Raw genomic sequence first — 72089 nt, 5'->3', positions numbered from 1 at the left:
GATGGTGTTACTAAGCTAAAAGCAAACCATGATGAAATCACCAAAGGCAGGCTCTAAATTCCAGCTTTCGGTTTCTCTCCAGAAACCCTGAGCAGAAGGTTCTGGCTTCTCCACCTTAGTGATGTCCATTGCCTCAGATTTCCATCACTCCTTCCTTCTCGGCCATGTAAAGCATGTCACATAAAGAGAGTGGGCTGTGAAGTCAGGCAGACCTGGGGTTGGATCTGGCCCTGCAGCTCACATACTGGGCAGATTAGATCACTTTCAAAGTGGGGGTTGGTAAGACTCAGTAGTGGCTGGTGAGTGTCCTCATTGACATTGGGGATAATATCAACAGTGCCTGAAGCATGAAATCATTACAAAGATTCAATGAAGTAATGACTAGGCAGTCCTTAGCCCTGGACTCCGTGAACATTCAGATTTTTATTGTAATTTTTATTATATTCTGCAGACCTCTAACAAGGCATTTCCAAATTCATATGGCAGGTAGTGTTGAAAACCTTCCTAGATGGTGATAAGTTGCTGAGTCGAATTGAAGGAGTAGGAGAAGACAAAGAACCTTCAAGAGGTGAAAAGCAGGAACTCACATTTGCAGTATAAATTGAGAACGTGGATTTGAATGGAGACTCTGGTGCCTTTCACACTAGTTCATAAACAATTCAGAGAGAAAAGGGGCTTCTTGTATATTCTACTAGAACATGTAACACAAAGTTTAAAAAACAGCCCTAATCTACCAGTCTTCCTCATTAACAGGAAAAAGTACATACAGAATTCCAGGATGAATATGGGAAGAAAACACAGAAAGGAATCAAAGAAAGTTTCTGAAAAGGCACTCACACTTCCTCAGCGGGGACACGCGTCCTCTGATTTCCTTAGGTCTTCTCTCCACTTGTTCACAATCTCACTCCCTCTGCTTCTTGTCCTGCCAATCTCCTTGGCCTTCTGGCTTCTGGTTCTAAAAGTTCAAAGTGCCTCAGAGTCATCTGGAGGTGATTAAAACACAGATTGGTGAGCCCCACCTACTGAGTTTCTGATTCAGGGGAGCAGGAGATAGAGCCTGAGAACTGACATTTTTCATAAATTTCCAGAGATGCTGCTGCTGCGTAGTTGGCCCAGGATCTCATTTTAAATAGCACAGGCCTAACTCTTTGATGAGTTACTTAGCTACTTTGTGCCTCATCTATAAAGTGGGGATAAGAACACCTATCTCTTAGGGTTCTTGTGAGGATTAAATGAGCTAATCCTCATAAAACACTTAGACTAGTCTTTGGCATTTATTAAGCACTCAATAAATGTGGGCTGTAGACTCCCTAATCCCAGAAAGGGGGGCTGAACTTTGCTGTAAGATTCTTCATGTTTGCTTTATAGAGTTCATATGATCCCTCAAAACGGGTCCCTTTTCTCCTCTTTGAGTTAATCATCACATCTTTCCAAGCTGCTTTAAAAATAATGACTAGAATTTTTTGAGAACCTCCTATGTGCTAGGAATACTAAACAATTTACATGCATTCTTTCTGTCATCCTCACAACAATCCTGTGAGATGAGACTATCGTCCCACTTTTGCAGATGAGAAGAATGAGGCTGCAAGAGTACCTAAATATCTTAAGTATCTTGCTCTATGTTGCCCAACTTGTAAGTAGAAAAACTGGGGTTTGAACCTCCTAAGTCATTTCACTTCAAAGCCCATGCTCTTCACCACCCCAGACATAGCAAACAGATTTCATTTTCCAATCATCCCATCCGGTTATGGCTGCCTGGTGCACAGGATTCTGAGATATAAATATCCTGTCTCAAGGGGAAGGACTGTTGAAATTGATTAGAAATGTCTAGCTGCCATTCAAGCTAGTGGGGAGTCTCAAAACGTAGGACATGTTTTCTGCCCCTGCACTTTGCTATAGCAACACAGAAGGCTATAAAGGTTTCTTAATTTTATTGAAGATTGTATTTAAATTCACACAGATCAGGTGAATGCTCCCAGAACTTGCTAATGATTTCAGATCTGTAGTTCAGCTTCCCCGCCCACTGTAATTTAATTTTAATGTGCATGGCATTTCTGTGCACACAGGTGAAGGCAAATAGTTATGTTACTAAGCCACCATATCTGTAGATGATCCAAAACCATTTCTCTTTGGTTTTAGAGTTTCAGAAGAACTATAGTGCTTTTCTTTTTTTTTTTTTTTTTTTTTGGTGGGGGGGCAGGTATAGAGGATCTGAACCCTTGACCTTAGTACTACAAGGCTGTGCTCTAACCAACTGAGCTAACCAGCCAGCCCGTACAGTGCTTTTAAATTGTCACTAGATTCACTGGCATGATTGGTAGATATTCCAGCAAGTTTCTGAACAGTGTGCATGGATTTAAAAATGAAAGAGATATTCCATCTTCAAGTAAATCTTCTGGAGCTGATTCCTGGTTGTGTGAAGGTATTTTCCAATTGCCTTAAGCCAAATTTTCTCAAACTTCAATGCACAGGAAAATTGACATTAGGAAAATTGCTTTAAAAGCAGATTCCTAGGTCTCTGCTTAAGAGATTCTAATTTAGAGAGTCAGGGATAGAGCTGAGAAATCTGCATTTTAAAAAGGAACCACAAGACCTTATGATAATTCCTGGGAAGCCCTGCCTTAAGCCATGCTATAGAACAGCAGGTCCCCCTGCTCTTCAATATGGGAAAATGTTTTCCACTCAAAAAATTTCTCACCCATCACTTAATAGTGGTTGGGAAACACAGGATGGCAAAAAACTATAATTTTGTAATGATTATAAAAAATTGCGTATTTTATTTACCATACATATATAGGCATGTGAGAAAGAGTAGGAACTCTGTGTAAGAGATGGTGTTTAATACACCTAAATATAATGTTCGGGGCACAGATAAATTCAAAATCTTTTGCAGATAATCCTGCAAACTTTTTCTCCACACCAAAATTCACCTGAGAGGGAGAGGAGAAGGAAAGTGACATCCACCAAGCACTTACTATGTGACAGGAATGGACCCATATTTACTGCTTTACCTACATATTTTCAGTTAAAAGCAGGAGTCCAATTCTTCCAGCATCTGTACCAACAGAGTAGAAACTCAAATTTGATTAATAATTCTCATTTTACTGTAAAATGTCTTATATCTCCATTCCTATTTTTATGGTTTTTGTGCCTAAAATGCAAATTTTAAATAATATTGAGTCAAAAAGGTGTTGAGCATCTACTGTGAGCAAAGAATTATGCTAAATATCATGAAGACCTCATTGAAATTAGCTTGGGTTGATACAGAGGATTCCCATCATTAAAGAGGTATTCACTGGGACACTTTGGGTTGGTGCCTATTCTATTTTCTAAATTCAAAACTTCTCAGTGTTAGAAACTGAGAAACAGAAAGGCAAGATTGTCTAATAAAGTTACTGGATTCTAACAGATGTGTCTTAAATAATATTATGACTCCGATTGCTTTTTGCTTAAACTAACATTCAAATTTGCTTGGGTTCCCTGAGATATATCCCTGAGTAGATGGTGAGAGATTCTAGTCTAGAATTCAAAATTCACATGGAAAATCTACACAATACATGTGGACAGTAAAAAAAGAATGTGTGTAAAAGACAAAGGCAAAGACACCACATGAAAAGTGTTTGCCCAGCATCTCAGCCCTGCCTGACACTGAAGGACTGGCTTGACATTAGCACAGGCTTGCTTGATATTTTCATAAACAGTAACAATTAGGACTTGAACTGTGGTAAAAGCCCAAATTTACTAATACAAGGACAAAAGCCCTCAGAAAACTGGCTTAATTGACTCAGTTCTAATCATTTCCAGCTAGGCTACACATGGCTTTAAAACCATCAGGCTCATAGATGATGGAGTTATAGTTCATTAAGAAATGTTTGGAGGGGAATGAGAAAGGAGAGAATGAAAGCTGCTTCATCGGGAAAATTTTTTTTAATGCTATTTGTCTTCATGACACCAAGGAGAAGCACAAGGAGATTCAGCAGCTGCATTTAGTTTGTGATGACCTTTCACCTCTGTTGATCTCTGACCTGGCTGTTTCAATCACACAGACAAGGGAGCTCAGAGCTCAACAAAGAGATGTCTTAGGATGTGGTTTTTCTTTGTAGTGCAGTGGGAGGAAAAGAGGTTGAAATAAAATCTCTCCAGCAGGACAAAGTGCTCCTGTGCTTTAGCTTACAAAGGGTTAACAGAACTTCAGGCCCAGTTTCCTCCTCAGCTGTTTAATTGCTGCAGGCCAGGGAAATATTTGAGAAGGAGAGGGCTCTTATCAAAATCTCATTTTTCAAAGACCTGTCTGAAAGCTAGTCCTCGGAAGGGGTCTATAATGAAACCAAGAACTGGGTCTGGTTCCCAGATTCGAAAGACCTGGACCCTATTGACTTGTCCTTCAGCAGGAATTCTCTAGTAACTGGCTGCCACAGTCCTCTCATCTGTTAATAGATTGTTTCCCAAAATAAGTAGACCATGTACAAGGAGAGAGAGAGGGAGAGAGGGGGAGAGAGGGAGAGAGGGGGGGAGAGAGGGGGAGAGAGGGGGAGGGGGGGGAGAGAGGGGGAGAGAGGGGGAGAGAGGGGGAGAGAGGGGGAGAGGGGGGAGAGAGGGGGAGGGGGAGAGGGGGAGAGGGGGGAGAGAGGGGGAGGGGGAGAGGGGGAGAGGGGGAGAGGGAGAGGGGGAGAGGGGGAGAGGGAGGGGGAGAGGGAGAGGGAGAGGGAGAGGGAGGGAGAGGGGGGAGAGAGAGAGAGAGAGAGAGAGAGAGATTGAGATTTTAAAGCAGGGGTTCCCAAACTTGAGTATGCATCAGAATCACCTGGAGGGCTTGTTCAACCACACATGGCTGCCTCCCAGTTTCCAATTTAGCAGGTCTGGTGTGAAGCCCAAGAATTTATATTTCTAACAATTTTTCAAGTCATGCTAAGGTGCAGCCCAGGGACCACATTGATTCAACAGACATTTCTTAAGTAACTACTATCTGTGAAACATCTTTTTAACTCTCAGGATAAAGCAGTAACCCAACTAGACCAAATGTCTGCCCTCACAGAACTCACTATAGGGGCAATAGACCAAAAATCATAAATATATAATGTAACAAGGGATCCAAAGAAAGGCAAAAAGAATGAAAGTAGTCAGATGGTGGTATGCTATTTTAGATACTAGCAGTATCTTTACTTCTCTGAAGAGATAATAGCCATCAGAGAAGTGACCTAAATAAGTTAATGGAGCAAGCCACTGTGGATATCTGGATGAAGAGAGTCACAAAGAGGAATCAGCAAGTGCAAAGGCCCTGAAGAAGAAAAGTGCTCATTGCATTCAGGGGAAAGCAAGGAGACTGGTGGCAGAGAGAAGTAGAGTGTGCAAGAGGCTGAGCGCTAGAAGATGAGACTCAGACTTGAGTAATTTGCATTTTTAGAAAGCTCCCAGGAGATTCCAACACACATTCAGTTTTGGAAATGACTTCCCAGATGCACTTATTTTATTTTTTATTTTTTTTATTTTTAAATTTATCAATATACAACGTAGTTGATTTTCCTGTCCCTTTGCCAATACCACCCTGAATGCGCCTGATCTCATCTGGTCTCAGAAGATGCACTAATTATTAAGCTCATCTAACTTTTCTCAGTTCTTATAAACACTATTTGAGTGTGTGATCTGAAAGTGGACACATTCCTGGAGCATGCAGAAAAGAATGGATTCTCATAGGGCAAGGTTTATTGGGCATGCCCAGGGACTGGGTTTTGTATGGTTTTTATTCAAAGAAATTGTCTCCCTCTTAAACAAGAGCCTGAGCCAAGCTTATATATTAAGTGTGGAACTGGGTGACAAGAGCTGAATCCAAAGAGGAAGGGGAAGCTCTTGGTGACAGACAGACAAGATATGGAGGTCAAAGGAAGGAAAGAATGGATATGTATGCCATAAATGGGGACTTAGAGAAGGAATGGAACCTACAGGGGACAACAGTGAGTTCGGTTTTATACATAAATCCATGGGAATCAAATGGAAGTGTATGCATGTGTGTGTGTGTTTGGGTAGTGGGAAAGATGGAAAGACTTGGAAAAAAGGGTCATGGCTGGAGGCAAACAGGTGACAAATGAAGCCCCCAAATTAAATAAGCTCCCTGAAAAAGTAAGTGTGCAAGGTAGAGAATGGAAAACCAGGACCAAGCCCTGGCAGGGAGAGATGATGGAGGGCAAAAAAAGAAATACAAAATCTACATAATCATATAAAATGATATAAAAAGTACCAGAAAGTACAACATCCTACCAGCCTATCACCCCAACTTACTGTTTCTGACAGAGCTGCAGCAAACACAAAATGGACAAACATCCTTCAAACATATGGGTATGTAAAGAGCTGGCTTTACAAACAGGATCTCCCATAATAGAGAACAACTTATCCCATAAATAAGTCAGACTCAATTATTTTATATCAAAACAATATCTTGGCTTTTAACAAACCCAGCTGCCAATACCCAGAGTCACACATTATGAATCGCTATTTGCTCCTTCCTACACTTTCTAATTTCCTGCTAAGGAGACAGGGCTGAATGTGGTCATTAATCTGAATTAGAAATACTGTGACCCGATCTGCACTTTACTTGCCAACACTGTGTGGCAGAGCTGGATCTGTGGAGGTTTGCTTTCTATACTGTTCTTAGGAAGAGGTGGAGTGGGGGAGATGCCAAGCTAATTTTAATTTTTAAGGCCTTTTTAATTCCAGATGCAATTTTGGCATCTCACATTGGGCTTTGCAATCATGGCCATCATGTCAACACTATCACTGGAGCTGTTGTCACATGATGAGCTGTGTTCAGCTTCTGTCTGGAACTCTAGAAGTCTCACCTAAGAAGCCTAAAATAATGTGCCCTCCTTACCAGAAAAGGAAACATGTATTTTTTTGGCCAAGTTGACATAACACAGCGGATGTTTTACTGGTGGTGCCATGGAAGGAAGAATTTGAATGAAACAGAACCATCTGCAAAGCAGTTATTTCAATAAGCTTCTCTTTTACCATTGTGTGCTTACTTCAGAGGAAATGCAATGAATGGCCCTTGGAAAGACATAACTGCAAAGCCATCACTTTATAGCTTTCAGACATTTATTTCATGTACATTAACTACTTACTATATGGGCTAGGAAAATACATAGAGAGAAACCTCAAGTTTATTGATTTACCTCCTTGCTTAGGACTGTAGTAAAAATTTTTATGCAATTACTGGGGCAAATGGGAATTGGGGATTATCTTCAGAGGTACACCAGCCTTGCTCTTCCTGTTCCCTTGAAACAGAGTCACAGATTATAGCAGACACATAGTGCAAGACTCTAACTGGTACACAGCTCTACCTTTGGTCAAAAGAGGCCTCTCTTTACCTGCCCTACCGCACTCTGACCCCAATTGATCACTGCCCTTACTGCTAAGAATGCTACTAATAAAAACAGACTAGAAATAGGAGTGGGTCCCAAAAGGGTTGGATAAATTCACAGCAGGCAGGTCTGTTAGGATCTGCCTGCAGGTGCAGCCCGAGCATCAAGGAGAACAGCTGCATTTCTTTAAGTCAATTCTAGATGTCCCTCCCAGACTTGGAATGCTGCAGAGCTGTAGGCACTGTGGGTCTGAGCTGAGTGAGTGTCATTCATTTGTCTGTCCTACCTGCTGGACTCTACCACATCATTCTGGAGCCCTCAGAAGCTGGGAGGATGAGACCCTCCAGTCTTCTTTATGGCTGTGCCTGAGCATTTTTCTCTTTCTGACTGAATTCCTGCTTCCACCCTGGCTTCCATGATCCTGGGTGGTGTGGTCCCTGAAACAGCTCCACCTGCAGCTTGGCCCAGAGCCTTGTGAGCTAACCAGCATCCTGCTCCTCCTGAGTGACCCACAAGTGACTGTAACCAACTTGCTTTGGAGCCTTGGGCTTTAGAGGTTTTGTTGCTACTCTAGTGCTGGAAAACACTAGTAATTTTCTGCAGTCACCAAGTCTCAGGGTCCCCAGTCAGTGTAATTATAAGTCAATCACTTCCTTCTGACTCTGGTTCCCCTTCCCTTTGGGCAGGTAAAATCATTACCATGGCTTCTTTTTCTCCTCAGTAGGACATTTGTACAGGCCATTTACCTCATTTCTCATGAATCTTCTCAACTGAATATTATTTGGGGGGGATTTTACTTATTTATTTAACTAAGAACTACAGAGGCTATCCATCATTGATTTTCCTGCCTTCCACAGCCTCGGGCCACCTTCTGTTTTTCTAAGAGTGAGTGCAGGGGGGCATGATCCCAGGGAGAAAACTTACTGAGGTACAGCCCTGCAGGGTACCCCAACATGCAGCTGTCAGCCTGCCAGGAGCCTGGCTTGGAGACCAACAAGGCCAGAGGAAGCAGCACACTCTCTTCAAGGGAGGCAGGACCAGGAGAGAGGGGGCTTCATGTGTATGGGGAAATGTGAAGAGCGCCTTCCCAACAGGCCCGAACCTTCCTCAGTACACTAACTAGAAAAAAGGGAAAATGAAAATACTTTCTTGAGTCGGGTAAAGCAGTTCCAAATATAGGATGATTATTTATGATAGTAAGTTTTGGTTTTTTTTAATCTGTCCATTTTAATTTTTTTTATTACGAATATTCATGAGATACAAAGCTGATTGTCCCCCCTCCTGCCCATGATGTGGGGGCCAGATTCACACTGGGGGCATATACATTATCAGAAATTGCTTTTGTACCCTTTGTCCCCTCCCATTTATCCCCTAACTTCCCTCCCCTTCCCCCTCTCTCCTCAACTCCAACTTGTAGCCCTAGGAATGTTCCCTCCCTCCATGGGATCATGGCACTACTGTGGTCTTTCTTTCCTGCCTTCATGATAATAAGTTTTGTTGAGGCAGAATTGAGAAGGCTACTAAGTTCTTCCCAGAACACCCCATAATTTTCCTTCCTCTCCCCATTTCATCAACGACCTCACCACGCCACCCAGCAGAAAGTTTTTACATTAAAGCTTTTCGTGAAGCAGAAGGGGTTCCTGCCTCGGCTTAGTTCCAAGCCACAGAGATCAAGAGGGTGGAAGCTCTATCCCTGGAATGCCCCTCCATCTCTGAGGCTTTAAAACTCCCTGAGTGACATGCATTTCCAAGGTTCCAGGACTGCAGGTTTTTCTTATCTGAGGGCACTGATTTTGCAGTCTAACTTGGAGCCAGATTCACTGTCCATTCCTACCCTATAGCACATACTTCAGAAGCCTTCTGCATTTTTAATTATGTAATTTAGCTGCTGTCAGCATTTCTACAACCATTTCTCATGCTCCTTCCTTCAGCATTTTACAACATAGCAGCAATTCCCTACAGAGGATGTCAATATAGGTGCATAATGTTGTGGGAGAGTGTGGTCACAGAGTCAGTGGGGCCTGGATTTCAAATCCCAAGTCAGCAACTTACTAGTTGCCTGTCCTTGGGCAAGTTATTCACCCTCCCTAAATCCTAGTGTCTCCATGAATAAAATGGGGATGATAATAGTACCTATCTCATGTGATAGTTGTGAGAATTAAATAAGATAATGAACAGAAGTACTTATCCTGGATCTAGAGCAGCACTGTCCAGTAGATATATAATGGGAACCACACGTGTGATTTCAAATTTTCTAGTTGCTATAATTAATTTTTTTAATTAATTAAGTTAGTTTAATTGATGCACTGTAACTGTACATACTTATGGGGTATAATCTGACATTTTGATATACATATATGTTGTTTAATGATTGGGTCAGTGTAGTTATTATATCCATCATCTCATGCATTTATCATTTCTTTGTGGTGAAAACATTCAAAAAGCCTCTCCTCTAGTTATTTTGTAATATATAAAACTTAACTGTTGACCATAGTCACCCTACTGTACAATAGAACACCAGAACTTATTCCTCCTACCTAACTGTAATTTTGTACTCATTGGCACATCTAGTGGCCACATTTTCTTAAAAAGAAAAAAAAAAAACCAGATGAAATTAATTTTACTTGTATATTTTATGTAACCCAATATATCAAAGTATTATCATTTCAACACATCAATATAAAAAATATGAATGAGATATTTTACGTTCTTTTAGTCATACTAACCTTTTGACATCTTATGTATTTTATATTTATAGCACATCTAAATGCAGAGTAGGCACATGCCTAGTGAAACTCTGAACTTGCCTTTAGCCCCAGTGCTGGAAGGCTGTTTTTGAGAGTTTCTATGATGATCTCCTTCTGCAGGAAAACAGCCAGTGATTTAGTGCCCAGCCACCTGTGCACAGGTAGAGAGTTCTGAGGATTCTGTACACTGCTATTCTGCCGTTAGCCAAAAAAGGCAGATGCTGCTACCAACATGATTTCTTGGAACCCTATACCTCAGAGTTGCATGGGCCCTCAGTGATCTCGCCTAATCTCTCACCAGGTGCATTAGCCCCTGTACACACCCATGCTAATCCTTCAGCCTCTTCTTGAATGTCCGTAGGGATGGGCAGCTCACCATGCTCCTGGGAATGTCTGTTCCACTTTCAAATGGCTTTGGTCATAAGAAAACTCCTCCTTTAGATATGATTCATCTTCTTCTCTCCACCTTTTACTCATTGGTTCTAATACCAACCTCTGGTCAGACACAGAACAAGTCAAAGCCACCTTCTATGTGAAATCCTGCTGGTATTTGAAGTTGACTCTCAAGCACCCTCTAAATTTCTTTGTGTCTAGGGGAGATAGCCCCTGTTATTTCCATGACAGTGTAAAGCCCCATCTCCACACTGGTCATTGAGTAGTTACTATATGTGGTTTGCAAAGTGCAGCCCCCAGAACTAAATATGGGGTGTGCAGCATGGGCCTTGAAGACAAACATTCCTGGCTACAGGCAACCCCGCCACCACTGCCACCTTCACAACAGCACACCACACCCTCAGCACTCAGTGACAGGCAGCTTTCAGCTGAGATGAGGCCCCACAGGCAGCAGCCCATCTCTGCTCACAAGGCCACTCCATGATCCTGCTTTGTGCAGGACACCAGGCCTCCTCTACCTACTGGTTGTGGCCGTCACTCTGATGCCTGTTCCTCTCCTTTTCAGTAGGCAAGGAGGGCCTCCAGTGCCAGTGCCAGCTCTCCTCCCACATGCCAGGGTCTGTGAGCCCCTGACAGCTTCTTCATGGCTTTCTCCACAGAGGAAGGGAGTCCAGAGCTGTCTTGGCCTGTTCTTTCTCTGGAGGAATAAGGTCCCTCTCCTGGCGTCATTCTGGCAGCCGGAAAGCCCTTGGCCAGCTTTTGCCTCACATGATATGGAAATTCCTGTCTTGCTAGGAGCCCACCCACGGGGCTGCAGATTTGGCCCTTTCTCTTTAGGGCCTCATTAGGGTCTCTAGCTGTTTCTCTGCCACTGGTAAACTTCACATCAAGCTCCCTTTAAAGCCTGGTTCAAAGGAGTGAGATGGGCAACGCCAGAGGATGTTGGGCTGGCAAAGCACGCTTCTCCAGAGATGTGCAAAGAAAGGAGCAGCTGCAGGAAGATGAAGCTCAGCTTTGCTCTCATAGATCAATAAATCAGTCAATCTTTATTGAGCTCCTTTGCCCACACATGCTCATTAGTCAGCATGGACCCAGGAGGAACAGCCTGGGATCTGAAGGGGAGGGGAAGGCCTCTGGCCAAAATATTTCAGCTTACAAAGGTCAGTGTTTTCCCTGTAGGGTCATTAGCTAATTCAAGCTAAGGTGTTAATGACTTATCAGCTTTAATTTTTCTAAAGGAACTCTAGCCAGTGGGGAGCTCTGAGAACTGATTAGGGAGCCTTGGAAGGGATCACCTAACAGGGTAAAGGATGGAGAGGTAGATGCTAAAAGCAATTTTCTCTATCTTGTCATTTTCCCTAGGGCTTGGGATGCTGAATATGAATTAGTATCAGGACAGAAGGTAGGAGCAGGGGCTCTGGCGACAGCAATGCTTTCATTCTGCAGCTCTTCCTCTTACCAAATGTGACCTACAGCTGGTCACCTAGCCTCTTGAGACCCACCTCTCTCACCAGTAAAATGGGAGTGTCCATCAGATAAAGTTGGGGGAATAAAGCAATTAGTATAGCTCTCAGTTCAAAAACAAAAAAGAAAAAATGGGTGGTTGCTTTTGTTCATATTGAACTAAAACCAGGGACTGATAAGAGCTATGGTCCTTGAAAAACAGAATGGCCTTCACATATAAAAATTTCTGTATTCCAGACTATTTGGTGGCCTTTTATGACACAAGCATTTGTAAAATTGTTCAAACCCTTTTGATATTCATTCAAGTTTATTTATATATTCTCCATATATTTATATATTTTGTCTCTCTATATATATTTATCTATATATTCACTCTAGATTACTTCTTAACTAACAAGTCTCACAAGTTTATCGTTCTAAAGTCACCTCCCTGAACCATCAGAGGTGGTCTCTCCAGCCCAGAGTTTTGGGATTTGATGACCAAACTGCATTTTCCTTTTCCTTTTCATCCACGATCTTATACATTCTGCCCATGTCTTAGCTCAAGCTTCTCCCTCTGCAAAGCCTGCATTGTGTGTTTATGCCACAGTCCTGCCCACTTCACCCCATTTATTCATTCATTCCTTCATTCATTCAACAAACATTTATTGGGTTCCCTCTATGTGCTGCTGATAAGGGCAGGATCACAAGATGTTCCCTCTCCTTGTAGTCTTTATGTATGAGTATTAGTGGGCAAAGACAGACAAGAAATAGGTAAACAAGCAAATGAACAAAATTATTTCAGTATAATGGAGTGTATATAAGTGTAATAAAGAAAAGAAACAAGAGGTTGAGATGAAAGACTGCTAGTGAGAAGGCCTGCCACATCGAGGAAGACCTGCAGTTGGGAAAGAGTTCAGAATGAGACCCCGAGGCACTGAGAGAGACTGAGGTGGCCAGAGTCCAGTGAGCTTGTGGGGAAAGGTAGGGAGTCGGGGAGGAGGGAGGCTGGGGCCAGATCACAAAGACCTTGAACCTTATCTTCAACTTATTCAGGAGTTGTTGAAATATTTTAATCATGGCAACAACATAATCTATATTATTACCTTTGCCATCACATGGAGAGCAGCTTAGCTTTAGGAAGGAGACAGAATGTAAATTTGGAGACTGTTGCTTTAATCTGAAAGAGTGATGATGGATCGACCCACCCTACAAGTGGTAAGAAGCATGCCTGAAACAAGTAACAGAGTGGAAAGACAACCTACAAAATGGAAGAAAATGTCTGCAAACTATACATCAACAAGGGATTAATATCCAGAATATACAAAGAATTCAAACAAACTTCACAGTGAAAAAACAAGTAACCTGACTAAAACATGGGCAAAGACTGAACAGGTATTTCTCAAAGGAAGACCTACAAATGGCCAATAGACAAATGAAAACATGCTCAATATCACTAAGCATCAGGGAAATGAAATCAAAACCACATTGAAATATCATCTCACTCCTGTTACTGGCTGAGTATACGCAAAGGAATGGAACTCACCATGTCAAAAGGATACCTGCCTGCCCTCCCATGTTTATCGCAGCTATATTTACAGTACTTAAGAGTTGGAACCAATCTAAATGTCCATCAATGGACGACTGGATAAGCAAAATGTGGTATATATATACACAATAGAATACTACTCTGCAATAAAAAAGAATGAAATTCTGCCATTTGCAGCAACATGGATGAACTTAGAGAAAATTACGTTAAGTGAAATAAGCAGGCACAGAAAGAGAAATACCACGTGTTCTCACTCACATTAATTTGTTGAACTTTCAAAAGGAGAGGACAAAATCAAGGCCAACAGAGGTGGTAAAGGGGGAGAGGGAGAGGGGTGGTTAGTGAGAAATTGGTAAAGGGCCAGAAAAAATGATGCATTGTGCAATGTTAAATATACTAATTATCCTGATTTGAGCATAACATATTGCACACAAGTACTGATATTCAATGCTGTACTCCACAGATATGTACAATCAATTATGTTTCAGTAAAAAAAGGAAGAGAGAGAGAGAGAGAGAGATGACAGTGGCCTGGACCAGTAGAAAGAAGTAGATAGATTCCAGGCAATTTACAAATCAGAGGAAGGAATTGACAGGACTTGCTGATAGACCGGATGTGTGCAGTAGGATGAGGGAAAGAATTATCAAGGATGATTTCTGGGTTTCTCTGTGGAGTAATTGGGTAAATATACAGAGGTGTCATTACTAAGATAACAAAGACACAAAGCAGGAGGTGGTACAGAATCAAGTGTCCTGATTCAGACACATTAATTCTGTGACATCTGTGAGGTATGACGTGTCAAATATGTAGACGGATATGTGAGTCTGGAACTCATGAACCCGACCAGAGATAAATTTGGAAGTCATAGCATAAAGACTACCTTTAATCCACAGGGGGCGATCTGCTCGCCTCCCTCCTGCCAAGCATCCCATTTCCTCTCCCATAGTCACAGTCTAGTGTTATTATATTTGTTGGGCAGCCACTGACGCCATTTGGCAAAATGGCCATTTCAGTAGGTACTCAAGCAAATATGTGTTCTGTTTTTGAAAATGGAGGTAAATGACTGTTCCTACCTTACTCTGGTTGACACCAGATTCTTTGGGGTGGATAAATTCATTTTTCATTACCCTGGCTTTTTGAGACAAACATATTTTAGGCATGACATATGCCTGTGGCTAGGACATCAAATGAAACGAAATACAAAGTTTTAAACACAAGAACAGTCAAGCAAAGAGACTGGGGCATCTTTTACCCTGTAGATATATCTCCAGAAGGCCCAGATTTTCACAATGATTATTGAGGGTGAGGGGCTCCATGAACCATGAGGTGTACAGAAGAGAGATATTCCTCAGAACATCTAGTTTTTCTAGCTTTTACATTTCTCCCATTCTAGCAACTAAAGAACAGTTGGATTATTTTCCCTTCTTGTATGTATAGAATTGACTCCTAAGCAAGGTTTAACAAAATTTATATTTTATAGTTTCTTAAATATTTCTAGAAAGTACAAATTTATATAAAGGAGATTATGGTGAACATTACTTTGAACAAAAATTACTGTACTATTAAACGTTTTGCATAGTGTTGTAATGTTTTCTACATAAAATTACAAAAACTATTTGCTAACTCTTCACCTGCTCTCAGCCTAAAGGAGAATCAAACAAAGCCAGCATATGCCACACCAGCAACTTTTTTTCTATTTTAAAAGGCACTAGGAAACTTGAATTTGCATGCTAAAGTAAATGAAACAATTTGGCTATATTTGCTGAAACAGCCCATTACTGTGCACCATTTGAGAAGACGACAAAATTTAGCACATGTAATCAAAATGGATTGCCTCCTTCTAACTGTGAGAGCAGAGCACTGAGGAGAAACTATAAAAACATTGGATATTGTGATAAATTGAGTTCTCATAAATGAAGCTGGTTAATTTTCTCACCAATTATCTTCCTATTACTTGCGTACAGTTTACTCACCATATAAGTCTTAAGTCTTTGCATCTTCCCTAAAAACATGTTGGTATTTCTCTTAGAAAGATTTGACTTTGCATTAATTTTTTTTTTTGCACCTAATCTTCTCAGCCAATCAGATTTTTTTTTTTAACTTTCAATGCCAAAAGAATTGTTGGATGTGGTAAGTTGCTTACTCTATATAGATTTCCAGTATGTGACAATTTAAACTTTAATGTAAAAGTTTCCAGTGGACTCATTTTCTAGTTAATATATAAAGAAGATGTGGGTAATAGGAAGGTTTCTTAATCTTTGCGTGAGTACATGTGCTTAATTAGAAATGTTCTCACACTTCACAAAACATACACAAAGTCTACAAGAAGCCCAGGAATTGGGATAGAGTAGGGATAGAAAACGTACAAGCAATAATCCTAATAAGAAAACACTTGATGAAACAGTCTCAGTTTTCTGTGTAAATGCCTGTGTTCACCTTGATTATCTACAAATCCCTTTTGCTGTCTTGATTTGTATCTGACATTTCAATTAGGAAGTCATAACCAAAACATGCAGGTTTCCCAACATAATTTTGGGCTTTTTGTTTCAGTTCAATTAGGGAATTTTTTTTCGTGATCAGAGAAGAAGGAAACATTCCATCTAAAAATAAAACAAACAAAAAAACTAGAAGGAACTTTTCTCATATTTGCTTCTTGATACAAAATATCATAACAAGAATATGAATTCAATATTGGGCCAAAGATAAGATGATGAGACAGAGTGTTATGAGAAGGAAAACTGAAGATGTGTAACCATCATTGAAAAACCAAAGCAACATCATTAAAAATATAATGAATAAATTAGAAGAGCAAGGAATATAATAAGTACCACTGAAAATCAAACCACAGGCATAGAATAAAGGCTTAAGATAGTGAGGGTACATGCAGATTTTAAAAGAAAAAGCAATGAGAAAAAAAGATAATTGATATAAAAGATACAGTATAACTTATGTTCCACATATACTATAATATATGGAATAGTTTATGTATTCAAAAATCTAATACAAGAAAATCTATCTGAATTAAAGGAAAAAAAATTTTAATTATCTATAATTGGAAAGAACATATATTATGAGAAAATTTAATATCAGACTCTCTACACCAACACAGATTCTAATCAAGCTCCTGAATTTCAGGGATAAAATAATTTCAGGAGTCTTAACAGAAAAAGCAAATAACTCACAAGGGATTAAAATCAGACTGCTTCAGGCTTCTCCACAGCATCAGTCAGTGCTATAAGACAATGCAACAATTTTTCTGAGGTGAAAATATCATGACCCAATAATGCTAGACCCAAGATGCCAATTAAGTATAACAACAGCAGGCATTACTAGCCTGCGAAGGACTAAGGGAACAAGCTACCACAAGTATGTCTGAAAAACACTAGACAATGAAAACCTGCCATTTCATTTTTAATCAAAATTAAAAACTCAGAAATAGAGAAGGTATGATTTTTTTTTGTAACATAGTTGATTGTACATATCTGTGAGGTACTGAATTGAATATTGATACCTGTGTGCAACATGTGATGCTCAAATCAGGATAATTAGGGTATTCAACATTATACAATGTAATGAAGAAAATTTGGTATATTTACACAATGGAATACTACTCTGCCGTAAAAAAGAATGAAATCTTGCCATTTGCAGCAACATGGATGAGCTTAGAGAAAACTATGTTAAGTGAAATAAGTCAGGCACAGAAAGAGAAATACAGCACATCCTCACTCATAAGTGGGAGCTAAAAATAAAAAATAAACAAATAAAGAAAGAAAGATACAACAGTGACAATAATACATTGAACTTTCAAAAGGAGAAAACAGAACTGAGGTTACCAGAGGAGGGAAAAGGATGGGGGCAATTAAGGAAGGAATTGGTGAAGGTTATGATTTTTTTTAAATGACAAATGGTGAGCATTCAATCCACTTAAATATTGACTATTAAACATGCGTAAATTGTAGTTATAGAATGAAATTCAACATGATAAAGCCAAACGATATAAAAATAATAAAACTTATAAAAGTTGGAGGTGAAGCAGAGAGAGTTGTGAAGATGTGTGACAGTGCTATGGCCCTATTTCTTTTATGGCATTAAGTAAATTTAAAATGTTAAAATATATAACTTTAAAAATCTTGATTCCAACATCAATATTTTTCATTTTTTTTTAAACTCTAGAAAGCCTTTCTATTAAAAAATACTTTTTTGAGATGAGGAAATATACATCTGAAATTTAATAGTACCTTTAATCTTACTTCTGTAAGTTCAAATGAAATTATATATAATACTTTTTACTTCAAAATAACATTTATAACTTTATAAACATAATAATAAACTAGTTTTACTTAAAAAAAAAAAACAGGATGCAAATATGCCAGGATATTAACAATGGTTCACTTTAAGTAATGGAAATAGAGATTAATATAATTTAATCTTTGCTCTATTCTGTAATTTTAATTTCTAAAAAAAAAAAATTAAAGCAAGAATTAGAACTGGGCTATGGTATCTGATAAGAACTCGAACTTTCCTAATTCTAGGTAGTTTCAGAGAATTTTGTCTTGATTAGCTATTTATATACTACATCATGCCCATACTATACTATGTAGGTGTGTTTTTATAAATTTTTTTTTTTTTTTTTTTTTTTTGTCTTTTTCATGACCGGCACTCAGCCAGTGAGCTCACCGGCCATTCCTATATAGGATCCGAACCCGCGGCGAGAGCGTCGCTGCGCTCCCAGCGCCGCACTCTCCCAAGTGTGCCATGGGCTCGGCCCTTTATAAATGTTTTTACTGCTGGAAAAGGAAGTAGCCGCTCCCGTCTTTCATTTTCTGTCTATTCCTCCCACTCTCCCCCTCTTTCGGGCCTGGCTCTCCTCCGTTCTTCACCTGTTCAGAGGACTGGAGGAAACATGTCTCGGTGTAATGAAACAGTCCACTCCCTGCTCCATCACTTAGAAGCCTCAGGTTAGTAACTTCTCTTCTTCAGGCCTTGGTGCCTCACCCATAACACGTTGTTAAATTACTCTGAGAGGACCCTTGGGTTGGGATTGGGGAGCCTGAAGAGAACTGGTCCCTGAACACCCACAGAGCTGTTCCCAGTGGGGCTGCTCCCCACTGGGATGCAACCTCCCTCCTGCATTCCAGGAGGAGGACTGTGGGTAGAGAAAGGTGCTTGGCTCATGGCTGGACCAAGACGCTCAGCCTCGGGAGATGAAGGCCAGAAGCACAAACATGCTGATTTATTTTTTTCAGCCCTTAAACTTTCCTATTTTTTCCCCACAGAGTTAGGTGGGGAGATTCAGAGGAAACAGTACAGGGAACAAGAGAACACATTCCATAAGTTCATGAGGATGCAAAGAAAAGAGGACTTGGGGAGGGAAAAAGATGCAAAGCAGTTGCATAAAGATGATGCTCTTTCTAATGTCCCAGTCTTTCAAATACAAAGCTACCACAGCCTTAAATTTATTTAGCAAACAAATAAAAAAGCAGAGAACCTGAAAAAACACTGTAAAAGGGGAAAAAAAAACCAAAAAACCTCCAAGTTTCCCAGTCCCATTTAGTGAAATCTCTTACCCCTGGGTTGGTCTGTACTGCCTTCTGCATGGACAGCATTCCATCCACATGCCTCAGAGCTGGCATGCGTGCGCAAGGCTCAGCTAGAGCCCTTCACAGATGAAGTGAAATAATGCTGGGGGGGAGGGGAGTCCTCACCCAAGCTTGCTCATGAGTGCTTCATTCCCAAATCCTTCTATGTCTATATGTACACATCTTCACTGATCTGCTTGCAGCCTTGCAGAACTAACTGCAGGTACCATGCTATTACCTTCATATCTAAAAAAAAGAATACAGTGTTTACAAGATATTGATATGCTGCATATTTCTCAGGCCCTGGGGAGATGCAATTCTGTCAGTCTCTCCGAGTATCCCTTTTACACCGGACTCCAATGGCTGATTTCCTTATTAATCTTCATTAATGTAATCTGTCGTAGTGTTAAGAAGGATTGTAACTGTAATAATAATAATAGCTTACATTTCTTGAGCACTTACAGGTGCTGTGCTAAGTGTTTGTTAGTATTATCCCATTTAACAGAATTACGATCCTAATATTTTAGAAGATGAAACTGAGAATGGGATAGGTTAAGGAACTTACTCCCAATCACACAGCTCTTATGTAAGGGGGATGAAATTCAAGCCCAGCCTTCTTGAATCCAGAGCCATATTTTCAACCACTAGCCTAGCATTCTGCACATTTCTTCTGGTTATCACCACAACTGAAGAGCACAAAACACCTGCTCAGTGCCTGCATATCCTCCTTGAGAACAGGTATGGAAAGACTTTATGGCAGCATGGCATTGTGGGTAAAAGTTTCAGCTCTTGAGTCAAGAATCCCCAAATTCAAATTCCAGCTCTGACACCTACAACCTGTCAATATATTGGAGCTTCAGTTTCTCTGGTGAAACAAGGGTAATGACAGCACCAACACTAGAGCTGTAATGATTAAATGAGAGAATAGCTAAAAATGCTTGGCTTGATGGCTGTTGTGTTGCAGAAGCATGGGAATGTTAACCATAATTTATTTTACTCCAAATGGAAGAGGCCACTCCTTTCTACCCACCTCCATTAGCAATTTATTGGGAGTACAACTAACAGGAGTTTACAAATTTTAAAACTATCGTCCGAAATGGATTAATCACTTTTCAGAGCTCCCATCTTTCTAGTAACACATTTTCATGTCTACTCTAAAATGACACTGCAAAGATTGCCCAGTAGGTAAATTGACCAGCTAATATTTATTAAGTCCCTAACATTTGCAAAGGACTTTGAGGCACTCAAGCAAGTATAAATCTAAGGCCTTTCCCTCAAAGAGTTTTCAGGCCTTGTTATATAATAGCAGAATGTTAGAAACAACAACACCACAAAAAGACCGTCCAATACAGGAGACCTTGCAAAGCAGTACTTGGTAAGTGCCACTCATGAGAGTATAAATGTCACTCTTAGCTCAAAGTAAGATCTTGTGAGCCAGAAAATATATAAAGGTTAAGAGGGGGGAAAAGAAATTTAAGAAAAGGGCAAAGACAGTGAAAAAGAAACAAGGGTAGCTGGTGGTGCAGAGTCAGGGAAGGGAGGCGAGGCAGGTGGAAAGGCAGTGCGCACGTAAGCAGCTGTAATGGGCCATGTCTGAGGATGTGGTGGAACAGGAAGTAAAGTGAACAGTGAGGTCCTCACACCCCTTCTGCTCTTTACTCATGGACACCTAGATAAAGAATAGAAAAAAGCCTAACCCCTATCATAAAGGGAAATTCTTAGAATTTCTTTATTTGGGGAATCTCAGCAGCACTGTCTCTTGGAGGAGTTTTGAGGTGATAACTGCTCACCACCTTAAATCTGCTCTGAATATGGAACCATTAAGAGAACACATGAGCCAAATAGTCAGAGTATGGTATCAGCTCATAAGGGTGGCTGAAAAATGGGGTTAGATCTAGGGCCAAGTTTTGTAACTAATTCCCCCTTCCCACAAATTAAATTTATTGGCCCAATTAGGGGCAAAACTGTACAACCACAGGCTCCCACCCTCCCGTCCCCCACCCAGGGCAGGTCATTGCACATTGCAGAGAAAGAACCATACACAGCCTTTGTGCAGGTGGTTCTGAAAATAAGACAGAGGATCTCAGTGCTCCTATCCTCTTCCTGATTCCACCAGTCAGATGTGGAGCCAGGAAAAGAGCACAGACGTTTCCCTCCCAGTCTTGACCCCTCTTAGGGACTGGAGAGTGAATTTTATGAGCCTGGTAGAAATATGAATGTCTCTCTCTCTCTCTCTCTCTCTCTGTGTGTGTGTGTGTGTCTCAATAAAGTTTTAGATTGCAATAAATAACAACTAAAAGAAACACTTTACCTTCTGTATTTTCCCTAGGGATTTATTATTGAGCTTCTGTTTGTATCTATTAACTAGCATGTTTTTTAAATGCCCTGCATTTTAATAGCATTGTATTCATTTCTGCTGTTTTGAATAGCCATCACAATTTCACCTTCTGGGAAAACCAAAGCAAGTGTAATTTCAAGTGTCATTTTTTTATGCTCAGATTTTACAAGTTTTAACGAGTTGAAATTAGGGAAAAATTATAATTCTTGTACTTTACAAACATGAATTAGAAAAGAAATCATGGTACATTTGAATAATGATAGATTGAAGATCAGTGTCTAAAAGTGAATCAAATTCAAGTATCCCTCCCAAAGAACTAAAGGAAATGAAATCTATCAGGGGGAACAGGCATATTATTTGTTTTGCTTTGGTTAGATTTTGCAATGGAAAAACCTACAAATGTGACTAATTTTGAAAGCCTGCGCATTTCTCTTTTTTCCTTATTTCTCCCAACCCAATTTAAAACTTCGTTGTCTTAATTACCTCAGTTAAGCAGATCTGATTAAAGCAAACAGTATCAAGATAACTGACCAATAGCCCCAAATAGCCCAACGTGCATTTACATTCCAAAGATGTACTTGTTCACTCAAGTGACTCTGCTAGATGGAATGCGGGTTGCTGGACTTAGCAAAGCTCCCTCCCAGTGCAGACCACAGTGACTCTTCTAGTCACAAATATCCTAGGAACAATAACTCCTTTTTAATGTTCCAGTTGCTCAGGCCAGTGCCAGGGTCAGCTACAGAAGAGGGCATGATAGTGCCACTTGAGGCACAGGGACAGCAACCTGAGGCTCAGGTGGTCCAATTGCCTAGGAGAGGCGGGGGTTGGGGGGTGACTACTTATGGTCTGGCACATATGATCTTAGAGCCCCTGAACACAACCTGGGAAATTCCAACATTTCAAGGGCCTGAGGGACCCATCAATAAATTACACACCTTGGAAAGAGACCCATACTGAATTGGCCTAGATCCATGGGTATCCTAAAGAATTCACAGAAGATCACATTCCATATTTAGTAAACTCAATAACGTTAGGACTGACATTCCAACAATATGGTAATATGATAGCAAGAACGCCCAAGCTCTGCACACACACAGTAGAAGACAATTCAGATCTGATTTTTTTTCTTCAAATAGTCCTTCTCTACTGCCAAGACCTGGTCTCTCTTGATGTTACAGACAGTATTACCCTAAACCAAACCTCTCTAACCACAGTGCTTCCACATCAGCTGTCACACAGAGCACACGTTCACCATCTCCCCTAGGTTTTCTCACACCAAATGCTCTTTTTTCTCTTATATCACCAGATATCTTTTATGCCAAAGCTCATCAAATTATCCCCCACATCATTTATCCCACAACACACTCTGAGCTCTAAAGAAGAGCTCCACAATTAGACAAAAATTGTCTAAACAAGGTCCAACGTTTATTAAAATCACAGGGACACTAAGAAGATGGTCTTTTCGTCTTCCCGACTCCTCATTGGACACAAGTGTCCTTAGTTCTGCAGTGACTGAGTTAATAGTGACCCCCCCCCAACACTGCATTAATGATATCTGGTGAAGTTAAGAGCACAGGCAGCATGAAAGAAAATAGACTCAACTTTTCCTAGAAGGGAAACATTAAGGAGGCACGATGTACCTGATCATCAAAGGGAATCATCTATATCTTCAGAATAAGCCCTGGGAAATAGAATGATGGGGAAAAGGTGTTGGCACTAAAGTGCTGGCATTTCTCACTATGGACCTAATTCCTATCTTTTTCCAGCATATTTCTGAGAGTTGCTTTGGCCATTTTCAGATAGTGCATGTTATTCTACTGGGTCCTACCTAAATTTCCTGAGTGGTTTGAAAGAAAAAGGGCTAATCCAAAAGATAGAGTTTGGACTGATCTGGAGAACTTGGACACATATTGTGACATTGGTCTGGGTGATATCTGAGAAGACAATTTGCTCTGACATAAAAAATAGGGCTTTTCTACTTTTACTGGATGTTATTTTCAAATGCTTGGCTGCACATTAGGTGGCTAAAGATGGGGATTAATGAACTTTTATTCTCTATGAAAAAAAAATGTAGGGTACTCCTAATAAAAATTACAATTTACAAATGTCATTTACTAAGAATACTATATCCTTATGGTAGAAAGTTAGAAATAAACAATGCATCAGAGCTCTTTATTTCTTTTCTTCCTTTCCCAGTCTTCCAAATATAACAAAAAAAAAGAAAAAAGAAAAAAATTTCGTATTTGTTTTTGCCCCCTTATAGTCCAGAAATGATTCAAATGTCCTACTGGTTCATACTGCCCACCATCCCCCCTGCACAAATATTGAGAGGAGGTTCTGTTACCTTTACCTTATTTAGAATGTTAACTTTTGGTCTCCAGTTCTGCATTATTGTTCCCAAACATGTGTGTCTGCTAAAAGAGAAAAATAGTAGAGAAAGACCACTAGAAGAGTACCCAGCAGAGATACAAAGTCAAACAAATCTCCTCATTTCCTCTTTTACTTGACAAGTAATCATTTTATAAAGACAAAAATTATTGTTTCATTGGATGACATTGGCAAGCTACACATTCATGGAGGAATGCATCTGTTAAGGTGTGTGGTTAGAGGTCAATCAATATTTCCTGGCAACCAAATACTCATATATGTTAACTGGTTGTTTTTTTGGCATTTACTAGTTAAATGAAATTAATCTGTCTCACAAATATTTATTAAATGCCTACAATAATACCTGTTACATAGTAGATATTCAGTAACTATTTATTGATGCATGGAATATTTCTTGAGATTTTGCTATGTGCAGACTCAGCACTACATTCCTGTTTATGAAACGATTCATAAACAGGGATGGGGATTTTTTTCTCTCAGAGCCCTGACTCTGACTATAAAATCATTTGCATAACAAGAGTCTCCAGCCTTTTCATTCCTCTACCCCTAACCATTCCCACCCCTGCTAATGAGACAAGTAATCTAAAAGCTTGAGCAATGTGCCCATAAATCCATCTCTATGGCTCTGTTCAACAGTGTATCCTCCCCTGGGCCCACTGCAGGAAAATATGCACCCTTGGAAGCCTGAAAAGTACATGAATCAAATGCAGCTGGCCCACGGCAAGCCCGACACTAGCTGGCTCATCATCTGTATTAACACCAATCACTTTTGTCATGTTGGTTTGCTGGAAAGAGTCGAGTCATCAAAACCTACTGCCCGAATAGCTCTTGCACTACTGGGGAGCTTCAAGATTCAAACACTCCTAGTACTCCCCTGAAGGATCGCCTCACCCTGGGACCTTCCCTGCCACTCTCTTGCCCCTTTTCCTCAGGAATCTCTTCATTCTTCGTGTCTCCCTCTGCACTTTGAAAAACTCTCAGTAATACCACTTATCACCTTCTCCAAAAATTATTTGTCTTCATGCTTACCTGAGCTTCTTGAGAGCAGACACTCTGGCTTCTTCATCTTTGAAGTCTCAGCACCTCACCTAATAACAGCTAGCACATGGAAGGTGGTGAATAAATGGTTTTCCTGTAGATTTTCTTTGTTCTAATTAATTAATAAACAAATATCCCTTAGCCAGAGCCAGCAAACTATATAAGCATTGGCAGTATCTATTCAATCTGCTGTTTAGCCCCCTCAAACTGTCTTAAAATCCTTGCCAGAGTTCATCATTATATGCAATATCTAGAAAATGTTTTGCCCAATTATTCAATTTTTTAAAAACCCACATAATTTTAGAACAGATGTGACCCCAGAGATCTAGTACAAATCCCCCAATTTTACAAATGAGGAATCTCAAGTCCCAAGAAGTTAAGTTCATACTGCTAATGAGTGGCAGTGAAAGGATGGGATACGAGTCTGCTTGCTCCTCTCCTGGTGCTTGACTTACCAGCCTACAATCCAGATTCAGCTTGTTCAGGTTTCATTTCTTTAGAGGCTTATGAAGGGACTTGGGAAAGACACTGGCAGTCAAGCTGCATTCAGAAAGAGGGAGATAACCTCCACCAGCTGCTCTATTTCTTTTTCCTGCCCAGCAGCATTCATAGTAGCCAAAAAGCTGTCTTAGTACAAGGAGCAAGAAAGGGAAAAAGTGATGGAAATGTATATAATATGTAGCTAATGAAATAATAAGGAGGCTTTTTAGGACAGTTTCAGATTTATAACCTGAGCTCAAGATGGGCTACCTCCAGGTCAGATCCTCTACAGTGACTGAACTCCGTCATAGAACCTTTGGAACTACCCTGGTCTGAATCTGTGTCCCTGAGAAAGATCTGGAATATGAATAGCCCATGACCTTAGAGAAAAAAGGGAGGAAGGAAACACTTCCTGAAGTGTTCACCAGGAGAGTGCTTCATCCACTAACTCAACAAATGTCCATTAAGCACAAACTATACGCCAGGCAAGGAGTTGAGTACTGCGGCCACGAAGATGAACAGGACAGAATCCCTGCTCTCAGGGTGCTCTATGTGATATCTCCCACCAAGAACTCTTGAGAGGACCCAGTATTACACATTCTCTCTGTCTCTCTCTCTCTCTCTGCCTCACCCCACCCCCAAGTGTATTAGAAATACACAAGTATCTCTGACACTCAGGATTTGGCCCTCAGAACTAGTATAGTCCTACCAGAACCCTAAACTTTCAGTCTCGTGACTAACACTGTTTAGGCATCTCCATATCTCTTGTCCTATGTCCTCAAAACAAAAGCAAACTATGTCCAAATGCTGTAAAAGTTTGTGGATTGTGCCACTGCAAAGGCCAAGATGGATACTGCTTCAGAGCAAAGGAGAATTTGTGCAGCCAAAGCACTTACACAAGAAAAAGACAAATTAATTTCCTTATCAAATGTTCCCCTCTCATATAGAATGAATGCTGTAGATTCTCATATAACTGAGTTATTGCTTCTCTTCAGGTACCAAGTTTTAATTCTGGAGGTACTCACAGATTAGTACTATATCCACAACAGGTGCAGACAGAGGTTGAAGAATATTTCGCAATGTTAAACAATTCGTATTACTCTTAAACTTATCTTTATGTAGCTCTATACGTAGTACGTGTGGAGAATAATAAAAATACATTGACAACCAGATGAATTTCAGTGTGAGAATAGTGAATAATTTTACATTTATAAAAATAGTCAAAATTTGAAAATAAAATTTAAATGTCAGCTTTATTTAGAAATTGTTATATTCATCAATTACAATTTGTATTTTAACCTCTTACTTTTAATAAATATTGGATATTTTAGGAGAAATATAACTTTTAAAACACATAATAATTTTAATTTTCTGATTTTTACATTTACTCTATTTTTGACTAAATATCAGATTTTTGTATAGTTTTTATACAAATACATTTTATTTTTAGTCTTTTAGCTCATTTTCATAAACAGCCCTATTATATTAATATTATGGGAAATATTAAATATGACAACAATCATTTTGTTAAAATAAAGAGAAAAAAATCTGTCTTACAATACACAATAATTGGTGAACAATGCATGTATTTTATTACTCACCCAAACAATACTGGCCCATCAATAGAATACCAAGGCATGCACAATAGTAATTAAATTTAGTCATCTTTAATATTTTTCCAACTTTCTATTACATAAAAACCATGACTTTACCCACATTATTTTTATTTTGTCATTATGAAAATGTATCTGTCAAAGTAGAAAGTTAGGACATATTTTATTTAACAGCTTTTTAGCTTGATTTACAACCTTTATGTCTGTAGACATATGGTTGTGGACCTTTGTTTGTCCCTTCATCCCAGCTGCTGAAATGTTAGGGGGGGGGCCAGTGTGTGAGTCACCAAAAAAGTTAACATAAAATGACTGAAGCCCCAAAGTGTCTTAGCCAATTTTCCATTGCTATAACAGAATACCTGAAACTGGGTAATTTATAAAGAAAAGAGGTTTATTTTGCCTTACGGTTCTGGAGGCTGGGAAGTCCTAGATTGGGCAGCCACATCTGGTTGGCTTCTAGTGAGGGCCTAGTGCTGCATCATAACATGGCAGAGAAGCAGAAGGGGAAACAAGCACCAGAAAGAGGGGAAAAATGCAAGGGCCAGCCTTGCTTTATAACAACCTGCTTTCTTGGTAACTGAGAAGGCTCCACCTTCCAACACAGCCACAATGGGGACCAAATTTTCAACACACAAATTCTGGGGAACATTGAAACCATAGCAATAAGCCGACAAGGAAAGTAGAAAAATAAGTCTCTTCCCTTTTATTGATGTTAGGAAACCACCTCCCTCCCCACCTTTTCTTTTTTAACCATGTCAGTCTCAGGTGGAGACACACAGGTACATAGACCATGGTGATTCACAGTGTTACTGTCCATGGAGTCAGTATTGGAGAAGGACTTGTTCAGCTTTTCTAAATGTTCCTTGGAAGACTGGTTTGTTTGAATGGATGTAGTTTGCATCTGTGTTTAAGGGTTCCATAAAGTACAAAGAATACAAAAATAGCAGAGAAATTTTTCAGGTTTAGAGGCCCTGACAGTGGCTTCCACATTCCTACTGTAATGGGAATGTAAATATGATCAGCCCAATAAATTCCCTGTCTGGCTGTGACCGGATGGTCTCAATGGGTCTGTTTCACTGTGCTGCATTCATAATGGTCAAAGCAAGGCTATAGCCAAACACAATTATTCTATTTTTGGTTTTCATTTAGAGCCCTTAAAGAGAAATGCATTAGCCTTTCATTCATACATTAATGGCTTATATTTTATTTATCTTTTGTGAATCTTTTGATACATCTTTTTACAGGTAATCTCTTAAAACAATTTTACCCTTGGATTTTACCTTATTCCTTGTAAACAGACATAATTAAAGTCTGGTAAGTTTTCTCTCCTTGGTAATGTTTACACAGTTATTTTGAAGCTGGTTAATATTTCTCTCAGTTGAGGTTGCCCTTGTCTGTCCTCACACCTTATCACCTATCACATTATAGAGTAGGGTCTTGTATTATCCAACACCCACTGACCTTAAGAAAATTTAGACAAACAACAAAAGATGAAGAGAGTGACAGCATGAGCATAAAGGGAACCCTATTTAAATAGTGCAAGAGGACCTCCCCCCTACACACACACCACCTCCTACTCTGTCCCACTCAAAGACCATGTGCCTGAGTGAACCTCAGTTGGGAGCCATGAGTCGGCCATATCCATGAACCAAATATGATTCCAATGTTTATAGACATGCCTTTTTCAGACGTTACCCCTAAATGCAAGCCAGCCACATCTGAGACAACTAAAGAGACAGCATTCTGTCCCAAACTTAGAGGGAAACAACTTGGCTAGGTGTTTTGAAGGCAGCATGTTGGTCTCCAAAATGTGCCCTCTGTAGCAATTTCTAATTTTGACTAGTTACAAATTCTCATCTCATGAACCAACTTTTGAAGTCAACCTTTAAAATGCTAGTTGAATTCTAGTTTTATGTTCAGTCCCATTCTCAGTGAATATCATGCTGTGTTTGATTCATTCTTTGTGTCCCTTGCAGCCCCAACACAGTGCTTCAAACAGAGGTATGCAAGAAAATGTGAATAAATAAAAAAATAAATCTTCAAATATTGAAAAAAGCCTCTCTCTGATGGACTCTATAATCCATGTAATGAAGTCACCAGATGGCTACTATCATATTGATACTAGCTATTTCTAAAACACTACTAAAATGGTGTTTCTCAGTTTGGTCCCCAGATCATCTGCCTCAGAATTAGTCAGGAGGTATATTTAAAAAGTAAATTCAAGGCCCCACCCTAGCCTCTTGATTCAGCATCTCTGGGAGTGAGTCCCCAGGGCCTGCATTTCCTCATGCTCCCAGGTGGTTCTCGTGCACTCCAGAGTTAAAGAATCAACGCATCAGTGGCACTCAATAATGTCTGTGCATTAGAATCACCTGGGAAAATTTGGGAACATAACAATACCCAGCCCACTCAAGACTAATAAATCAGAAACTCTGGAAATGGGCCTGGCCATCAGGATATCCTTAAAGCTCCTGAGACCATTCTAATGTCCAGTCAGGGCTAAGAACCACTGCTTCAGACCCTTCTTTCTCCCATTTTAACCACTTACAATCAGCAGTGTCAGCGGTGTTCAGCACACAGCAGACACTACAGAAGAAGGGGAGAGGATCAAGGAAAACAAAACAACATATAAATGTCAGCATGTGTGGGAAAACTAGACTGACTCACTACATGGGCTTTCAAAAGCAGTCAGCCTCAAAGTCAAAATAGCTGGCTCTCACCAGACCGGTAAGAGAGTGACATTTGATGGAGGTGCTGTAAAGAGGCTCTTTGCTACTTTGTTTGTATTACCTGTTAATAATTTAAGTCAAATCCACGTCACTATTCTTAGGACTGGCCCATGGTACACCTCACTGGAATTAAAAGAGGATAAATAAATCCCTTGTTTTAAAGAACAAAATGCTTATTTTCTGAAAGAAATAATATGTGTTTTGTGTAAGCTCTCTGTTACGAGCCTCCCAGTAACTATGCTCTCTAAGCAGGAAAAGTACTATAGTCCCCACATTGCAGATTGTAAAACTGGGTGGGAAGAGTTAAGCAGACTACCCCAAACCACATATTTAGTAAGTATAAGATCTGGGATATAACCCAGGTCTTCTGACCCAAATCCAATTTTTTTCTCACTAAATTCAAGCCCTTCAATACTATCCTTCCCCTAAAAAAGAAAGAAAAAAGATTCAGTTGATATGGAAAAGTCTCACCTGCCCGCATCTCTCTTAAGATACTTATTACTTTCTTCTTAATCTTTATAATTACTTACAGAGCCAGATCTCCCTTGCTGTTTTACTTAAAGAGGGAAGATATGTGTCTGATTTGCTTGTATATTACCCACAATGCCAAGCCCTGCAAAATGGTAGGTATCAATAAATGTTTCTTGAATAAATGAATATAAGAAATAGATTTATTTAAATGTTCAAATTATAAAATCTTCACCTCCAGAGCAAACACAATCTTGCTAACAACTGGCATGCTCTTTTCTTTAACAACATCCTCCCGTATTCTTCTTATACTGGCATTAAAATCAAAACCATTACTAATCTTGTTGACAGCCCAAATTTTAAACACAGATGGGAATTATATACCAGGAATCAATGATGGATCAAGAAATCAATATTTTACTTCCAGACAAAATGTTCTTTCTTTTAAAGAAGAGGGGCAGATGGACCACAGATCTACCCTTTACAAGTAAAAAGCTTTGAGAACATCTTTAATTGATAAGTATTCTTGCTAAGAAAAACAAACAGCAGCAACAACCACAACAACAAAATCCAATTATCATCCACCTACCAAAACGACTAAAATAAAGAAGAGCCAAGTGTCGGCAAGGATGTGGAGCAAAGGGAACTCTTACACAATGCTGATGGGAGGATAAATTGGTACAACTGCTTCGGAAAAGTATCTACCAAAGTTGATCCAGCAATTTCACTCCTAGGTATGTAAACAACAACAACGTGTACACATGTTCACCAAAGACAAATACAAAAATGTTCTTATCAGTCCTAGTTATAAGAGCCAAATACTAGAAATAACCCAAATGTTCATTAACAGTAGAATGAATAAATTGTGGTAAACTCATAGGATAAAATCCTAATCCACAGTGAGAAGGAAGAACTTACAATTACACAAGCAAACATGGATGAGTTTTACAAACAAAATTCTGAGTGAAAGAAACCAGAGGAAAAAAAAAACATACTGTATTATTTCATGTACATAAAGTTCAAAACCAGGCAAAACTAATCTGCGTTGTTAAAAATCAGGATCGTGTTCTCCCTTGGGCGGGCTGATGAGCAGGGGCTGGAAGAGGGAGTTAGCAGTGATCAGTTTCTGGGTCTGGGCACTGGGACAGAGCGTACGCACCTTGTAAAAATTCATTAAGCATTTCGTGTTAAACCTAAAGTAGAAGTTTAAAAAAGAGTGAGATTTTTGGCAGTATTTAACTAGCGGTGCACTGGTTCAAACCAACTTCTAGTGGATGGGGTTGAGGGGTGGTATTCCTCCACAAATAAGAGATTTTAACAGCAATGTTTCGCACCCGGTCAGAATTCAGGGGTTCATAGGAAGCTTCCTTGCTTTGAGATGGTTATCAGTGCGCACTTCACGTGCCTCTGGGGTCTTACTTGAAGCTACCCAGACTCAGTCCTCTCATCACTCCCCTCCATTCACCCACCAAACACTCCTCAGGGCATGGACCGCGCCACTTTGCTTTTGTGTTTTTTTCACCCAACCCAGGGTAAGCCCCAAGTAAGTACTTAAAAAATAGGTTAAGATCCTGAGATCTTCAAGGACATGGACAATATCTCTACCAGTAAATAAACTTGGTCCTCTGTACGTAGCCAGCCGAGAGAGAGGCATATGCCGGAAGGAGGCACTTCAACATTTGTGGTCTTTACTCCAAAACCTTCTTTAGCTTTTAGTGTCATTATCTTCTAGAACAATCACTGCTCATGCTTCATAAATAGTTCTCTCAGCTTTTTTCAGAACCACAAAAGCATTTTCAGAACAGACAAATAAAAGAGTTCTTCCAAGACACACACAGAGCATCCCCATCTAGTGCCTCTTGGAGCCAGCTTCCATCACTTCTATTTCCCACTGCAGGCCACACACAAACTTTGCCTCCTGACCTCCCAAGGCATCATTTTAGTCGACTGCCTCTCCTTCTCAAGTCTAACTTTAGGAAATGCTTTCCACATTGTCTCTTTTAGGAGACAACTTTTCATACTCAAGGGTAGAGGAAACAACCTCCTCCACAAGTTTGAAGCTCCTTCTAGAAACTATTCAACAACAACATGTGCTCCTTTTCCAGTAATCCCTATTTGACAAAAGCCAATTCTTTGGCCCCATCTGGTGGTTTCCTGAATCTAGTAAACTATCATGTTGCATTTAGGTCCCTATCGGAAACTGTATTGTATCCCAGACAACCATGGGGCTGTAGAAATTGAAGCTCCTTTTATGGGAAGGTCCCATTCCCAGTGCTTAGGATAATGATAGCTGCATGAGGCCAATGCAACACCAGTAATTTTTGCAGCACCATTAACTTCAGGTGGTGCCTTAATTCCAATAGGTTATGAGCTCAAACCATGGAAATGATACTCCAAACTTAGAACTTTCATGCACACAAGAGTATATGTCTCCTCACTAAGTTAAAATCTGGGGGGCAGTCTATAAATTTCATATGTTTATTTTCTCTTTTGATATCAATGTCTGCCTAGCAAATCAAGAATTGGAGGGGTCTCCAATTCAATATATTAAACCTACCAGATATTTTTATTTCCCTTTCTTTCTTAAACCCATTGAAATGACAATGAAGATACACAAAAGGACAAGACATGAGTAGGCCAAAGAATTAGGAAATTTTCTTAAAGACATATGGCATGTGAGATTACACTGACAGATAAAACAGAGAAAAAGAATGATTCAGAGTGCAAGAGAAGGCACAAGAGAAGCTGCAATGGAAGTGGGTGCAGTTACTCTAGGAAGAGACCCCTAGAATTGGGGACATTGAAGAGAGTGAACACCGACGCAGCTGGCTAAAGGACCTGTGGGCTGGCTTTTGGGTGGTGCAAAATGAAGGTGGCTTATATTTCTGATGTCAATAAGAAAAAATTAAAGGAAACTAGAACTTCCAGGAAAAATAGAATGCTGTATAAAAATTCATGACAAGAACATTAAGCACGATTATAGGAAATTTATGGAGTCTAAGAAAAGAGAATTTTGACTTGGAACTTGAAATAATCTATTTCAAGTAGACCTGATTTAAGAACATAAATTACATCTCCTCTACAGTCACATTCTGGTTCTACAGTTACTAACATTGAGCAATATCATAATATTGTGAAAGATGTTTATTTCTTTTTGCTTCTCAGAATCAATACATAGACAAAACAGAAGACTTAATTAAAGTTTCTGTTTGGTATGTAAATGCTTTAACCCTTGGAAATATGAAAATAGTGGTAGACTGACAAATACTAGGAGTTAGAGGTGGGGAGGAGAGGTGGGAGAGAGTGCAGGAGTGATCGTCTCCATGTCGTACACCGTGGGTCCATAAGTGATATGTCTAAAGTTGAAGGAACAAGAAATGAAAGTCAAACATTATTTAAAGTATAACCAATAAAAGAGCCATAGGAAAAAGAAAATGGGAGAAAATGCAGGCGAAAAGAAAGAGGGTTGGTGGATGTGAGCTGAAATAGTCTTCTATTATAGCAAGGAGTTAAAACACAAGCTTGAATTTATAAGCCAAGAGATAGATATTAGAGTTACATACAATAGATATTTGCAGTTATAGCAATAGCCACTAAAAGAACTAAAAACAGAAAATATCATGGGTGGTGGCCTCTTGGGAGCAGAGCTATGGATAGTGAAGAGACATACTTTTCATTTGATGCCTTATCTTTGATTGAAATTTTATTTCCATGAGGATGTACATCTAAAATTCTCATTAGCATGCTGGTGTTATAACATCTCAAGTTTTCTACTGTGTTTCAATTTTCTAATTCTCAACCAATGAGGCAATGACTCTATATAATGATCAAAACTTGACAGCAGGCTAAATTTCCATGGTCTTCAACTCTAAGGTGAGTAGCCACCTAATTGGAGCTCTCTAAGTCTGACATAGATTGCCTTCTGGACTTGAAGATACTTCTGAACTAATTACAACTACCTGCTTGTTTGTATTACTAGGACTACCAGTTTTGGGGGTGTGTCATCTTCTCTTACAACCAAGTATCATAAATCTCTCAGTAGGTCACTTTAATAAGGTGCACTGGTCAAGTCCAGGAATTCCTTACTTTTGAACTACCAGAAAAGAAAAAGCTGCCCGAACTGAAATCCTGACAGGGAGAACTTCCAACTTTCAGCACTAGCAGAGGGTATTGATTACATTTCTGGAGCACTCACAATCTAAAAACCTTCTGGAGCCTAATAACAAGGATGGAAACAGCGGTTATTAAATCCCAGAAATATTCCCTCTGCTTACTTTAAATGCCAAAGCCAAATGCTAAAGAACCAGGGGATAAAAGATAAAGCTGTGCAATCCGCTTCTGGAGATGCGGTGTTGCCATTTTTTCCTTCACTTTTGTTTCTTCATCCAGCCTCCAAGCATTCCCCGAGCCTCACCTGACCTTTCATGGCATGATGTACCCCCAGGACCATTTCACCTTGCTTAGTTTAACATGTTTTACCATTACTTCACCTTACTCGGTTTAACAAATGATATGATCCTGAGAGAAGAATAAAATGGAAACTGTAGCTGAAATGATGAAAATTGCTTATGTTTGTCATGGTAAAAAACAAACAAACAAAAAGCATAGATTTTGAAGTAATACAAAGATGTTGTGTGGTTTCAAATTAGAAAATTTAAGTAGCTTAAATCTGGGTAAGGTCCCAGAATTATTTTCTTAACTAAATAATGATAAGGGAGACGATAATTTTCAAACCTATAAATTTACTGCAAAGTTAATGAATATTGCCTGCCCTGAAAACTGATGATGGTACAAACTTTTTTCTACATATTGGCAAATTTTTACTGAGGTTTTTTCTAAGCCTTGAGGGAGTACTTAAATTCAGGGAAATAAAACTGTATTTTTTTTCTTTCATATAAATCACAAAAAGGTTGGCACAAAAATTATTCAGTCTGAATACACTAATAGCTGAGAATATTAAACAAAAGAGTGTTTTATTTCTAAATAATCAGGATTATTTTAAAGCTAACCTATTTGAATTCCAACATTGCAGAATTAATATAAAGTATCTTTTCCCTAAAATGAACCAATCTTTTGTCCAGTTGTTTTCTTCTTTATATGGCTAAATGTGAAATGTAAAATGTATTATAGGCTATAGTCAAAAAAGTTTTTAAAACACTGCCCTAAATCTACACTAGCCATTTCCATAACATACTTCCACTATTTTACCTTTAAGCTTAGTATTTATATCACTTGCCAGAATTAATCTGCAAATAGGTTACATCTTACCAGGCAATACCAATTGGTAATACTAGTTGCTTGTAGCACTGTGTTAAGACAGATTCTGATGCTGTATCCAAGTAAGATGGTAAGGCAGACCCTAACCAGTTAACAATATTTACTATGGAAGCAAAAAGAGAGAATGACAGTATGTGCTTATAATCACTGTCAGGTATTTTAAACTATGGATAGTTTTATATTTTCTAAAATAAAACACAGTTTCATAAGTTGAAATTCTATAATATAAAACCTGTACTGAGACTTCAGAAATTACCAAAATTGTCAGGGTTATCCAAGCTGTCCCAGAAAGAAGATGGATATATTCCAGTATAAACATCCACTTGTCATTCAGAGTCGTGGAGAGAAAAGTCATAGGGATCAAATGACTTGGTAACCTAGTCACCATCCTTCTCTAAATCCAGTCGATTTCTCTAGGGATCATTGCTGACCATAGACGAGAAATATTTTCTTTAATATTTTCTTTTTAAATAATTGAATAAACAGTAGATAGCACAATAACAAACTCATGTGAAATATGTGCAAATTTAATACATTATCAAGGAGATATCACCAATCAGTAGGAAGGGGAAGAATGATTCTGGGACAACTAATAAGCTATTTGCATTTCATAAAAAATGTTTCCATTACATCCTTGTCTCACACATGAACCAAAATAAATTTTATGTGGATTAGATTTAAATGTGAAAGGTTATATCATTTTTTCCAAACCTACAAAAAAATAGAGGTGAACTTTTATTTGATCTCTGATTAGGGAAAGAATATTTAAGTTTAAATGCAATGGAAGTAATGACAAAGAAAAGATCAGAGATGTAACTATCAAAAATTTTAAAGTGTATGTATATTATTAAAACACCAAAGCAAAAATCAGGGGAAAAAACAAAAAGTTAAAAAAAAAAAAAAAAAACACTCAAGTGAATGGCTCTAGTTAAGAATGTTTTGGTTACAAGGAGAAGTATCTATTCAAATGACTTCCCCATGAAAAATGTATGGGGAATCTGACTGTACAAAGTACAGGAAGTGCAGCTGGATCTCGTGGGAATAGGAAAATGATTAGGCAGGTAGTCTCTCCATTTTCATTCCTCCCTGGTCCGCATGGTCTCTCTTCTCTGTGCCTGAGCACACCTATTCCGTTCTCTCTTTTAAAGAGAATCATGCCTGCTCCTCCTCTATAAATTTAGTTTGTATGTGGCTTTGACTGGCCTTTGTACCAAACCTGGCTCCAGAACCCAGTACCATCTTACTGACTCAGTTTTTCAGTGTTTTAATCCAAGACTTCTGGAGAGAAGATATAATAGGCCCAACTTGGGTTAGGCCTCTGCACATGGTGCAGTCAGAGGTGGCCACTGGGAAAGAAGGTCTTCCATGGACATAGAACTGGTGAGGCCTACCTGTTTCTCAGCAGGTCTGGGTGCAAGTCAACTCCAAAGACAGGGACATGGGAGGGGCAGGCAGCAAAGATGCATCTACTAGACATTTGATGGAATGTTATAAAGTTAACATGGGGCCTCATAATAAGAAGATAAGCCAAAAAATAAAAAGCCTACTGCAAAGTTTTATGGTCAAAATGATCTCCAATATGTGAAGGAAATAAAAGCACAAATATGCTAGCCGTACTAGACAAAAGTGACTTTTTGTTATTCTGATTCATTACATTCATTTGTACTTTCCAAAGTTTCCATCACAAACATGCATAACTCTGATAATCAGGAAAGAAATAAAGTAAAACACCAAAAGAAGAAAAGCCAAAGTGTTGGGAACTGAGTGCCAAGTATGCAATTTAGGTTGAGTTCCCAGGTCCCTCTTTGTGGCAAGTCCCAACTTTCAGTCCCACTACTTCCCTTGCACTCATTGCTACACTCCAGCCTCAATAAATGACAGACATTTCTTTGAAGACCCTGCCCACACTCATCCACTCCACCATTGCTGTGGTCATGTCGACAAGATTGTCCTTCCAGGCTTTCTGTACCCAGTGAGTGATCCTTACTCCTTAAGGCATGGATGAAACAATCACCCCCCCTCAACCACCATTGCCCCAACAAAATTCCTTCTCATCTGCTTCTTTTAGCCCTGAGGCTGTAGTAGCTCTACTATAACCCTCAATCCAACTTGTTTTCATTGCCTGTTCATGCCTCTGTCCCCAGCTATAGCTGAAACTCCTTTTAGGGAGATCTTCTGTCCTATTAATGCTATTTCACCAGAAGCTAGTACAGGACATGAGCAAGAGCAGGTTCTCAATGAATGTGTTGCTAAATAAATGTTGAAAGTTCAATAAATTATTTCTGTACTAGGATCAGAGATTTCAAATTGTTCTCATAGCAAAACATTTTTTTTTTTTTACTAAAAAAAGAATAAGTTTGTGATGTACCCTAAAAAACATTAACTTTAGAGCCCAGCAGACCAGTTTTGAATCCCAGCTTTGTCAACTAACTAGTTGGGTAAATTATTAAGATTTTCTGAGCTTCTGTTTCCTCATCTTTAAAACGCAGATGACATCTTTCATGCAGATCTAGCTAACAGATTGAAGGTGAAATATACTGGGACTGGCACACAGTAGGAGCTTAATAAATGGTAACTATTACTCATATTGAGATTACTAATTTCATTGTTAAAATAGCTAGGAAATACCCAGAGAGTCATGTACTCATAGAAAATGCATGATATTTGAATTACTTCTCAATGATGATTAAAAGGGATTCCATTACCAAAAATAATCAGTCTATTTATAGAGGTATAGGAAAGCTAGCACCTCTAAAATATGCAGGGATGGAAAAATTATGTGAAATCCTAGAAACACTAGGATCTGCAGGGGCTCTCAGATCAAACTTTAGCATCCAACACACCATTTCAAGTTATCTTCTTCAGCTGAAAGCCCATTAATCCATTAAAGCACATTATTTTAAACAAACTTCAAGTCACCAAACTGAGCCACTACTGTGCTGTTCTGGTAAGTGTGGTCAGATTTTTTTTTTCTTGGCTGTGACCTATGCAAAAACAAAGCACTATTATCAATGAGAAGATTCTAAGAGTAAAGAGCAGGCCACAAAGTCAGAAATTCTTCTCGTGGCCTGGCATGTGGTATGCCAATGGGAGACACAGGATTGGAAACTCTGATCTGGGGTCAAATGGAATCTTCTCCAAAAGCATGGTTCTGAGAGAACAGCACTTGCTGTGGGTGCATTTGGGTGGGAATTTGTGACTGAGGCACAGGGTCAGCTCGATTGTGTGCCACATATGTTGTATCTTATTATAGTTATTATGCCCTTTTTAAATAAACATTTACTGACCACATATTATGTGCAAGACCTCATACTGGGTGGTGGGCAGGAGGTAAAAAGTGAAGATAGGGTTCATGCCCCTAAAGAGTTTCCACTCTACTAGGGAAGCACCACAAACCCACACACAATTCCAACAGCAGGTCACGTAGGAATTGTGTCACAACACCTATATCATAAGCACAATGCAAGCATTATAGTGTTTCAAAAGACTCTTGGAGTCTCAAATACTATTTTATAAAAAGAAGGTTCAGAATACTTACTGAAAAGTGATTCAGTAACAAACATAGCAGTCCTAGGATTAGGTTAATAAGATTTTTACAGCAAATGCTTCCTAAAACTTATGCATTTAGTAAATATTTTCCTCCTAAAAAAAAGTAGATGCATTATGGGCTCTGCAATTACTCCAGAAATGTTAGACGTAAAGTTGCCTACATCAATGATTTTTTATTGTAATAGTTATGTAACTTTCCTCCTTGGGGTCTTTGCACTTGTCATTCCTTCCCCCTTAAAGATCTCCCACCAAATTTCACATGCCTGGCTCTCTTATCCATTGAGGTCTCTGCTCAAATGCCCCCTTCTTAGAGACACTTGTCCTCCTAGCCCATCGCCCTCTCTCCTCCTCTCTACTCTATTCCTCCCCCTCCCCACGATGGTATGGATTATTACCTGCCACTTTATTATACAGGGGGATCTTCAAAAAGTTCATGGAAAGATCTGTATATAATCTTGTAATTCTATTTTTCCATGAACTTTTTGAAGTACCCTCATATTTATTTGTGGTCTGTCTCCCCTCTTTTAAAGTTGAGAGCTCATCTATCTAGTTACCACAGTAACCCAAGACCTAGGATATTACCTGCTTATAGAAGGCAAGTTATAAGCATTTGTTCAACGAATGAAAGAATGAAGTGCCTTCTTAGGAGAATTAGATTCCTTGGAATATTCTCAAAAGTGGCAAATATTCATTTAGTGATGTGAGTGTGAATTTTTAATTAGCCAGGTTTTTTGATTAATAAGACGGGTGGATCATGTTGGATTCATTCACTCAGTCATTTAACAAATATGTATTGAGGATTGTATGCCAGACACAGTTCTAGGTGCTAGATTATTCAGTTGGTCCAAAATGAAATGTGACTATAAGGTAAAATAATGGGCTTTCTTATGTGATGATAAACCAGTTCTAAAGAGTTCCAAAGATGTCTCACACGATAGCACCATAACCTAAATGGAAGCAAAGCTTCCAAAAGTGACTGCTCATGACTTTGATGTGCAGGTCCTGATATGCTTGTTTTTAAAGACCAGTTTCAGCTCTTTATGGTTCCATTTCCTAGAAATAGAGCCTCTCAGACACCCACAGTGGGTCTTGTGGAGACAGGTAGGGGAAGGAATTGTAGTAAGCCCTTCTCTAAACTACTCCAGACGTTCTATTGCACAACAGACTCACCTTTCACACATTGTTTATTTGTGGAAAACACGTAAGCCCACAAGTTGAAGCATAGACATTTTGCGGGTTCACAGATACAGAGGAAAGTATTTTCAAATGTTAGTAAGTAAAAATCCTAAAGACATGTGGGAATAATACATGCAAACAAATATATCTTGGTTGGTTTTTTTTGTTTGGTTGGTTTTTGGGGTTTTTTCCCCCTCAGAGTCCAGAAGAGAAATTACTTGGTAAGTAATCCTGGCTTATAAAGGGGTCCTTTAGAATAAGGATATGTAAATCTATTCCTCCTGGAGTCAAATGGTGCTAAACACTTGTCTATATCTAACAGCATTGTAAGTTTCTAATGTATTGCATATAATATTCTAGAGCCAGGCCAACTCAGCACTTACCAATAAGAAATTATGAAGCACCAAATTTTGTTTTGCCTTTCTCTAAATGACTCTTTGCATCTGGTTCCTCACCCTCAGCAAAACTTTGTACTTTGTGTTCAGTTACAAGAAGTATTTTCCCCCAAAAGCTTCCACAGGTAGCCTTCTGGTATAAACTGTTTTGGGTGTCTCCCTGGTTCAACAACCCTTCAAGTGCAGCAGACCCTGGAGAACAGGACATCCAAGTAAAAACAGTTAAATCCAAGTGGCTGCAGGATACATACAGCTGTGGCTTCTTAAAGAGCTGTGGCTTGTCAGCTTTTAAACAAGATGTTAGATGTGAGTCTGTTGTTTAGGAGCTGTCCGAGGTCCCTTCTTCAGCTGGCTGGGGTTAAAGGGTATGTAGATTAGTAGGCCAGCTGTTTGGTAATTGTCACAGCCAGTTACTTGGTAATTCATAGAAGAGCATTCTCTGGAGGTAGGGTCTTTGTTGCTAAGCAATAAATGCAGGTAAAATTACCTTTCCTTGGTTCTTATTGGTCCAGTTTTAGAACACAGAATATTGTTGTCTTCCCTCACATCTCCCCCACACCTCTTTTGTTTTTCCACCCAGGCTATGAAATGAGTGCTGATAACTTGGACAGCCCTCGTTTGTGGGGACGTGTCTACTGTTGATGCAGGCCAGGGAGCAGGCAAATGGCTGGGAAGCAGCATCTACTGGGATGTGAGCTCAGGTTGCACTGTTTTAAAATACCTACCAGATCTCAGTTTGGGATTGGCCCACATGTCAGTCATTCAGACACAAAAAAGAACAAAAACAATGACAGGGATTTCATGGAAAGGAGGTCAGTGTGTGCCTGATGATGTTTTGCTTACATTAGTTATCAACTTTATTGTTGTTGTGAGTTACATTTTGAAATACCTACTTGCTCTCAATACTTGCATAAGTACTTTTTATGTAAATCACTCTATGTCACAGAGACCAAGTGTGGAGGGTAAGAGGAGACGCAGGCAGGAAAACCTCACTGCAGTCCCCTCAGAACAGGTTTGTACTGTTTTCTTCCTCTAAAGAGCTGGCTGCAAACAAGACAGTGGGAGAGGGCACACAGCATCTGGCTTGGCAACTTCCCCTCACTCCAGCAAATCACTGGCAAATGGTCAAGAGCATTTGCTCAAGTTGTTGAATGAGAAAAGGATGAGGCAGAGAGAAGAAAGGGGTCAGGTTCAAAGGGCGTTCTATAGTTTTCATTGTTTTCTTGTTTGCTTCTCTTTCAAATCTAAAATGCTCCAAGTCCCTTATGAAATCTTACCATCTAGGTAGGTTGAGAGGCTCTCTTATCATCCCCAGTGCATGGATATGAGAAATCACTGAGAAAATAAGCAACTGTGCTGAAACCCAAAACTATGACAAACAAACAAACAAAACAAAACATTGATTTATGCAAAATTCCATGCAGGCCTCCTAAGGCCTCCTCCCATATCTTAATTCATGGAGTTTCCCTTGAGACGGCAATGTATATAAATCAGTACTTTTATGTAAAAAGACATGCTCAGAGTCCTTCAGTAAAGGAATTTACGAGAAAAAGAGAGAGAAGTAGTAAGTAGTCTGTGCACTGAAGAGAAAACACGGGCTGGCCTACAGCTCCACACGGACACGTGCCTTGCAGCTAAGCTCCACAGACTTCTCCTGGGCGGACCTTTTCATAAACATGGATTTAAGCATCAGGGGCTGCAAAGTAAATTGACAGACCAAAAGGACAAAAACGATCCATCAGCACAACTTTTGTAAGCTAGAAGAGGAGAAATCCTAGTCAGACTTCTGAGGTTAGTGACAGTTTAACTTAACGGGCTCTGTTTATGTAAAGAGTAAATGTTTTGGGTTAAAAGGAACTTTTTAAGTCATAAAGTAGATTATTACACTTCACACTTGCAATCTATGCATTTATTAAATTTGTTAGTTGATGGCTCTAAGTAGAGCCCAAAAGAAAATATCCTATTACCTCTTTAACATGCTGAATTGTTTTTGTTCCTAAACTTTGCCCTTTGTTAGATTAATAATCAATTGTAACATAGGCTCATAAAATTAAAAGAGGGCTTTTAGTCTTTTCACATCTTATATTCACACTATAACCTTCTGATAACAACTTCCGCACTATAACTATAATTTCCTTGTATATTGGGACAATACTTCGGATAGCACTACTTCACAAAGAAGTAATTTTGATATTTCAGGAATAAAACCCCTTTGGATAGAGTCCACAAGCCACTATCACTTTAAAACAAATTGCTCTTTGTGACGAATAATATGTTAATACTTCCATGTGGTGTGTTTTAACTTAGGTTCTGAAGAAGACTCTATCTCTGGTTCTCAAATGTCAGAACCCTAAAATGAGACATACCTTTTTGCTATTTCCTGTCTCTGAGTATTATGAGATGCAATATTTTGACAGCGTTCTGTGTTTATACTTCAAGGCACAATTGCACATTTTATCACCACACAAAATAAACCTAGGTAAACACCTCTTTCTTCCTGTCTCGTACATGTCATTTGGCCATGAGGCATTATATTTGTCTCCTTATTCCTGTTTTTTGAGTGATTTGTATTTTAACTAAACTTTCTTTTTTTCCTGGAGTTAGTAGTGATCAGTTAGATTTCTCCCTGCTCTGCACAATTAAAGAGCATCTCCCTCTCTGAATATCCTTCCTACTTCCTGAACCCAAAGCTCTTCACAACTGGAAACAATTCTCTTTTTGAGACAGGACATATTGGGAACATGCAAATTGACAGTAAAAGGTCTCCCAAAAGTATGACCTTTTTAGAACCCGCTTATCACTAGCATGGTACAAATCTGCCTGATTTCTTTTTTATCTAGACAAAACTCTGGTGAGGATTTTTTGTTTGGTTTGGTTTGGTTTGTCTTTTTCTTTTTCTTTTTCTGTCTCACAAAAACCAAGTGTTCTCCAGCAATGAGGCAACGGAAAAAATCAATACTTGCCATGTACCATGTAACCAATAGAATAAGGGGAATGATTTATGTATGGATGGATGCAGCCTGAATCAGCTGGGGCCTCGTACAGAGAGCGAGAAAAAGAGAGAGGAAGAGTCAGAGGGAGAGAGAGAGAGGAAGAAAGAGAGAGAACAGAGGGGAGGTGGGGGTAGCTGAACTGCAGTGATTATTTCTACAGTGTGGCCAGATTTTTTTTTTTTTTTTTTTTTCCTGCAGCAGTAATCCCCCTCTCCGGCACTCCAGGACATAGGGAAAGCCTGCAATTTGTGGAATATGTGATGGCTCAGCTCTCCCCTCCTCTCCTCAGAGTCATGATGCCATGTTCATATCAAGGTACACTGAGAAGGGGAGGGTGATGTATGGCCTGCAGTCCTTCAACCTTCCAGTCATCTCCACCCTAGGAAAGGCTAGTGATGGGTCGACAAGCACTAGTTGACAGAGAGTCCAATTATCAACAGGATTTAAAAAAATAAATAAAACGCTCCAGCACTGCTTCCTAAGAAGACCCGCGGGAAGGGCTTACAGACGAGAACTACTCTATACCTCAGGAGTTTCTGCTGGAAATATAGTTTGGTTAAATGGAAATCCAGGGCGCTGCAGCATTTAAAGGTATTTAATCCTGAAAGTAACTTTTAGGATAGCTGATATTCTAGCTCAAAGCTCAGATATTCACTGTAGTTATGTGCTGGTGGTGGGAAGGTGCAAATAGAAAGCCCCTAATCCGGCTACTTCATGGCTGGATACAGGGTACAATTGTATATTGGATTCTGGTGGTTGTGACTTTAAATTGGTGAGGGTTAAAAAATCAGTTGCTTTAAGATGATAGAATATATATATATATATATAATTTTTTTTTAATGACATAATAGTTTATAGAATGACTACTCCCTGCTTCAAACTCAGGACAAATCTGAGACTTTGTGAGAGTCAAATTTGACCATTTCTTTGGAATATTCTTGTTTTTTGAGTTATATTTAAGTAGATTTAAGTTTATTTTTATGAGTTAGCTTTTTTATACATTGTGCCTGAAAATACAGGAAGCCTGACAGCATTGTATTTCCATGAGTCTGCTGAAGACTGAATTATATCCTTTTATGAGGAACACTGATGCCACATAATTTTTTTATAATGTTTTTACATCCAGTTAACATCACAGTTGGGTATTACCCTAAGATATTCTATAGTCCATATATGATTCATTACACTGCCCGTAATACATGGTAAGATATTTTATGTTTGCTTAATTTGGAGCTAGTAGTGTTACCCATAAATTGTTTAAATAGCTTCTTCTCCCTCTTGAAAGTATTCATTCAACTCAACACTATATTGTAAACTCTCTTGACAAAATGCCATGTAATTTGAAAAATATGTATGTCTACCTTAAGCAAATTATCTTAAATTTTGTTGACAAAGTGCCATTATTTCTTAAATATGTATGTTCACCCTATAAAAATTATCTTAAACGCTCTTAACAAAATTCCATGTTGTTTTTTAAATATGTGTATTCAAAGTGTACTGGATAGCAATTTTTAGCATTTTTCCACATATACATTTATCGAATTTTTTTTTATTTTCACATATCTTTGTGTTTCTGACATACTGTATTTAGCTCCTCATTTACACTGCATAATTTGTCATTTATTTAGTTGTAAAGTTTGCATACATAGGATAAAGGATTAGAAATAAAGTATAGATAGCTAGAAAAATATAAAGAACTATTCTCAATAGTCCTCATCTTTTAAATGACTCTTTATACTTCCTGCCATTTTTATGGATGTTACTGAAGAGCAGTTACGTTGAAGCTTTATTAGTTATAAATCAGTAAGTCTTCACTTAAACATCTAGTCATTGAGAGATTTTATCTACCCTGTTCCTTACAAAATTATTTTAGGAAGATTTCTCTGTAAACTGAATAAATACATATGAATTCTTTCCTCGAAATAAAATCGAGAACAATAAAAATGTAGTTCATAAGTAAACTATACATAGTAAAATATCTTTCAGTGATTGTAATAAATAACTGATTACCCAAACCAGCAGGAATTATGCATAATCATTCTTCTTCTCACTCTTCCATTGGCCTGAACAGGTAAAACAACAGAAACCCATGACGGTCTTTACTTTTGGTTCCGCTGCCTCAGCCAAGCTGTCCAGGTGAGGGTTAATAAACAGAGAAAATCTGGAAATGCTCCAAATATAGTGAGGACCATGAAGATGAAGCTCAATGCTGCAGGTATCTCAGCCAGAACGAATGTTCTTAGCACTCTACAAGCGGATGTGCGCTGACCAAAAAACTGTAGCATGTGGAAATTCAGAGGCATGATTACCAGCAAGACGCTGCTGAACTGCAAGGTAAGCACCACTAAAACCTTATTGCAAGTTTATTTTAGAGATGTGTTGCTGCCACTTAAGAAAAACTGTTACCTGAACTGAGGTTACCAGAGGTGGGAAAGGAGGAGAAAAAGAGGGGCTGAGAGAATTAGTAAAGGGCCACAAAAAGCAGTTACATTGTATCATGTTGAATATACAGATTATCTTGATTTGAGCACCACATATTGCACACAGATAATGATATTCAACTCTGTACCGCACAGAATGTAAAATCGACTATGTTACAATAAAGATAAATAAATAAAATAATTTTTTTAAAAAAAGAAAAACCATTATCTATAGCAGAGAAAAAGACTTAAAGCCTGCCAAAGGCCACAGAGAGTGTTTAATGAGTCTAGCCAAATCTATTATATTATTTGAGATGGGCCTTACAACCACAGGTACCCGTAGTGTTAGCAAACAGAATCCTGGCCTTAACAATAGAAGAAATGCACAAAATGAGCGATAAACTAAATGCAGACAGGAGATGGGTAAATAAGAAGTTCAATATGTGGATTTCTTTGTTAGTTTAGAATCCCAACACATGTACTGTCGTTTAAAAAGTTTACTTCTATTAAATGCAACTTTCCAAGAACTAATGAAAGCAGAATAATCCTTCTCCCCAATATGAGATTATTTTTCTGTAAACATCTGGAGTTAAAATTTATAGATGAAACTCATGTTGACATCTTACTCTGATAAAAAAGATAAAGCGTCTCATTGTGAGCAAGGGTCTTCAGTGAACACCTGCTATGGTTTATTCTCCTTCATCGGTGGTTAAAATCTCACTGATGAAATACCCATAATAGAGAAAAATCAATATCTGAGCTTAATTGCCTGCTTTGTTTTAGTTCCTCAAATTATTTTAAAATCTGGTTAATGTAAATAACTCACTATTTAGGAAATGCAACAAATGAATGTTTCTTTGCTATCCTAGCATCCAAAACAAAAGTAGGTATTCAGCTCTTATTTACTTAATGAGTAATCCACTTAATAAAAATGAATAAAAGAACTGATAAAATCCAGATTTTTCTTTTTAAAAGTCAAATGTCATCCTTGCATTGTGAATAAAAATGAAAATATTCTAATGTCAAAAATAAAAATATTATTACTTCTAAATAAATCTGCTTATACCTAAGAGGTAACTTGTAGGCTCCCATAAAAGAATTGTTTCTTGATCAGTCTATTTCTTTTTTCTCCAATTAGTCCATGGTAGCCAGAGCATCTTGGATTAGTCTGGTTTAATCTGAACATAATTGGATGGCAAGTTTCTATTTTCTAATATAAATAAGCTCACTTTAAAAACACATCTAACTTGGATTCTATGTAACAGAAAGGCTAAATGAGGACAACAAAATGTAACAATGCATTTCTGTTCATTGACATACTGTTAAAAATACTATTACCTGTATTTTCTAGACCTTGCCAAGGCATAAAGGCACAGGCAACTATCTACTGAAAATATTAAAAACATGGGCACCCAAACCCACACCTCAGCTGGTTTGCCTGGTAGAATGAAGTTCCATGGCCTTCATCCTGTCTGTTTGCATTTGCATGTGTATAGATTATGGGGAGATATAGATCCTTTCATCTCTCACAAAGCTGTCCAATTCTAGCCACAACTTAAAATGGTTTTACTGTACAGGCTGCCTCATTTATTCAAGCAGAATTTTTCTCTCATAAGATCTAAATGAGAACACATCTTCCCTCCCCACCCCCGGGGAATAATCCAAAAGATGGGAGGTTCTTAATAGAACAATTAATTGTGATAAATTTCTGATTTTTGCTCCTTCGTCCAGGGCTATTTCCATGGCAACATCCTCTCATCCTATTGTGGGGTTGTTCTTCATTCACACAGCAGGTTAAGCCCAGGGCAGCCAGGGCAGGCTGATGGTCAGCCTTTATTTTCTCTGGTCCTTCAACAAAGGTTAGTTGAGGTCACCAGAAGCCAAAGGGTAATTACTTTTCCTCCTCAGGGTGAAAGGTACACAGATTGCTATTGGGACAACTGTATAGATGACCTTCAGCTTTTAATGTTCAATCTTCTTTTCTTTCATCAGAATGAATAAGTATGATATAACGATCATGATGCAACCCCATGCCTAAAATTCAGAGTAAAGAGCAAAATTTCTTTTTATTTTGTAAAGCTACTTACTATAGATCAGCATAATATAGTTTTGGAATCATTTTGGAATACTCAATGCATAAAAAGGTTTCCTATCCCTTAAAAAAAAAAAAAATCCATGGCAGAAAATTGCAGCTGTTCACTGGTTTTCCTATTCAAGTAATCTGATATTCATAATTTCCCAGGCTTCCGTCATTTTCCTGAGGGTGTGTTCTTTAAAGCCAAGAAGTAAATGGAAACTTCCCTGGCTCTATCAGGGGCTGTTATTTACCCCCTTCAAACACCAATCATGGACTTGTCACTCTAAACTGACAAACAGTAAGTCAGATTAAAATGAGTTTCTTCTCTTTGGTTCCCTTTTCTCAAAGAAAGTCAGCCTCTAAAATAATTGGGGGAGGGGTTGTGGGATCTTTTGAAACTAAATACTTGAAACACTTTGCCACACTCATTTGAAGAGCCACTTTCAGATTTTAGTTTTCTATTTCAATTGGAAATTTTAAAAAATGATTGTTATGGGCTCCCAAAAGGGAGCCAGCCACCAGCCAGAATTCATTTGTCATTGTTCTCCCACTGGGCAAAAAGTCTTTCAGCTGCCTGGACGGGATAGGTTTGCTCACTGTTCATCTCAAAGAGATGCACGGAAGGGGGCTTGAGCCATTCTCGGAGGAGGGGCGAGGACTGTCTGAAAAGGGCCGCTTGACCCACTCTGCAGCCTTAGCCGGAGAGAAGCACTATGTTTCTTCATCTTTGATCAAGAAATCACCCTGATGAGAGGAGCAGCAAGGAGAACTGAGAGCAGGCCCTTCAGTCCCACCCTGGGAGAGGCAGAGATAGGGTTTCTGCCCATCTCCCCAGATTCACCTGTGTGTGCCCTGAGAGCAACCGGACACCTATTTCCCTCTAGCCTTCTGTCTCCCCTGTCAACCCTGATCTGGCTGCCTCTCTAGCGCTGCCCACACACTTCACATCGAGCCATCCTTCTGCTCAGGAGCTTACTGGGAAACCTTGACATCCACTACTCCCGATTGTTTCATCAACTGGTCCTTCCACATGGCTTAGACTTCATGTCCCAACCTCCCCGCTTTGGCCACTCTGCCTTAGTCAAATAGCCTGTCACCTCCTGTGTGTGGATTCACCTTCTCTGAGCTTATGCTATCCCCTCTAAATAACAGTGCTCTCTTCAAATACCTGCTTCTTTAAAAGGTGGGTTTACAATTTAGTTCCTTCAGGAATTCTTCCATGTTTTATCCTCTGCTATATCTAAGTAAATAAATACATGTAATAAAAATATGGATATTATATATCATATACCCATTACATAAAACATATATACATAATTGTACACGGAAGCTGTAGAAAAAGCATCTAAATATCTGAATGCTATTAAATAGCAACTTTTTAAAAACCAATGCCTGAAATTACTCCCATTTACAAATTCTGGGGCCTCTTTCAACAGTACTGTTTTACATAACATGATTTGTTACATAGTTGCCCTTGATTTTATCTTGGGAAGTTCCATTTTTTTCACTTCTCTTTATTTTCTATTGTCCTTTCTACACATCTACAAAGTCTTCCCGGCTATTGTTCTTAAGAGCAAAATGTTTTGGCATCACCATACCACAATCTCCCCAAATTATCTCCTTCTTGCTCTCAATGACTGTCAACTAATATCTGCTGAGCTATTTATTCATAATCAAAGAGATAACGGAAAATAAAGTATGACCACACTCAGGGATATTTTATTTTAGAAAGAGTTCCCGAAGTCTTCAAGATCCATAGAGTACTGTTATGTATGTGGATGGTGAGTGGTGGAGTGACTATTCGGGAAAGGAGATAAGGAAACCTAAGGAGGCATGTGTCTGGGTCTGGCAGGTGACCTGGCTGCATTTTACCAGTGAGGGAGGGGAAGTGAAGATCTAGCACTGCCCACAGCTGGGTGACAGCAGTGCCCTACTGGTAAAAGAAATTGCTCTTTCCTTAATTTCAGACCAAAGCCAAAATGACCAATTGTGTTCTCTGCTCAAGGCTCCCTGACCAGGGGCATTTGAAAAAGGCAGGGCTGTCAATTCTTAAAGTTGGCTCCACACTGTTAGCTGGGGCTTCAAGCAGTGTTGGGGAGAGTGACGGATTCACACAAGGTAAACTTTAGGAAAGTTATTCTTTTCCTTTCTGCATAATTTCTCCCCTTTCCAGTCTCCACCCCATCATCCCCACATGCTCTGGTTCCCCAGAGTCCCATCTCACATGGGGTTTTAATGTCAATAGGCCATACTTCCCCAAGATCTGTTCAGAAAGATGCCTGAATCAAATAGTTAGCCATAAGCAATGCATCTCTACTTATGGCATTTCAGGCATTTTGGTGAGTGAGATATTTAGAACTAAGTATCACCCTCTGGATTCTGCCATATAACCTTATGAGTGCTCTCTGAGCCAGCAACAGAGTAAAAGCAAAGTACCTGGGATATATTAAATGTAAGCTTCTGGCAACACAACAGGTCACACACTTTCATTCATTTCAAAGTTCATTCATTTCAAACATTCCTCCTCTTTAGGTGAGAAATTCAAGTACTTGCCCTTAGCTGCTTTTTACTATTTTTTAAAGCTCTTTTATTTTCTCTTGAAATACACAGCCCTTGGGTTCTACATCTGTAGTAGAATTCTCTCTTTCCCGTTTTGTAAAAAAAGTGTTACTAGAAGGTTCAACATAGAAGTGTTTTCGCAATCAGAATTGATTCTTCCTCGTGTGCCAGAAACAGATGTGACTTGTCACCCCTTCTGCTTAGCATCTTCCCATGTGGCATGTAAGTCTGTCTCTTATGGAACCTGCAGCAGAAGCTTCTTTAGAGGTTGTTGAGTAGTTTCAGACAGTGACAGGGAGGTGGCATGACCCAGAGCACCAGGCCCTCATGCCAAACAAGTGATGAGTGTTCATGCCTGGTATATCAGGGTGATGTGTTGTCCTAAAGCTTGGAGCTCTTCCAGGGCTGACACCAAATGAGACTTGGAAGGACAACAACAACACAGTGATGCTTAAATTTTAGTATGCATAAGAAATGCAGATTCTCTGACCTCACCCCAGAGATGCTGGATCAGTAGGACCCCAAATCTGTGTTTCTAACAAGCTGTCAGGTGATGATGCTGTTTCCCAGCTGTAGACTACACTTGGAATAGCTCTGTGGTAAATTTCCTTTTCTATGGATTTTAGTCATTGTGCCTCTGCAATGTACCAGCACCTTTCCAGTTGCCAGAGGGTTTCTCACCTGCTCAGAAATGCTTGTGACTTGTAGACACCAATCTCTCTCTGTTCTGGTGTTTCACTTTGATTTGACATAGACCTTTAGTTTGTATTCATTATGTGGGCCTTTAAGAATAGCACCTTTCCTGTTTTTATTCAACTGCAGTCAACTCCAGTTTCCTGCTACTGAGGAAGGAAAATATTCTTTCCCTTCACCAATCCTCTATATCAAGAAAACCCCTTTCCATACATTCCAAATCCTCATCTCTCTACCAGCCAATCTTTAGGTGGTCCTTTCTCTTCTCTGATCTTAGATGAGCTAAACATTTAAGGTGACATATAATTCCTTTCATGGGAAGCTTGCATTGTTGGGTGACAGTTTAGCATAGTGGTAAAGTGCATTGGACCTGGGGACAGAGAAACAGACTGGGTTCAGGTCCCAACTCTGTCTTTTATTAGCTGTGACTCCAGACAAATAATTTAGCCTCTCTTAGCCTCAGTTTATTTTTCTGCAATGTGGGGATAATAATACATACATACCTCACAGGGTTATTACAAGATTTAAGTAATATAATGCATATAAAGACTTTAAGCACAGTATCTGGAACGTGGTAAAACCTGTATAAATGTGATAGCTATTATTTGTATAAAACCCACATTAGGAACAGATAGCACAGGCTTTGAAGTTCCAGCTCAGCAGCTTCTTTGTTAGGTAATTTTGGGCAAACTGTCTCTTTGAGCCTCAGTTTCTCCATTTTTACATAGAGATAATTCACCCACCCACCAGGATTGTTATGAGGCTTAAAAATAAAGATATACAAAGTTCCTAGCACTGTTTCTGAAGATACTCAACCAATGACTACTACAAATAGTATTATTATTTGACATATTGCTCTTTATCTAGCTGTGATCAGAAACTTCTACATTTTTTCCAAGCTAGGATGATTCTATAAAGGCTATTTGAGAGACATTTCCAGAAAAAGATCAAGTGTTTTCTCCTCTGTGGCCTACGTGCAAGTCAAAGAAAGACAAGCATCATTTTGAAGTTTCTCTCAAGCAAGCAACATATATTAGCTATAAATTACGGACCTTATCTTATGACAATTTTGTTATGAATAATGACAGTGAGATTTCTTGAGAATCAACCACGGAAAAATTAAAATGGGGCTTTCCAATTATTCAAGAACACACAGAGTCAGGGCTGGGGGCAGGGGTGGGGAGGAAAGATGCTCATAATTCCACATTTTCTACTTGGCAAGGAAACACCACAAGTTTGCAGTAGGAAAGAGGAAGTCTCGCTCAATCAGCTGAGAGTGTGTTTTTAAGTATTTAAAAGCATTCTTCAAAGGATTCAAGACTCATTGTTGTTGCTACTGCTGCTCTTTGCTTATGCAGTTCTGCCTCTGCTCCAAGAACGTTCCTGGTTTTGGTATAGAATATTATGTGACACCAATGTCCCAAGATAAGCTTCGCCCCTACCATCTCCCCAACCCAGGGGTCAGAACCTTAGTCCTACCTTTGACTTTAAACCCCAGGCTCTGAACAGCTTCCTGAGGAGCCTTTCACAGCTTTGAGCCTCTAATTAAACACTGCTACTTAATGTCTGGGTTCATAGAAGCCCAGAAAGGTCACTTCCATAGGTGGTTCCCAGATTTTGGAATTTCACACACTAGTAAATTTATGTTTCATTTGTATTTTGTCATAGGGCTCAAAATAAGGCAACAACTTTTCTTTTCCAGTAAAGATGTTTTGGTTTTTGCTTTTAATGATTATCAACATTATCATTTTATGAAAAAACATTTTATTATTAAGAAGTGAAAACACAAATTAGGGGGAAAAGTCTACCTGTGTGTGTGCTCATGCATACACACACATACACTGTGTTGTCTTCTCATTTTACTGTTTACAGAGAAAATATTACCGTGGAATGCCAGGTGGTCCACAGTTGTGAGTGGGAAGCCCTCACTTACATTCCCCTGGAGCTGGCCTCGCCTGCCCTCGAGAGAGCTTTCTTACTGTTCCTTGGCATAAATGAGCAGGACAGGGATGTGGCCTCTTTTGGGTCCTGGGCCACCAGCTGTTCCTCAGCCTCTGAGGAATAAAGGGGTAAAAGCCCCCACTTGTCCTGCAGTTATGCAGTGTTCTCATGTCCTGTCCTGCTTCCCTGCTGTTGTGCCGTCACAATTCCCCATCTCCCAGCATCTCTCCCCTCAGTTGGGTAAGCATTTTGCTGGTAGATGCTCATTTATCTGCAGGATATTATGCATATTCCCCTTCCATAGACAGATAAACTGAGGTCCTGAGAGATCAAGAGGCTCTCCCCAAGGGACCCAGAAATGAGCCCCTCACTACATCTTGTTTAACTCCCAGGACAGGGTAGAGACAATACGAAATAAATGTTCCCACTAGGCAACAATGAGGCTGCGCTAGCAAAACTTTTCTCTGATGTTACGAGCCAAACACTATTTTGTCCCAATTCAGTGGATGTTTACTGAGTCCCTAGTAGATGCTGAGCTAAGGGGCCTGGAATACGAAAATGAAGAAATGCAGGTGCTGCTCTCAAGGCAACAGTCTACAGTTTATTTCTTCCTGTAGGCCCTGGAGAACCTTGCATAATTTTCATTCAATATGCCAGAGACCCAGACCAGCAGGTGTGATGTAAATGCCTCAGGCCTGCAAGAAAAAGCAACTACGGAGAGTAGAGTAGATTCAGTGTGAAGGGCTCTGGGGAATTTGTTAATCTACATGTAAGGATATATTTTATGCAGCTTTTTCTGAGAGGCTCTTCCTTCTCCCTGAAGATATGTAATTTTTCCCCCTTGAAGATATCTGAAAGATTTTGACCTATTTTTCTTCATTTAAAAATTTTCATCACCGCCAGCCCGTGGCTCACTCGGGAGAGTACGGTGCTGATAAAAATTTTCACCAAAAGTACATTCTGCTGACTGAATCAACAGAGGACAATGGGAGGAAGTAGAAAGACAGTGACCTGAAGGTCAGACAACATATTCCAGCCCTGGCCACCAAGCAAACAAATTCCTTGAGCAAGTCAATTTATCGCTCCAGACCTCAGTTTTCTCATCTGAAAAAAGAGGTCAGTTGAACTAGCTCTAACAGTGCATATAGCACTTACTATGTGCAGATGCTGTGCTCAGGGCCTATGCATATTAATCCAATCAATCCTCACAACAACTCTGTGATAGCGCTTCTCATCCCTACTTCAAGAAACTGAGGCATAGAGAGGTTAAAATAGTCTTGCTCAAAGTCATGTAACTAACGTGTAACAGAGATGTGATCTAACCCGCTCAATCTGTTTCCAGCATCTACACTCTTGACCACTATGATGTGCTGCCTTTCAGCAGGTGAGGACATTTAGATGGCGCTCAAGTCCCTTGCAGTGTTTACGTTCTATGAATCTATGAGTTTAAAATGACCATTAAAGGCTCAGATTCTTTATTTTAGATCAATGAAGCAAAGATCTTGTAAAAAACTGTTTATAATTTATGAATCAAACTACCACATCATGCTAGCACCGAAAATAAAAATTTTCAAAGTGCTTTCACAGATACGATCGATTTAGATCCTAATTGGATCTTCTGCATGTAAGGAAGATGATAGCACCACCCACCAGACCAGGAAATGGAGCCCAGAGAGATCAGGACTTGACTCTGTCTCCCAGTAAAACCAGGGAATGAGTCTTACTTCTCTAACAAGACCAGAGGCCTCCAGGCTGGAGTCCTGGAGCCCATCCAACCTGAGTCATTCATTTACTGTAGGACTTGCTCTTGGATTCAGCAGAGACCCATCAAATTCTGAGTGGTGACAGAGAAAGGAGCCTTTCCCTCTGAGGCTCTCCTCTGTGACCCTCTGGTGCTGAGCCTCTCACGTGGACACCAAGGTGTCTGGCCTTTAAATCTCAATGCATATATGTGGGGGTCACTGCTGCAGAATGAACTGCTCTGGCGTTGGACTCCATTTCAGGCCTTCTAAAGAGCCGTCTCACCTTGCAGCCTCTGCCAGCTCTCCTCTTCCCCTTTCTCCACTCTGCAAGGTGCCTTCTGCCCTCCACTGGAGGAGACCGCTCTCTTAAATGTCATCTGTACCTTCCTACTCCAAGAAGAAGCTACTTGTTCCCTTGACACAGCTGGTGCCTTCCCAGTGCCACGCTGCTGCTCATATCTTTCCCTGCCTCTGGAATCCACTTCCCACCATCCTGCTTTCAGATCCTACCCTTGTTTACAGGCCTGTCTCATGTCACCTCCTCCAGGAAGCCTCTCCTACTCCTTCCACTCAGATGTGACCTACATGTCTTTGATCACTTCTCTTGTGCCTTTTTCGTGACATTCTCAAGTTCTGCTTTTTACTGCAGCTGGGCTTATCCTTTATCTCCCATCAGCTTCTTCATACCCAGAATGCTTTTTACTCCTTGGCAGTGTCGAGAGCAGTGCCTGGCACTGATAAGTATCTGCTTGACCTTAAATTAATCTTCTCTCATTGCGTAGAAGAATTCACTCCATGAAAATATATGGCAAAGGAAAGGAATCATTGGACTCTGGTATCTTTCCTGAATTCCATCCACTGTGGAAGGAGGATTTATTAAATGAATTCCTGACTGACAGAGCTCATTCCAGAGGTAACAGCCAGGTAGCCTGTCTCCAAAGAGGTTTCTGAGTGTGAACGTGTCTGCCCAGTACTCTGTTAATTGGACCTTCAGCGGCTCAAGGTCCTCACTGCACAGCTGCTGTTTAATGCCAGAAAGAGAGAGCTGGGGGTGAGGTAAGCAAAGAGGACAGCTCGGAAGATGTCCTCGCTCTTCCAGGGCCCTGAGTTTTCAGTTAAAGCTAGTCATCCTTACCCAGGAGAGTGTGGGACGAGAAAAGACTAGCTGAGGTATTTCATTCTTCTTTTTCCCCTCTCATTTTAACATATTAGAGAAAGAGGAGCATTATTTGAAGTTTCGATGTTTACAGAGAGTTTAAGTTTAAATTTTTTTGGTGGAAAAGAAAATACCAGTCCTCTAAAGACAACAAAAGTGGTCAGCATGAAAATGCTCCCGGGATTTTTAAGCTTTCTGGAGTTTCTTCTTAGAAATAACTCTTTGAACACCCCTGTATGAGGGAGCTGAAACACTGTAATTTGTGCTTGATGGTATTACTTAAACCAGCTTGTGGATCAGCAAAACTGGAAGCAGAGAACGCTATCTCTGGATCAGTGCTTGGGAGATTAGGTCTGGTAAAGTGTGCCTGAGTCACCCAGGCCTCCCCGCTGCCCACATCAAGGCAAACACGGGGCACCTCTGGAATTTAGACCTGATCCACCAGCAAATGGGTGTCCATTGCTCACTTGATGAAATCAGGTGCATTGGAAAGGTTGAGAGAAAAGGCAAAGCACTTCCTTCTTCATCAAAGATCAGTATTTCCCATGCTTTTTAAAATTATCACCCCCTCATAAGGAGTCTCTTTAGACTTTTTTTCTAATTGCTTCCCTTTGATATTTTAATGCCACAGATACACTATACATCTGTTTGTGTATGGTGACCCTTTGGAGGGCCACAAGCCATAGAATGCCTCTGATTTTTTGCCCCTCAGACACTGGTTCCCTTGAACCCCCCTCTGTCAAGAATGCATGTCACAGACCTACTGGTGGGTTAAGAAGCAGCAGGACACTCCCTGGGCACAACCTGGCATTTCTTTCCATCTTTTCTCTCACTCTCCTTCAGATTCAGTAGGAGCCTAAGCTTTGCAGGACACAGAGCTAAAAGACCCGAGCTGAGCAGGTGACCAACCACTCTATAGAATGCCGTGGCAACGTGAGGGCATCGGGGCAGAAAGATTGACAACAACCCCAGAGAAATGATGTCTTTCATTCAGTGAAGGATTAGGTTCTACAGTAGTCGGTGTTGCACTAATAATTACATCACATGGATTAATGGGTAAAACTTTCTGCAATAAACTTATCCAAAGAATAGCACTACTAGAGCTCAGAAATTGGATATTCCATTGCTCCTTTTACCAGCAAATGGTATGAAATTGGATTTTTCCTTCCATCTAATTCATTTTTCCAATATTATAATTAACTTGACAAATAGACCTCAACTTCTGCACCTTCCATTTTGCCTGAACACTTTATAGGCACAACATAATGATTCTGGTTATTAGCTCACTTTAGGCCAAAAATAAGAAGGCTAACAATACATTAACATTTCCATTATCAATCAGAAAATTGCAGGTCAGCTCCTTGAATGATATGTTGCTCAGCACATTAAATCTTTTAACTCAGCAGAAATATACAAATACTTTTACTCCTGAAGTTACGGTTTAAGAGAGATGTGTGGTGGGGTAAATGGGAGATGAGAAGGACAATCAATTTAGGTTGGTCTAAATGGAAGAATAATGGATTGCTATTTTTTTCCTTTATCTAGTATAGAAATTGAGTGCCCATGCAATCATTTGGTATCAAGGAGGTGGCAATGAGGAACAAATCAAACATACACCTCTCAGCCTTTGCTTTTGTGCTGGTACTTAACCATCTGTTATACACACAAAACCTTGGGAGAGGACCAATAGACATTTACCAACCGATACTGCTAAAACAGGATTAAGAACAAATTATTCTCTTTTCACTTGGTTACCAGAGGACTTGGTTTTTCTATTTGAAACCAGTACCAACTCTGTGTGCCAGTCACTGCAGATTCCATGGGATTATGACTAATCTCCTAAACACTTGTTACTGCCAACATTTTGAGACCTCAATAGTGCTTCCAGGTGAATCTCCTCCATAAAATTAGCTTTCTTCACAAAATAAAGCAAAAACAAAAAATTTCTTTTTGGTTGACATTCCTGCAATAGTGTCTTTAGCAGGGGAAGCAAACTAAGAACTACAAGCTAAATCCAGTCCTGCCCACTTGCTTCCATATTGGCTATGGCTGCTTTCCCGACAAGGGCAATAAGGAGTAGTTGCAACAAAAACTGACTGGCCCACCACGCTGAAAATAATTACTGTCAGGCCCTTTGCACAAAGTTTGCTGAGCTCTGTTTTGTAACATGGATATTTTAAAATAAAAATGAAAAACAAAAATTAAACTCATTTTCTTCTATAGTTTTAGAATTCAGAGTTAGGGATTATTTTTAAAGAGGAATAATATACGTTTGTCTACTCCTGGGAATGAAATTCAGAAATATAAACCCAGAAATGTAGTAAAAACATTAATGATAATGATATGGATTGTATATCAGCCATTTGTTATTTTTGTTGAAAAGCCGTAGTAAGTTTTCTCTTTGAACAATAACCATGGCTGCTCAGTACAGAACAGGCTGCTGTTGCTCCAAAGCACGTATGACCTCTTCCTAAGCAAGAAAGCATGTTTCAGAAATGGGCATATAGTAGAATTTTTATACACATATATAACTTGAATATTAACATCCCAAATGATTTCTTAAATAATAAAAAGGCAAAAAATATAGTTTAATTAATGCTATATTGTTGCTGAATATGATATTGGTTAAGGAGAATCAGAGCCCTGAGAACATGAACGTAGCAATTAGTGATTGCTCTCACCCGTACAACAGTATGTTTGCATCTAATTTTTTCGAAGATATCAATATTTTCTTTAAATCTACTAATCCTAATCAAACATCTACTATAAATATATTAAGTGTATTAAGTATGAGTATATAAAATATCTATTATATAGTAGTACTGAGACACATAGCTTTAAAAGATATGGCCCCTGTTATCAGAGAACTGAAAATCTAATATGGATACTAAGATTTGCAAACAGATTCCCCAAATTATATTTTGCACAAATCTTTATTTTTTTAAATTTTATTTTATTTTATTTCACTTCTCAAAATACATTGTACTTGATTTTCATGCCCCTTTACCCGTTCCTCTCCCCACCCCCACATCATATCTGTGCACTTGGCATAAATAGTTAAAGGAATTTTTGTTACACAAATCTTTAAATTTCAACATATTATTGAACATATAATGATAAGAAAAGCTTCATGCTTGATTTAGGCAATTGCTGGATTACTATAACTTGAACAGTATGAAAAAACCAATTATATGCACTCCTAAAAAAATTCTCTTTCCTTCCCAAATGCCATAGTGACTGAAATTCTACTATATTTTAGAAATTCATTCCTCTAGGTTAAGCATTACCCCAATTTCCTTCCAATATCAATGAGTCATTATTTATATTTTCTTAGTCATATTTAATTGCTGGCATTTTAAATATAAGAACCACTTAAATAAATTACTATGATAAATTGCTATTTTTTTCTAGGTAGTCTCATTTAAGAATGACCCATATATGATTTAATATGTTGCCATGTTATTTATTTATCAGATCACTTTCCTCTATGAGAAATAGGACCCTAGCCCCATGAAAGCACATGGAATTTGGAGTGAAGGATCACTAAAAGGAAAAAAATACAAAAAGGGAGAGGGGGAGAAATCCACAAGATAAGCTTAAACCCTTCACAATCTATTGAGACCAGGCATGTATAAGGAGTTAATGTTACCAAGAAAATCAAAAGTCAAAAATGAAGATAAGGTGGTCTTTTCAGTTACCCCCGCACTCCTAAAAATCAATCACAGTCAATAGTCATATCCAAGTGGGATAATGGTGATAAAGGGAAAGAGAAAAAAGTAATATTTCCCATAAATTCTGTGTTATTGATGACTGACCACACAGAGGCTAATGTTCACAACAGGAATGAGCATTTATAAACACATACATTAAAACTGTTCCATTCTAATGTGAAAAATAACCCTTTGTTAATCTAAAATGTTTATGCCTTGATCACAAGAAGAGCCTCCTGAAATTATTGACTAAGCTCAAAGCAAAATACAAGATACTGAAATTATAACACACTTGTGGGAAATTCAAATGCATCATTATTCATTAATATGCACTAAAAACTATAATAAAACAGAAGACTTCAGTGAATCTATTTCAATTGACATCAAGTGCAAATGTGACTTCTTTAAATGACTGTTAATTTGCGTCCCTAGCTCCAGCTAAGTCAAGTCCACAACTTAGCAATACATGTTTTATTTACTTTCTATCTCATTTGCTATATAGTATGTATACATAGTTGATCTAATACATGCTATAGCATATAAACATCTTGCTGGGATTGTTTTTGTCTTTTTCTCTGTGTGTGTGTGTGTGTGTGTGTGTGTGTGTGTGTGTGTGTGTGTGTGTGTGTTTAGTTCTGTGAAATTTTGTTGCTTGTAGAGATTTGTGTAACCACCACCACAATCAAGGTACAGAACTGATCTATCACCATAATTACCTGTCTACCCATTTATAGTCACATCCAATCCCTAACACCTAGCAATCACTGATCTTGCCTGCATCTCTATAATTTTGTCATTTTGAGAATGTTCTACAAATGGAATCACAATGTTTAAGATGGAATCATACAGAATGTACCTTTTTTTAAGATAATCCATTTTTTAAATGCATATATGGCTCATATACATGCAATCCCATACATATATTTACTTATAAACTTGCCTCAAATTTTATAAAAGGGTTTTACATTCAATTTGATCCAACCTACAGCAAGATCTTAGAGACAGCCCTGGGGATAGATTTTCCAGAGTGCAAACTGAAAGGTAAATCATTCACTGAAGACAACATAGCTTTTCCCTTTAAAAGGACTCAATAGCTCTTAGGGCTGTATTCTGTCATGAATCTCAAAAGTACCTAATATTACAGTACTTGGAGCAAATCTCTGCAGCCTAGCCCTCTTTGGGAGGTATCATTGGAGCGAATGCACTGCAGGAAGAAAGGAAGGCTTTTGCCTTCCCAGTGTAGCGCTCATCGCTACTTGGCTCTGGTTCTCTAGCAACAGAGAAACTACAGGAGTGATTTTGCTGGACAAGGTGAAAACAAAGAGTTAATGGCTTCTAACCAGGCCATAAATTAACCTGTTTTCTAAAAATCTGAAGGAAGGACTAATGAACACACACATCTAAAAATAACTCCTCATTTAATTAACCGCGCACTACACAGTCACCTAATTAAAAGTGCTGGCCAGACTGAGGACTGGCCCATGTCTTTCACAAGCATTAAAAAGTTCAATGAAATCATTTGAACTTTATGGGGAAATAACATGTAGGCAACTGCGGAGAAGGGTATCAGAGGAGGAAATTAATTTCGTTTTAAGCAAGGAAGAAACAGTAGACTGGAAGTCAAGTTGTACAGAAGGTCAGGGTGAGAAGGGAGGGACCAAGGAAGGAACCAGAGTGGCAAAAAGCGGAGCTCCACTGAATGACTCCAAACTTTATAATATAGGTGTTAGCACTTTTCTTGTTTCCACTCATATTTATAACATTTTAAATTTGAACAGCAAAACTTAGATACAAATTCATATACAATCCAAATACTTACATAGGAAAAGATAGTAATATTCGCAGGTCTAAACTGGCAGATAGTACCACTGTGTGTCAGCTTGAAATGTTTGTTCATCATTTTAACTCAGCATGAAAAAGTCAGTTCATGTACATAGACGTTCAGTATGTGGGGAGTGTCGGTAAATCACGTATTGCATTAAGCCACTCCACCTTTTGGAATTAAATTTGTTAGGTCCCAAAAGTAAATAATTATAGGATCCAGACAGGATGCAAATACTATACTATGGCAGACCAGGTATAAGGTTTTAGGGCTGGGTGGGGACTGCACACACCTGTCTGAAAAGGAGAGCTGCTACTCAGTGAGTAATTGCCATTAGAAAAGGTAGTACCAATGACACGTGCCATTTCCTGGCTTTTATGTGAAATTTCTCCATTTTTAAAACTAAGTAACTAATAATTCAAAGAAAAATTTAAACACTGTGCCAAACAACAACAACAACAAAACACTTCTGAGGTTGGGTCCAACCTGAAGACCAGGAATGTATACCCTCTGGGTAAAAGGCACCTATAGGTATATTTTGTTTAGTTGAAAAGGATAAAAAGGGTCTGGGCAGACAGAGGGGGTGGTTCCAGAGGCCCAAGAGGAAGAGTGAGCCCCCCCCAACTCAGAGCATCTCTAAAGAGGGGCAGAGAAAGTGGAAGAAATAAAAGGTAAAAAGACAAAGGCAAGAGGCTTTGCCTTGTTCACATTGTGTATATCGTTAGCAACAGCTGGGGATGTAGAAAGGAGAAAACAGATGCAAAAGGCCTGAGATGTCTGTTAGCACGTTCAATATTGTGAGGCACGAGTCAAATGAGTGTGATTAAGCACTTCATTTTCACCACTCTTGGGTGGCGAGCTGATGACAACCACAGCAGTCAATGTTTCTAGGTGTCTGGCTCTGTGCTGTGTGCTTTACAGGGATGATCACAAATTTAATCTTGACAACAATATTAAGTAGGTATATTCTCCCCACTCTACAGATAAGGAAACTGGGGGTTAGAGACTTGAAGTATCTTGCCCATGGTCATAAAACTGATAGGTGGCAGAGCAAGCACTGAACCTGGGACTGTCTGAATCCAGTGGCTGAGTTCTGATCCAATGTCCACTGTTGTTGCTCTTGCTGGGCTTGAAATGGGCCGCAAAACAGAAAAATAAAATCCTTCTGAAATGTCGCAGGTGATCAACCCTCCAGTAGCCTCAAACTCTAGAGAGAGCTAAGGAAGCCCAAGTTCTTTTACTGACAGTGGTATTCTACGGGTGGCTCAGTGAGGAGGTGGTAACAGTTACTGACATGTGTGTTCCGTTTACCCTCCTCTGCCATTTCTGTGCTGCACAACGTTGGCAGGTCACCAAAGCTATCTCTGAAGCTCTCCTGGATTCAGTTCCTCATCTGTACAGTGAGGACAATACCACTTTAGTTGCCAAAGAAAGGAGGCCCCAAGAGGATTTCTCAAAGTCCCTCCCAGCACATTTTCAAAAAAGGTTTTTCATACAATGCCAGCATTGCTAAATTCCTTCCGCATCCTTCTGTTACTCTTTAACGTTGTGCCTGATTCTCAGGCTTTGCACAGATCCTGGTTACATCGAGAGCCCATGCCTCAGTCAGTAATCCTCTGAATATGTGGGTTTTAATTTCTCTTGTTTTTAATCAGAGGAATGGTAGAAAGTTTTACAGAGAATATAAAATCGCAAGGTCCATGACCCCTAATCTAAAGATGAAGGCTAATTATAAAGATACATATGCAAAATTTAAAAAAATTTTTTTAACACACCAACCAACACCAAAATATTCTGTTAGACACCCTTTTTTGAGGTAAGGGAATGAGATTTTCAGGGAAAATCACTGTTAAACCTTCACAACTAAAACCTCACTGGTAACCCAGTACAGTGACAAAACCAAATTCCTAAAATTAGGAGAAGCTTAATAAATGTATTTCAATGGCGATTAAGATGGCTAACTCTATTGTTTAATTAATATTAATATATTGTGTTATATTTAATCTGATTTGAGTGAAAGGTGTTAAAGGCAATCACATAAATCGCTATGAGGTGACTCATGCCAGCCCTATATGTGAACTGACTCAAGGCCACTAGTACTGCTTTACATTTGGGAAACCTCCCATCCTGTAGGCACGTTCCTTCTACACATGACTGTACTACACAGTTGTGCTGCTGAGTTTAGGAATGTATCACCTTGACTCCCACCCTTTGAAATTCTGAGGCATTGGCTTATTCAACAGCATCAGCAGTTTTTGAGAGCCAAATTATTCAGTGCTAAAATTTGTAAAGTAGCTTTAAGCTGTTCCCTTTGAGCAGCTGTCCTCCTATGCCTAACAGAGGCCGAACTGCAGATATTCATTCACAACAGCCTATTCAAGCATCGCCACCTGAAGGATGATCTGAAGGCAAAACAAACTCACCTCCAAAACTGAACTTACTATTTTACCAACCAAACCTACTTCCTCATTCCTTATCTTAGTTATTGCCAGCCCTAGCCACTCACTGGCCCAATCTACAATCTGAGTCATTTTCAATTTCCCCCCTCCTCATTTTCACATCCACCTGCTTGTCATGTCCAGTCAATTTTAGACCAGAAAACTTTACCTGTGGGCCCATCTACAATGAACTGGCCTGGACTCTGAGACCTGCAGAGCTGAAGAGGGGAGCAAAGGTCCTGCTGTCTACCTGGCCACCTCTAAACAGCCCAACCCGGTGTAGTCTGCTGCAAGGACACATAACTACAGGAGAAAGGAGACAGCATATGGCAATGGGAAGCCTGCCACTTTGACTGAAGGTGATTCTAGCCTCTCTGAGGGTCTTGATACTTTAAGAGCAGACCGGGCATAACCCTATTCCCCATATACCAGAGAGCTTATGCATACGATGAAAATGTCTATTACTCAGAGAGGAAAAAAACTTATCTCATTATAGAACTAAGCCACAACCTGCAGACTACCAAAATAGAAGAATGAGAAATACTGAGCTGTTCTAATGGCAAAAGGAGACATTAACAAAATATAAAAATAGCAAGGAGAATTAACAGTCAGAACTTAATTCCTGTCCACAAACAGCATCTGAATCCATGTGACAATGCTACCTGTGATTTGTCTCTACAAGTCAAACTTGGAGCCAAATGGACAAAAAAAAAAAATGGCATTTGACAGGAAAGATGCTTGCAACACATTTAACTTTGCATAAAGAATGTATAATTTCCTAAGGATTTGACCTAAAGCATTAAGCCAGCCCATACATTGTTCTAATCAATTAGGCCTTCCTGCATCAGCACTTTTGCCTTGCAAACAACTGAAGCCATCATGTTCTCTAATCAGGAGGAAAAAATTCATACAGACTGGTTTATTTCCATGTTTTATTATATGTCTAGGAAAATAAAAACTAACTTCTCAGTGGATTTGAGGACATCTGCAACTGAAAAACTGAACAGGATGAGTTGTCATAAAATTATACCCATTTGAAAGGAAGAAATGGCTAGATGCTTCTTAGTGTTTGTCTTGAGGCTTTTCACCATTTCAAAATTTTAAAATGTGGATTTTCATATCTGAGAAATGTCATTTAGAAGTATCCAAGTCAAAATAAACTGGAGCCTTCAACTCTGTCCTATCACTATCTTAGATTTATCAAAATTACAATAGTGTATATTTTACAGCTAGAATAAGCCTAGAAATAATCTGTTACATTCTTTTTAACCTCCCTATGGAAATATAGCAACCTCTGTGGAAGGATCTTTATTAATAATGATAATACTACTAATAGACTATTTATTGAACACTTACTATATGCCAGGCACGATGCGAAGTGCTTTGTATGCTCTATGTCATTCAACCATCACCAGATCCTATTGTTGTGGAACAGAGAAGCAATCGGCACTCAGAGAGTTGGAGAGTAAGGTACTTTATTACACTGGTGGGCTCAGATGGGCTAAAACTCTAAGCTCTGAGCCCCAAGTTTAGGTCTTACAGAGTTTATATAGGCAAACTCTTCTGGGTTTTAGGTTTCACTTTCTCAGCATTCATGTAGCTAGTACAGTAATATGTTTCATTTCTCAGCATTCGTGTAGCTATTGTGATAAGCAAGCACAGTTTACAGAAGCAGGATTGCAGAGCAGGTGATTATCAGTAAAGCTGATACAATAAGCAGGTTCTGTTCTAAAGGCAAAACAAGCTACTGAAAGAATTAATTTTGGATTTTTCCAGCACTACAAGACTGTCACAACTTCTACCCTGTTTCATAGATGGTAAGACTGAAGCTACCAATTAATGAACATCCTATTGATTCCTTCGGTAGATGTAGAAGCATAAGGACAATGAAATAAACACACCAGTACAAAATATTCAGAGAATTGCCTTATTACTATACTCAAATGGAAAAACAACTTTCAAGTTTTCCTCTCTTAAATCCTCAGAAAACACCTCCACTAAAAAAAAAAAAAAAAAATGTCAAGTATTTTTCCAAAGAAACTTCAATTATATTACCCTGAGATTTCTTCAGCATCTTCTTCAGCATTTAGGTTATGTCATCGCTCATCAGACTCTCCAGAATGTGAAGATACAAATTTGACTAATGTTTTAACGGTCTACTATGTGCCATATAATATGCTAGATACTTTGTAAACTATTTTATTTTTCACAGTATTACTGTGAGATGGTTAGTATATTTCATATTATATAGGTATAAGCCCAAAACAAAGAGACAGAGAGCTGATAAAGATTGTGACTGGGATTTAGAGGTAGAAGAACATCTAACTCCCAAAGGAAGGTAAGAGACTAGGTCTCCTGTTAATTGGCTTGCAACTTTGGGAAAAAATATTTTGTGACAAAAATATTTTGAAACAAAGAGCCAAAGGGTGGATAGTTCATTGTAGGGTTTTAATTATTTATTCAATTCCTGGATCCAAATGGTAACACACAGAATGTTGTGACAGTCCCAAATTTCTTTTGAAAATTTCAACATGGACCACATGCACCGTGGGTCCTAATAGCTAGCAACCCAATGCTCCTGCTTCCTGCAACATGAAGTCATCTTCTCCTCAAGGTTCCATCAAGATTAGCAATAGGAGACATAGAAAATGGGCCTCACATTTACAGCAAAGAAAAAGAAGTGGGAAATCACACCAACAGGAACACTTACAACTCCATTGATTGTTTTTTAATCTGTGACTATGCCCAGTACTATTATCATGAACTTATAACTCAGCCAATGAAGTCAGTAATGCTAGAGGACCTACACTGTTGACATTTTGCAGCAACTGAATTCAGCATTCTGCTGTTCTAACTGCAGTAACAACAAATACTCGGAAATGTATAGCATGAATGTATTCACTGGTATCTTCTCATTCTGAATCCCCAGAATTGATCTCTCAGTTTCAAAAAGCATCCCTCAACCCTAAATACCAGGTGAACCATACAATGTAGATCGATAGGTTTTTCAAGTGCAATAATTGTTTCTCTCTGGGAGATTCCCATTAGTCCCAGAAGGAAGAATACTTTGATTGACCTCGAGGAACACAGCAGATGTGGATAAGCTGTGTGTGCTGCCGACCTTATCAGAAGAAAGCCAGACCTTGAAACTCACAGGGGAACACCGTGGGCATGTGCATATCGTCTGTGGGAAACCAAACAGCTGGACAAGTATGTGTCCTCCTTCAAAAGCAACCCAACCAAAATATGCAGATCGTGGAGAGGAAAGGAGAAAAAGGAGGATGTGAAATAACAACATCTCTTTATGTTTAAAAACATGTTCAGGAAATAAGAGGAGGTATGTGGGGAACACCTGGAAATCTTTGACCTGTAAGTAAAAAGATTTTCTACATAAAATCCTGGGGGCACAGTTGCCTAAGCTCCTGGGTACAGAAATACCCCCATTCCTTGCCCTGTTTGGGAGTTTTATGGCCAAATAAGATGACAGGAAGAGGGTAGAGAATCAGCAAAATTTATTTCTCATAGAATGTTCCAACCTAAAGGAACAGGTTAAAATTAAGAGAGAGAGAAAGAAGGGAGAGAAGAAGGAATGAAGGAAGGGAGGGAGAATCTAGGGAACACTCACTAGGAGAAGTTTCAGTTCCACTGAAATCACTTCCCAGCACCAACGAGGTGAGATCTGTCCCTGCCGTGAACTGGAACAAGAAATTGAGCACATTGCTAGTATTGAAGAATCACGGGCCACTGCACACTGACATTTCTGAGAAAGCAGCATATGATCCTGGGCACAAATCATAGCAATAAGAGTTCATGAGTTTTTACAATATCAAATTTAAATTATTCCAATTGTGTGGCAAAACCAGTGCATCACTGAACAAATAGAACGGGTGCAGGGACATGAAAATAAGCCCCAGTTCATGTGCCATGAGAAGACTTAAAAGAAACCCAGTGATGCCACCTAAGAACTCACAGCAGGTGTGGCCTAAGGGGAAATTTAAAACATCAATGCTTCTCTTATAAATATCTCAGAAACTGGTTAAAGTTCTGGAATAATTTTCATTTGTTCATTCATGTATTCAAACTAGCACTTATGGCAGTCCTCCTATGTGCCAAGTTCATGTGGCTAAATCATAAGGTACACAGAGGGAATGGAGAACATGGCTGAATTGATGGGTGGGCTAGATTGGGGTGGACCCCTGATGGTTAGAGTGCCAAACTGGCAGAAAGGAGAATTTTATTGGCCAGCACAGTGTTTATTACAACTTTGATCTTGAATGCCACTAAACAAATCATGTACCTTTCTCCTGGAAACACAGGACATACCACTCTGAATTGCCTTACACTGGACCAGATGAACAAACTTATGTTATCTGATTAGCCTCTGGTGCCATTGGCATTTGTGTTTGTGATTCCTGAGCTAGATCACGGCTAAGAGAAATACTACCTACTCCTATAGGTGTGTTGCAAACATGCGAGGATGTTTTTGGTCATCACAATAACTGCCAGGTGCTACTGTAAGTCGTGACCCAGAACCAGGGAAGCCTGACATCCTGCAATGCTCCAGAAGCTTCTCACAAGGAAGACTTGCCTGTCCCAAAATGCCTGTAGGACCTTCTTTGAAGACCTCTGGGCCAGATGGTGTCATGCTACAAAATTTGCAACTTTAAACTTTAATTTTTATTGTCTGATTGTTAACGCTGGTTCTACTTGAATTATGCACCTTTCTAGATTACTAAGAGAACACACAGACTAAAAATAGAATTCCGAAGAGAATCTTTATTCGTTTGTAATTGATGCTGAAAAAGAGACAACATGTTTTGCTACATTTGAAAAGGGGGCAATATTTTCTTCCCTGAAATAGCAGTATCTGGCTTCAAAATAGAATCTTTGTAAAAACAATATGTTCTTTCTACTGTGATTTCATATCAGCAGTTAATTAGAGAAACCGAAGGGAGAGCTGACCAAAACCACATTTACAGTATTTTAAATGTGAAATTTCTGGCAACACCTTCCTTTGGATGGTAGTAAATGCTAGAGAGGGGGATGAGGGGCTGCTTATTACACATATCAGGAACTGGAACTATGTAATGGAAATGTTTCTGGTTAGCCATGCAAGGCACAGACCACAGAGGGGTGATTCAGAGACACCCATGTTGACATACTATTTCCTTCTATGGTCTCTCTCCTTATGTGACATCCAAGAAAAGAAATTATAATTGTAATGCTCTTGGCAACTTGAAAGAGTGTGTAGAAAAGGACAGATGATGTGTTTCCTGTGATTCAAAGGCAAGTTGCTGGTATCTTATAGACTTTCTGAATCCACTGAAATTGATGAGGGAAGGTCTGCTCCCCCAAGGATGATCCCAGGAAATGACTGCCCAGGACTGCACGCCTGGTGAAATGCATAAAGACAGACAGTAATTCTGTGGTCAAACCATTAGTTCAGTTTTTAAGCAGATCAAATAGTTGGGAAAATGAGCCAGCAATAGGTCCTCACATAGCTGTAATCATTAAAGAACAGTAAGAGGGCAATCTTAAGTTGCAAGAGAGGAAGGTTCCTATTAGGTTGTCTGTGGAAAGCACAAAATCATGAGTGTGAGTTCTCATCCCCCTGCTGTCCTTACTGTCAACCTTCCTGAAAACTGAGCCCACTCTTGATGCCCCACCCCCTTCTTCCCGACTTATCAGTCTGGCTTCTGCTGCTGAGAGGATTCTCCCACTACGTTCACTAGGGAGCCAACCCCCAGCCCAACAACCTCTTCCATTCTCACTATCTCGGCAGCATTTTCTCAACTTCATTCATTCATGCAGCATTTATTGAGAAACCATGCCATGAACCATTACTTCAGACCAAGGTGAAAACAGCAGTGAACAAGAGAGTCCCTGCTCTCATGGACCTTAGAGTCTAACGGGGCAGAGGGGATACAGAGATAATAACTGTGCAAAAAAAAAATAAACAGGATCATTCCAAATAGCAAAAAATGCTACAATGAAAATCAAATAGGATATTAGGCTAGACAGTGATCAGGATGGAGGTATGAAAGACAAAGGATCCTTGTTTCCTAGGCCAGACCACCTGGGTTGATATCCTGCCTCTGCCACTACTTAGTTATAGGGGAGTTGTGTCACCGCCTCGTGCCTCAATTTCCTCGCCTATGAAATGTAGATAATAATACTGCATGCCTCATAGGGTTATTGTGAGAGTTAAATAAATTAATAAGTGCTTTCTATAAGTGCATAGAACAGTGTCTGGCATTAATTAAGAGCTTTTTCTGCATCTATTGATATGATCATATGATCTTTAACATCCTTTCTAGCCCCGCAATTTTCTATCTCTATTCTTGCATTTCCACTAGTGATGAAAATAGATGTAGGCCAGTAGAGCTAGGACACATTTTATATAAAGCCATATTCTTTCTTTCCTTGTCCTTTTAATGGGTTTGCTACTTAGAAAATAGTAATCTTCTCAAGCTACATTGCTATGTAAAAGTAAAAACAACCACCAAAGCTCGTCTCCTCTAAGATTCAGATTTTGCAAGAAAATCTTATCTTCTAGTAAATATGAGATCCAGCTGGCACACTTCTCACTTCTTCCTGTGTGCAGTTAACGCAAACACCTTGTCATAAACATTTTTAAAAGGTCAGAGATGGCAACAATCTTGCTAAAGAGATAAACAGCCAAATAAAACACTTCCCTGGCAATTCCAGGGCTTCAAAAAACAGCATAATTCTGATCAATAATGAGACACAAAAGGGATTGTGGGATAAAGGGCGGGTCCAATTTGAAATATTAAAACTGCCTAAGTCATTTTCCCCCCCAACACATCTTGTGTTACAGCAGATACTGGAGCCATTAACGATAAACTCATAATTTTAATTTTAGAAAAATAAGTTTCTGATTAGAAAGACTATTTTAGGTTTAAGAAGTAAATGTTAAGAAGAATAAGGAGTTTTGCAAATGCCAAGGTAAGAACATTTTGCCTCTGTAATAAATGAATTACTGAGTTTAAATTTTGAGTGTTGTTTTGAGTAGTATTTATTTTTATTGCCTTTTACCCTTATCCTAGTGCAAACATAAGTACTCAAAAGACATCAACTTACTCTTAAATGTATGTATTTTTATTTTAAGTGTGCCGTAGAAATAGCACATTTTATGTATATGTTGCTATCTATTGCTGTTGTCTTATGAGTAAATTTAACTTTTTGTACATTGAAGAGACAGGTTTCCTTTCTAAAATTTTCACTGTAAATTTGAATTTTTTTAATGAAGGCATTTGTGGCCCTTGCCGCTGATTTTTTATTCCTGGCAAAAGTATTTCATTACTTAAACTGCATTGCCCATTGATTATCTATTATCAGCTCATATTAAGAATCTTCTATCATCAGTTAATGTTTACTAAACAATCAATAAAATCTAAGTGAAACAAGAATAAATTCAAACAAATAAGTGGGCTGAAATCAGAGAAAATTGAGACAGTGGCTATTTTAGAAGGGCAGCCTTTGTAAGAACTCATTTCTGCTTAAAAGATCTAATTTATCTTTTTTAATGCCATCAAAGTTAATAATGGACGACATGGCTTACAGCTTCAGCGATGCAGCAACTTGTCAATAACAGAGAATTTAGAAACCAATTCATCAGTTCATGATTTTTTAATTGGACCGTGGATGGTTGATTTTAAGTCATTAGACTCTCCAATAATAAAACCCTAGAAAGAGAGTTATTTAGTATAGAAGTGGGTAGCTGTCCTCTGTCTCTTCAGTGAACAACTCAGGACTTCTGTTTCGCCCCAGTAACAGGTGGCACTTTTCACTCTGAGTACTTTTGGGTGGTATGGGGATAAGGTGTGCAGAATGGAAGAGAGTGAGGTAGAGAAAAAAAAAGAGTGACCTATGTGTATGTAGTTTTATATGTGCCTACTCACAAATACCTCTCTCCCAGACACCCAGAGTAAGTCTAATATATTCTAGGCAAATAGGACAGAATGCAGATTTCCTTTATTTCCTTAATCATAGTGGAGGTG

The sequence above is a fragment of the Cynocephalus volans genome, chromosome 14 (assembly GCF_027409185.1).
Source record: "Cynocephalus volans isolate mCynVol1 chromosome 14, mCynVol1.pri, whole genome shotgun sequence".
Classification (NCBI taxonomy): domain Eukaryota; kingdom Metazoa; phylum Chordata; class Mammalia; order Dermoptera; family Cynocephalidae; genus Cynocephalus; species Cynocephalus volans.
Note: the sequence above shows the minus strand (reverse complement) of the source record.